At 42.7% G+C, this 72,089-nt stretch overlaps 1 protein-coding gene and 1 long non-coding RNA gene across 5 annotated transcripts; one reads left to right on the forward strand and one right to left on the reverse strand.

The window, feature by feature from the left end:
• Window positions 1–6,852: 6,852 nt before the first annotated feature.
• On the reverse strand, window positions 6,853–46,832 carry Lgi1 (leucine rich glioma inactivated 1). 4 transcript variants are annotated; one of them, XM_027407432.2, is made up of 8 exons: window positions 46,618–46,832; window positions 46,121–46,192; window positions 28,273–28,344; window positions 28,107–28,178; window positions 15,501–15,572; window positions 12,166–12,335; window positions 11,718–11,882; window positions 6,853–7,688 (listed from the first exon to the last, which is right to left on the reverse strand). In XM_027407432.2, exons 1-8 carry the CDS (start codon window positions 46,830–46,832, stop codon window positions 6,853–6,855), a joined length of 1,674 nt encoding a protein of 557 aa, XP_027263233.1. The 4 variants fall into 4 exon arrangements, with proteins under 4 accessions (XP_027263233.1, XP_035298973.1, XP_035298974.1 ...); XM_035443084.1 differs by having other exon boundaries at window positions 6,870–6,907; XM_035443082.1 differs by lacking the exon at window positions 46,121–46,192.
• A 17,446-nt stretch (window positions 46,833–64,278) lies between these two features.
• LOC118238638 lies at window positions 64,279–64,706 on the forward strand. The gene is made up of 2 exons (XR_004769454.1): window positions 64,279–64,325; window positions 64,543–64,706. It is a non-coding gene; the product is annotated as an uncharacterized LOC118238638 (long non-coding RNA).
• Window positions 64,707–72,089: the final 7,383 nt, after the last annotated feature.

Raw genomic sequence — 72,089 nt, forward strand, 5'->3', positions numbered from 1 at the left:
ACACACACACACACACACACACACACACATACACACACACACACACGATAAGTAAGCTGTGAAATTTTAAAATAAATAGATACATTTTCTAGTAGGACTATTCAGCAGCTGAGATTGAATCTTCCAACCTTCCCTATAATTAGCATTATTCATAATTTATAGAACATTAATTCACTTGTCTGTGATCATAAAACTATTAAAAAGCCACAGTGAGATACAAACCCAGGTTTTCCTAACTGTAAAACATGTGTCACCACTATACCTACTGACCCAGAAAGATGACTACTGGGGGTAGCCGCAGGATTGGCCTATAGACCAAAGAACCCTGGAGGACAAGGTTACTACTGCTGTCCAGCTCTTAAAGGCCTCATTTCTGCCATATTTGTCCATGATCTGCCTGTTGGCTTTATAAACAAGCTTCATAAATAAGGTTAGTAAACCCTTTAAGGATAGAGATAACTTCTGCTCAGATTGTTTTCTTTGTGCCACCTAACACAGTGTACTGCACATAGTAGGTGTTTAATAAACATCATCGATAAATTTGAACTTTCTGTATCCTTAAGTATGAAACTTATCAGTGTGCTACCAGGGACAGGTTCCTGAGTGTGTGCCTGTGTCTCTGGAGTTTACAGAGCCCCGAGTTTTTAATTCAAATTTTGTCTTTGGGCAGTTCCTGGAATGTTACCAATGATAGATACCAACCAAGTGAGTCTTTCTTTGTTTCTTAACCAGCAAAATGACCACGAGCAAGTTATCTAGCCTTTCTAGATGCTTTCCCATCTGTGGAACAATGCTATAATCTTAGAATTAGAGGAAGGAAAGATGATGCAGAAGAAGCACTTAGTATAGTAGCTGGCTCATAGTCAGTACCCAGTAAGCATCCCCTGTGATATTTTTGGGGTGTGGGGAGGTTTCGAGACAGGGTTTCTCTGTGGCTTTGGAGGCTGTCCTGGAACAAGCTCTTCTCGATCAGGCTGGTCTCGAACTCACAGAGATCCACCTGCTTCTGCCTCCCTAGTGCTGGGATTAAAGGTGTGCGCCACCACCACCTGGCGCCACCTGTGATATTTAAAATATTAAAGGATGCATTCAGTGCTACGGGCATTTTATTTGTAACTGTTAAGTATACACAGACATACAGGGCAAAAACATGAAGGATAAAGGGTCCCAGTGCCTGAGGCACAGTTTTTCTGAGTTTGGCATTTAGATCCTCAGCTTGGGAGGAAGCTCCCTGGCTACCCTCTGACTATCTGTTGTGGGTTTGCGTTTCTCTCTGGGGTAACCATGTCAAAGGATTGAGATGTTTAGAAAACACTGCTGCCAACTTTCCTGCCCCTTTGCTCTTGACTTGTGGGTAATCTGTGGGCAGGGGTCTCTGTGGGGCTGAGAACCAGCTGGAAAGTAGGAGGCTGCTCCTGAGACATTCAGACAGGAATGCCTAAGCAGCTGGACGTCAGCTTTTAGATTCCCACCCATTTTTATGGGCCCTCTACTAGGTAGCGCTGTTTTACAAGCTGAGGCTTCGGGTGGGATGAAATGGAAGAGTTCCAGGAGCCTAGGATGCAACCTTGGCCCTCGAGGATGTGAAGTCTGCTAGAAAAGATGGCTCTATCAACAACTAACCATATGCAAGGCAGACTGAATTACGACCCTTATTTGTGGTAAAAAGCAATGGGTTGGCAAAGCCAGAAGAGGGAGAAATCACATGTAATGGTTATGGGTTAGATACAGGCAGAGATTCTCAAATGTAGGAAAGATGGGGGAAGAGTGCTATAGGTGGCTAAATAGCCTGGGCATAGAATCATGTAGTGCTTTGGTGACCGGGTACTGGAGAACAGTTAAAGAAACTAGACGTGTATAAATCACAAAGAATGTTGGGGTAGGAGGATAAGCATCATTTTAGGACTGCATTTCTAAAAGGCCAAGTGCCGTAGGTACCAATCACATTCAAATGCCTTCACTGTACCCATTAGGACTGACATATTACGGTAATAGCTATGCTGAGTGAGTGGAACTGTAATTAGCTAGTGCTGTGTTCCTACAGATGAGTTCGTAGGACCCATGCCAGACAAGAAGGGTTTAGAATCAGAGTGAGCTGAGGTTAACAAAATCTGAGGCACTGTCACAGCAACTAAGCATATGGTCATTTCCCCAGAAATTCAAATTAATTTTAATTGCAAAAAGTATTGGTTTACAACATAAATTACAAATCAATGGGTCCAAAACACATCAGAAGTCTTTTAATTTTTGTGACGCAGAGCATTTTGATACATTGAGATTTTTGTTTAAAGGATGAAAAGTCCTGCTCTGGTTGAAATGATAGTTTTTAAATTAATTTCACAAGAGGACTCAGTGAACCCAAAGACAGAGTAATAGAAAGGACACAGTTTGAACCACAGTGAGAGATGGAACTTTCTAGGACTTTATTTTTTCAATCTAGTATCTCATCTCTATCACAGCAAGTTTCGCCTGCATGTTCTTAGTAGGTGATAACTGGTAACAATATTGACCCGAATAAAAAGTGTATATGTGCAAGCGCGCATGCTTGTGTTTGGGGGAACTGGATGATGACAGAAGTATCTCAGGTAATTGGGGAATTGGGGTCAGAAAGTATAACCAGATCTCTTGAGGTGTGGTGCAGGAAACAAACACGGACTAGCCGCTTTCCTTCTCCCTCTCTCCCCTCTGAGGCAGACATGTTGAGCTGCCAAGATGCGCATTCAGGAATATAGGACTTACTTGTCTAGCTTCAAGGAGTGCAGTGAGAAGATGAGCTCTGCTGGTTGGTGTCTTTGCAGGTGGCTTTGGCTAAGCAACAGCCTTCCCTGAGCCCATACTTCCTTCCAGGAATGGCTACCTTCATATCTGAGGAGATTATGCATCTTTAAAGTGAGTTCCCTTGCTCCGTGCCAGCTTGGCACCACTGAGAAGAGACATCTCCGTCCCAGAGTTCAAGACGGAGTCATCAGAGGCTTTTGGTGGCATCCTGCCCCTCTGCCTTCCATTCCCTCCTTCCCAGATGTTGACTTCATGAATTCACCCCCAACAAAATGCTCCCACAACAGTCTTACAGTTTGGTTGTCAGGGAGTCTACCAGGATACGTCACAACTCCTCATCTCTCTGTTGCCATCCTTCCCTGCCTGCCTCTCTTCCCTTTGTGATCTCTTCCTTCTGCCCTCCCTAACTCTCCCTTTTCTCACCCTTTCTTTTTCTCCTTCCCTCTTTCTCTGCTCTTTCCAACACACCTGCTTCTCTTTTTACTCTTCAGACCAGCACCATGGTGCATAGCCCACCACAACTGCTCAGAAATGATGGCTTCAGCACTGACATAGACTCCTGGTGCCCCACCCCAACTCACATCCCCAGTGCACGTACTCATTCCACAGATACTGGAGTCAATGATCAGTGGCAGCCCATGGGTACCATTCTCTAGTCGTCTATCCTTAATTGACCGAAACCTCTTCTAAAGTTGCCTAAGAAGTGATACCTTGCACCCTTATGCTAGTGGAACAGTTCATGTTCTTGAGTCCCCATGGGATGAGTCCCCATTGGGATAGGCTGATACCAGGCAACTATCTTTGCCCAATTTCCTCCCCTGTTCTATATATTGCTCCTCTCACCCCCCCCCCCTTGGCAAAGCACTTTGCTTCTAGAAACCCTGATTTAAAACTATCATCTTGAATATCTGGTGTCTGTGCTAAAAGTCCTAGCCTCTGTTGTCCTGGTTCCAAATGTCCAAGAGAGATAATTGACTGGGCCCCACACATGGACAGGGAGTGTACGCAGGTCCTGTCATCTGTGGCCAGAGGAGTTTAGGTATAGGTTGTATAGGATAGGTAGGTGAGGGGCATATAAAAGACTGGCCAATGTCGATGAAAGCAGGCCCTACCTCAGGGTCTTAAATTTATTTTCTCCATCTCCCCACTCTTTTCTTGCCCTGTCAACAGTCCCACATGCAAGTTGGAGAGTGAATTTTTGAAAGAACACCTTGGGACAGAAAGTAGATAGGCCTGGATGACAGTCTGAGTTCAACCAGCTCACACCCCAACTCCATGTTCAGGCTTGAAGGGGAATTACTAACACTGCACAGTCAGGAGACTGTGGATGCATAGTTTCTGCATCCTGGAACAGCGCTCAGAGCAAGGTAAGAGTACTGAAACGGTATTGATAAAAAGTGGCTATCCTTTAGAAGGTAGAGTGTGATCCAAAAGTGTAAATGTGCTGGGTGGGAGTGGAGCCAGACAGGTGACTACCATGTAGAGCGTCTTTACACAGGCCATTGTGCTCTGTTTTATGTACCTTCTCATGACTACAGTTGTACAACAAATGACCCCAAGCATATCCATTTCAAACAATCACTTTATTATGCTCATAGAGTCTGGGTCACGGATTTGGACAGGGATATTGTGGATAGCTTGCTGCTTTCTAATGGCTGCCCTTCTGCTGGGATGGTCTGATGTTCGGTAGTAACTTGACAGCAGGATCTGGAGTTGTAGGCTTCCAAGGACTGGTGGTTGATGATGGCTGTTGGCTGTGACACCAGCTGGGTCTGATGACCAAAGCACCAGGAGGTGATTGCTCCATGCAGTTTGGTTTTCAACACAGAACAATGGCCTCTGGTTAGTAAGACTTCTTATGCAGCTGTTCGGGGCTCTGCAGGCAAGTGTCCAATTAGCAAGGCAAGAAAGAGTTCATGGTGTTCATGACCTAGCAAGGAAGCCAAACTGTATCATTTTCACCATAGTCAATGAAATACAAGCAAGTCACCAACCATTCAGACAAAGGACAGTGAGTTAGATGCTACCTCTTAATGAATTTGGGGCAGGGTCTCACAGAGCATGGGGGGTGTGGGGTGTGGTAGGGGCTATATTTGGGAAATACCATCTGCTACTCATGTGTCTTCTCATTTAACTCTCCTCCTTAGAAGTAGGCATTATTGTCCATCTTTACAAATGAAGAAGTGGGCTCAGGTGGGTTAAATACCTTGCCTGTTGCAAAGCTTATGCATGGCAGACCTGGAGTTTTACCCAGACTGTCCAGAGCAGTCCTCCTCCAGCAACATATGATGCCGTTTATCAGAGCAGAGGAAAAGGTGTTCCAAGGCCAGTTCTCCTAGGTGCAGGATCAGGAGTAGTTAAGCTTTCTTCTCTCCTCTAACCCTGATGCCAGACCTAATATCTTTTCTGTACGGATAATAAAATCTGGTCCTTATGAACAACGATCCAGGGTGTCGCTTCTTTGAAGACTGCGTCCTTATTATGGGGACCCCTGACTCCTGAGTCTACCACACTTATACTGGGACTGGGGGACTGCTGTCTGCCCATCTCCTTCCTGTGGGGGAACATAAGCAAACTCAAAAGTCCTCCATAAAGGCAGCGCACACAACCAATTTGTGCCAGCCATGTCTTCTCCCACACAACCTCCTTTTGAAATTGTGTCTTCCCGGATGTCAAGCCAAGAGCATAGATTCCCCAAAGTGACACTTACTATTCCTATGGCACTCCAAATCTAGGCTGTTCAGATGGTTCTCCACACTCATTGCTTAATCTATAGATCTTTTTGTAATTTTAGCTCACTTCCATTCTTTTTCTAAGACTACAGAGAGCAAGCATCACACCCTACTCCTACGTTAGTTCCCCACAACCATACTGCATTCTCAACAAGAGCTCAGAAAGTATTAGGTGGGCCAGAGGGGCTGGTGGAGGGGATTGTAAGAGAAGAAGCCACATGTGTTTTCAAAAGCTCTTTTGTTTGGTGCCAGGGATTGAACCCAGGGCTTGACACATGCCACACAAGTATTTTTCTATGAAACTATATCCCCAGCCTTTGAAAACCATTTTTTGAGTGCCTACTATGTACATAACAGGCAGTGTGCAAGGTCCTAATGACTCAAGTGATCTGGAAGCAGGAATCTAGAAAATCAGACATGAGCCTTGTAGGCACTGTGTGGCAGGTCAGTTACAGCAAATCCAGTGTCTAGAAGCATAAGAGTTCTTCATCAGAGAGAGAGGCCTCCAGAGCCAGCATGTGGGAGGCAATTGCTGTACATAAAGTTACAATCTACCAGCTGTCAGGCGGCTCTAGAGTTAGATATTTAGCAAGTCCTGGATCAGGGGTTATTCAATTCTAAATCTTAAATTTCTTCTATAAAATGGCTGAGTGGTATTTTTAGCTGAGTCTATCCGATGAGACAGGATGGCCTTCCTCCTCATTATAGATTAGTCTTAACGTAATAGGTAAACTCTCTCCCTCTCATTTAAATGTGTTGCCCTTTTATCTCAAAGTGTCCCTAACAGTCACGACTCTGAGTGTTCAAAATCCACTAATAGAACCCAGATAAACATGTTTATAAATTATGGGAAATCATTTTTTAAAACTTTACTCAATAGTCATACCATAAATCCTTGATCCAAATATAATCCTATTATATAAAACTATTTCCTCAACATACAATCAACAAGAATCAAACAGCTCTTGTAAATAATTACCTTTGGGATATGAAAGAAAATGTAAACATTTTATTTGGCAGTTGTTTCTGAACACGTGAATAAATAAATGGAAAAGTACATATGAATATTTCTTTTTTGGAGTAACAGATACCATTAAATGCTTATGTACACGTCTTCACTGCAAAGAACAGTTATATAATGAAACTTTGTCTTATAAAAGGTAACTTCCCACACCACTGGATTGGACAGTTAAGGATGGTGATACTGGTAGTATTGGCTTCAACAGTCTCGATGTTGAAAGGCATTCATCTGCAAGTGTGATAAGAAGAGTCATCATGCATTGAGTTCATCCAGGTCACATACTGTAGAAAGTTTCCGATGGCAGCCATGGAATTTGGTGTCTCATGCGCTTAAGTCAACTATGACATGTTTGTAAATCTGTGTGTTCCCCTTAAAACTGGAAGCAAAAAGGAAATTGCGCTTATTAATGGACACATGTGTGAATGATCTGGGTGCTTGAACATTTAATTCCTGAAATTTCACAAATTTGGCTTTCTCTGCATCCCAGTTATACACTTGAGTGAAGGAGTAATCACTTCCGAGAATTGCATATTGGTAATTATTTATCTGAAGGGGCTGGAACACCATGGATCCCCGTGATGGCATCCTCTGAATGTCTTGGAAGGAGGAGCCACCCCACTTCATGACTTTGGAGTCACCAATGAATCTGGTCAAGCAAATGTACACATCACCTTTTACAGAGAAGTGTTTCACAGCATACACGTCCTCCATGTTGGGAATGTCAGTTTGGTTAGTGAACAGTTGTGTTGCTTTGCTCCACTGGTAAATCACAGGGCGCTGGGAACTACTGGACAGGATTAAGTGAGGTGTTCTGAGGGTCAGTGGTGTTCTGGCTATTTCTAGGTATTCCACATCAGTATCCCTGTACCAGGCGTGTAAGGATTGGTGGGAGTAGAATCCATTTCCATTCCACTTGTAAATGGTAGTAAACCCAGCTTTGGAACTGTCAGCAACCACAAAGTACCAGTTGTTTTCAATCTTGAATGTTTCGATGTCATTGGGTTTTCGGATTTTGAGAACTTCAATATCCTGGATTTTTATGAATTTGTTTGCAAAGCCATCTCGCTTATAGATATGAGAGCCACCAAACAGCTGGGCCACAATGACGTAGAGCTGAGTGTCAATGACGATCGGCTTGCACACCACAGTGGACGTGCCTGAGGAAAGACAAGGGAGTTATTAGCTGTCTGGCCATCCTCTTTGGAACATGAAAACACACAGGCTGGGGCTAGACAACTTCCACAGAAATTTTAGTCTGAAGGAGACACTCCCTTGGTCTATCAGGCAGGACCAATCCCCAAGGCCAAATGTCCTCAGGTTCTGAGCCTTTACCTTATGGGCCTTGTTATAAACAACGAATCTGCCATATCACCTCCAACCTGCTCTAGACCTTTAGGGCATAGAAATACAACCCAAGCTCATTCTTCTCATTCCTTGCATCAAGTATTGTTTTCCCCTGGCATACCTGATTTAATTTCCCTAATTGTAATTAAAATGACCATTTCTGAACATTTACTATATGCTTTGCCAAATCATTCAGATACTCCAACAACCTTGACATAAGTGTGATCTTCCCTTTTCTTATCTTTGTTTTTGTGTGTTTGTTCTTTTGCAACAGAGTTTTGCTATTTTGTGTCCAGGCTGGCCTCAAACTCAAACTCACATATCTCCTACTTCTGCCTCCCAAATGCTAAGACTAAAAGTGTACACCACCATGCTTGTTCATCTTTCTTTTTCTAGATGAGCAAACTCTTCTAGACTCAGAGGGGCTAAATTCTGATTCCAAAAGACAGAGCTGAGATTCAAACATGGATCTATCTGAGTCTTTGGGCTAAGTATTTATGTAGACAAGGTCTCACTATGTAGCCCTAGTTGGTCCGGAAGTATTTACTCCATAGAACAGGTTGAGGAACCCTTGTGAAAAGTCAAAGAGGAGCAGGTGGGCACTGCCGTGGCTTGACCCTCCTTAAAGTTCTTCATTGGAAACCTCAGATGAAAATAAAGGTCTGTCAGTGGCCTATGCTGGTGTCTGTTAAGCAACTTCTGTAAATACAGTCTTATGTCCTAGAAAGAGTTCAGACTCGGAGACCCAAACACCTACAGAGTAAATCTACCCCAGACTTTTCTAACTGTAGCTCTAGGGGATTGAGGGAAAGAGTCCCTCTAAAAATTGAGGCATGCACACTCGTGTGTGCGTGCGTGAGTGCATGTGCTGCCATCTTGCTTTTGGAAGTAGTGTCTCTCTCTGGGACCTGGAGTGCCCTAATTAAGATAAGTTGACTGGCCCATAGCCACAGGGATCCTTCTGTCTCTGCCTCCTCAATGCTGGGATTACTAGTGCATACCACCACGCCCAGGGGTTTTTTTGTTTTGTTTTGTTTTGTTGTTGTTTGTTGTTTGGTTGGTTTGGTTTGGTTTGGTTTAGTTTGTTTTTTTTATGGCTTCTGGTGATCAGGTTCAGTTTCTCATACTCACATAACAAACATACTACCAACTAAGCTATCACCTCTGCCCTTACTTGAAACTCCTTTCATAACTAAACTGATGGTGATAACTAAACCGATGGTGTAACCTACAGAGGATAACTTAACTTCTCAGAGATCAGTCTTCTCTTCTGCACAATAAGGTTTAGAGTGTGTTAGGGATGGCCATCAGAATTCATCTTAGGTGCCCATGCAGACTGACTGAGTGATTGTGACTGCTTGATGAGCTTGTGTTGAGAAGGATTCTGAGGCTACATATGTATTCTGCAAGAAATAACACCACAGGTAGGCCTTGATGTCTGTCCGTGATGAGAGACTAGCAATCATAATGATGTGTTATTTATGATCTGTATGACTTGAATGTGTGCAAATCTCCAAATCCATGTGGAAATGTAATCCCGGGTGCAACAGTCTGAAGAGCTGAGGCCTCTAGGAGGTGATTAAATCACAGCAATGGAGCCCTCATAAAAAGCCTTGAGTCATTTTAATGTTTTTGTCCTTCCTTTTGCTCTGTGCATCCATAGAAAAGGGACTGTCTTTTAAGTAGAAAGCAAGTTTTTACAAGACATTGAATCTGTTGAGCTTGCCAGCTCCCAAATCTGCAAGAAATACATTTCTGTTGTTTATAAATTACTCAGCCTAAGGAATTTCATTACAGTAGCAGAAACAAACTAAACTGTCACCTAAAACAAAACCATGAGCAAGTGATTCATTCCTTTCAAGTTCTAGTCTACAGTGTCATTCAGAGCAAGCCGAACACAGTGACTTGTGTATGCAATCCTAACACTTGGGCTGAGCAGGAGGATTGTTGGTTCAAAGCTAGCCTTGATGACACAGCAAGATCCTGAAACAAACAGTGGCTGGTGAAGTGTGCATTCATCAGAAGGCCTCAGGTTAGATAGCAAAGAGCTCAGCTGCTCCACATTGGAAAACCCAGGAAGAACGAGAATCACGACCTTTCTTGGAGAAAAGGGGGTTCTAGAAGGATATCAGTTTGAACAGATCATTTCACCTCAGTATCAAGCAAGGACTATTTAGACATTTGATGATGGATGGGCTTGATGGCCACTGGCAAAATTTAACTAATAATTATGACTCTTTGTACCTTGTCTAGTGGTACACCTTCTGCCCTGCTTTGCTGGAGATAGTGCCTCACTATATATCCCAAGCTAGCCTTAAATTCATAAACCCTTTGCTTCAGCCTCCTGAGTACCAGGATTACAATAGTCTGATATACCCTGTCTGGCTAATGATGGCAAGAGTGTACCATCCTGCCAGTTAATGGTCAAGATGTTAGAAAAGAACAGTTTTCAAAACTATTTTGATTGGTATCTTACAATTTTAAAAACTGTTGAAGTGGGAACAAAAGTTAAGAGAATCTCTCAAGCAACAGTTTTCATGGATAAAAATGGATTCTATAAACAAATTAAGAAACACATTGACAATAGGTTTCAACACTGCAGGATTTCTCATAATCTCTAATATATTTATTATGAACCTTCAAGAGACAGATATGGCTTATAGATTTATTGGACCACAAAACCCTTTTTGTTTCAAGGAATGCATTAACATTTTATTAAAAATGTGCAGCAGAGTTTGAGAGTTGATCTAAAATAGCTTTCTTATTTAATGCACTTACTTTGAATTCAAGCAGATTTAATTATGATAACCATGTTTTTGTGCCATGTATATTCATTCGTGTGTTTGTGCTGATAACAGTTTGGGCCATACAAACTTTTCTTAGAGCTAGAAACAGGAAACTTCTCATTTCCACTTTTTCTTTATAAGAAAAGGTTCTCCCCCTACCCAACCCTGTGTGTGTGTGTGTGTGTGTGTGTGTGTGGTGTTTGTGCATATATGTATTGGGAGTGCACTTACCCATGTGTGCATGTGTGGAGGTCAGAGGTCAATGTATGGTGTATTCCTCAATTGCTTCTCCACTGTTTTGAGACAGGGTCTCTTACTGAATCTGAAGCTCACTGATTTGGCCAGACTGCCTAGCTAGTGAGCCCTCAGCTCTCTAGCGCTGAAGTTATAGACAGATGCCTGCCACTATGTCAGGCTTTTTGCAAGTATGCTAGGGATCTGAACTCAGTTCTCCAGGCCTGTGCAGCCAGCACAGCACCCAGAGAGCCTTCTCCCCAGCCATGCACCCTTCTGTTTGTGGGGTTTTGTTTGTTTATGTGTTTTGGGACAAGGTTTTACTATGTAGCTGGGCTGAGTCTGATCCCCTTGCCTCAGCTTCCAAGTGCTGGGATCCCAGATGAGCACCACCAAGCCCAATTTATTTTACCCTCTATTTTCAAGTTAGGAACAATGAGATTACAGTGAAGGTGATAGACTTGTCCCGCTAAATAGTGTCAGAACCTAGGTTAGAGCTCATCATTGTGATTCATTGCTTTTACTCTGAAGAAAAAGAATCCCCTTTTAGAGTACATTTAGTATGCTCAGTACTGTGCTGAGTTTCTTAAATACATGATCACATTTCCTTACTAACTGCCCTGTGATTCAGATACTGTTCTTATTTAAGTAAAGGAATTAAGGATTAGCTACAATTTAGCAGGCAATCTCAAGTCACTTAGTAAAAAGTTGGGATTAATGCCACTAAGACCAGTCAAAGCATTTCTTATAAACTCTTCCATTTCTATTGCCCTTGTTCAAAGCAGCTTAATGTTCTACTCAATATAGTTAGGCTCTTCATACCTGTAATGTTGTCGTAATTCCGGAAGGTCTTCTCTACATGGTCCCATTCCAGGAAAATACATTTTCCAGTAAAAGGCTGAGCAATGACCACATATTCATCATTCATATAAGAAAAAGTATCTATGGACAGTGACTGGTAAGGTAGATCTTGGGATTTTGCGAATTCTGTAGAAATAGGAGAGGAAGATGGATAAATGTGAGCTAATACTAATGTCTAGCTCCTTGGCTAGCTCCCAAACACTCACAAGAAATATATTTATTTCAGAGAATTAGTCAAATGGCAGTTTTACTGTTTTTAAAGCATGTGAAGTTTTAAAGGTTCCTAATGCTTCACACATTATGTTTCTCAGATGGTTCTTCACATATTAAAAATCAATTTTTATACTTGCAAAAAACGTAGCCTTTTTAAAAATAATTTTCTGCTGTAAAATGGATTTCAATACATTACCTGTAATGATACAATCAAAATCCTTGGGGGAGAGGCTATTGATTTTGCGTTTCTTGTATTCCGGGGGGCCTTCACAGTAGATGTCTTCCACAGTTGCATTGGTGTGGCCCAGCCATTCCACCAGCCACTTCAGTTTACAGTCACAATTGAATGAGTTCCCTCTCAGATCCCTGAAACAGAAACCTCTGCTGCATTTGCAGTGCATGGGTTCTGTCATGACCCAAGCATGACTTTAACTTCAGCATTAACCTGTACATGCTCTGCCATCTATGTTGAACTTGACTGACAGTCCATTCAGTTTGGGTTCAGAGAGTGATCCCAGAGCACCCTTAAAGGCTACCCCAGAAACTCATAACCTGTTCTTGTTTGGATTCAATGGTGTCTTAGACTAGAAGAGTGGACTCAGTGGTAATAATATATGAGTCATATGTGTAAGCTGCATTTTTTTTCTATAAGGATCCTAAAGAAACCTAAAGAGAAATAATTTTTCATTTCCTCCGACACATTAAAATTTTCATCATCTGGGTGTGTAATCAATATAAACACTACAGACATAGCAAGTTTATTAATCAATACTCTATTTTCTCCTTTTTTGGTATTATCCTTGAAGACGTATATATAGTTTATCCTTATATCTCAGTTTGGATGCTAAGTTCTCATCAGAAATACATGATCTGTATTTAGAGTTCATAAAGTTTATACTTCAAAAATAGATTCACATATATATTGAAGGGACCAGCTTCCCTTTCGGCAGCCATAACAGCCGAACACATGCTTGCCATAACCTTGCCTTGGTCACTTAGAGGTCAGATGCCTGCCTTGTGACAAGGAACCAATCAGAAGTTAGTTAGTCACTAGAAAGTCAGATGCCTGCCTCGTGACAAGGAACCAATCAGAAGTTAGCTGGTGGCACTATGCTTTACGACCCTGGGTGTGCTTTACGGAAAGCGCACAGTAATGACTCACAAAGCATAGCAATCACCCTGGGAGGGCCTATGAGCCATAACAACCAGTTGGCCAATCAACACAGGGCAAGCCCTCCAAGCCTGGAGGCACACCAATAGTGAGCCTGTGCGTACCCCTAGACACTCCCCTTACGCTGCCCTATAAGATCTCTTGGGAGGCCCTAGGAGCTGTCTTTTTCGAGCCATCCGCCATGGCAGATGGATGAAAGACCCGAGCTAACATGGGGTTAGCTCGTTAAATTACAATAAAGCCTCATGCAGTTTGCAGCAAGCTCTCGAATCCGCCTGGTGATAGGGGTGACCGAAGTCATGGCCTGGGACCCCGGATACCTGAGTTTTCCGGGGGTCTAACAATATGTTGTTCCGAATGTGATTATTTTCTAATATACTAAAATGAGAAAAAATTCAATTTAAATCTTAAAAAAAAATTAATGGTCCTGAATGTATCTGCTCATGCTTAGCTTATTAAAAGGTCAGGCTCAATTGCTAGGACCAAAATAAATAAATAAACAAGTAAATGTAAAATTTAAAATTTGGTGCCTCATTTGTACTAGCAGCACACTCTAGGGTCCAGCAGCTACGTTATTGGGTCTAGAAGATAGTGTAGTGATTACTGTATAATATTTAATTAAATCCAGTGAGTCACTGGCTTTTCATCTTCATAGATATAGTTAACCTTGACCCAATTCTGTGGTCTACAAATTCCTCTTTAATAAGAAATGACTTTGCCATAGCAGAGTTAATGCAGACATAATACCTACAACAGCCCTTGCCTGTAATAAACTATATGGCAGAGTTGAAACGAGTTTAAATTTCCATACATGGCCCCGACTCACCAAGCTCTCTTTATTTACTCTGCAAAGGTCTTCCATTTCTTTTCTGATCACACAGAATTTATAAGATATGTGCTGCCCATTCTTCACACACAGCACATAAATAATTTTAAATACGTGAATATTTAAATATTTGGTAAAGTGTATGTTCATTAAAAAAAAAGCAATAACAAATCCACTAAAAGACAAGTTATCGTGAATCCTTGTATTTTCTAAAATAATCCTTGATTTGGGATAATCCTCATTCTGGGATTCCCTAGGAAAGTGAGCCAGATTTTAAGTGTTACACTGACACAGCATGAGATAGAGGCCCCAGGATGAAGTACACCCCAAGTGTAGTTCATCATTTAACTTTCAAAACATTCCTAGAAGTGACCTTATCCCAAGAGTGCCAGCCCTTCTGGGTTACTGTAAATCAGAGCAGATAAGAGATCTGTGAGGTTCTCATGGAAGGCTCTTGATTCAGACACTTGCTTGGAAATAAGTTTTCAGTAATTGGAAAAGTAGGCGTGATAGAAGAGTTGGGGACAACTGCAAAGAACAAAGAGGATTTTATTAGCTTCTTGATTTGAAGTTAAATTCTAGGCTTAGGAGGAAATTCTTTAACTCAGGTTTTTTTGTTGTTATTAGAGAAAGCTGTTTTGGAGCTATCAATATAAATATTCTCTCTGTGTTATTACATTTAGTTTCTCTATTTGTTCCATCAAAATCTGAGAAATTAATTTAAGTTTCATGATATATTTATATTTAATTTTCTTTCTATATATTCAATAGCAAAGTAAGTGATAGTAAAAAAAGTCCACATACATCTTTTCATTTGTTCCTTTATTCTACTTTATGACATTTAAATGCCCTGCTAATGTTCTGGAAGAGATTTAAGGAGACTAAATTGCTTTGGGGAGGTTTGAGCATATAGAAGTTGCTGTGCTTACCACAAAAATATACAAATTCCTTGCGAAGATCTTTCACTCCGAAGCTTAAAAGTCAAAGTTTGAAAGCTCTTTTGTTTGAAAAGGGGTCAAAAATAATTAAGTTCATTCCCTTCCTGGGGCTTAAGCCAAATTCCTGGGGATTAAGCCTAGAGTTGTTGTTCAGGCTAATGAGAGAAAAGGCAAACTCTCCTCCCTTCCCCCACTTCCTGCTCCGTTTCTGTTGCCTGACCAACCCATGGGTGTAACCTTTCATCTTATTTTGTCAGTTTCCCAGACTCCTTTATGTTTTTTCTTTGTAGCCCTACTTCCTGGACTTCATGAGAAAAAAAGAGATCTTGAAATTTTTGTGGAGCTCTCTCCTTTCCAGGTTGCCCCATTGACCCTTATGGACAGGCACACACTTTGTCAAAGTAATGCGGTACTGTGTATTCAGAATTTCCCATGCTAAATTATAAAAGAATCCAAACATTTAATCTATGTAGATTCAAGAGTGAAGTCAATCAAAACATTCCAATTTTAAAGCCAATTAAAAATACTAATTATCAATATCAGGTCTCACTAATCATTTCACATTAGTTATTCAGTGATCCCTTAGGTCCTCTTACACATTTGTTAAAGAATCCAGGCCTTTGAAAATATCTTTTGGGAGTGTCTGCAGATTGTTGTTTGCGAGACTCCTGGAAAGAAAAAAAAAAGTGATACAAGGATGTAGTGAAAAATTAAATAAACACTATTTATGATAAAGCTAATTTATAAGTTCTTATTAAAAATCATTTTCAGTCTATTAAATTATATGGAGTACTTTTGTTTTCCCAAGATACTACTCAAATTTCTGTTGTTGGATTTTCAATTTCTGACCTCTTTGTTTCAACATCCACTTAGCATTGAGATAACGCTTAGTAAGTCTTGATACTGACTTGAGGCAACAGCAATACTAAACCAACAGCAGAATGATGCTTGGGAATCCCTCTTTGAATTCATAACCCAAAGCTCATACTCTCACAGGTCCAGCCTAGAGGATGCTTCCCAAGTGATGGCCTATGGTGGAACCACCACACTAGTGGTAATTTTCACCCCCCCCCAAATGCCCTCCCGCTTTTGGCTGGGACTTTGACTTCCTCCCCTACCTCCCCTTACTTCAGAGAGCAGCTAAACTTGCAATGCTTTTGTCTTCTCGTCCTTTCTTCTTTCTGAAGGACATTCCCTTGTTTCTGGCCTTTGCTTTTTCAGTTCAATCTTTCCATCTTGTCAAAAAGCTTTCTCATTAATGTCCCTTCATCCATCCTCTTTAATTATTCCCATCTTCTGATTCTTACCCTGTTATCACAGAATTATTTTCTTTCTCTCCTAGTTTCTAGTTCACATAAATGAGTTTGATAATGGTTAACAAGCCGGAAATAGTTCTGATGCTAACAAGGTAAGAGAAATGTATACACATTACAGAAAAATGGACACGATACCAGGTACTGACACTTTTGGGTTTTCCCAGAACATTTTATATATTTTTCACAATAACATTTAAAACTAGAGCAGAAGAACTTCTTGTTGTTCTAAAAAGATCTTTGAAAATTCTCTCAGCATCCTTTTAAACATTCATCAGGGTCATCTCTGTCTTTTACCCCCTCCATCTAAACATGAGCTTCTCCACATTCAAGCATTCACGGGTTTTAGAGCTTAAAGTTAATTATGCTGTTTTGTTTGTTTTAGAAATTACTACTAGCTGTCAAAACTGCTTTCAATGAACCATGGAATGCAAGAATGGAAAAAGAGTCAGAAAGTTCAATACTCCTTGACAATGGGTTTGGTAATGAAGGGAGTGGTTTTGCAGTCAGTCTGAGCTGGGTAGAAACCATCCACCGTGTTGTGCAGCTGGATGACTTGGGTTCTGCATCTTTAGCAATCATGCTACACAGGTGCAGAACACCTGCTCCGGGCAGTGTTAGGGGTTTGGTCCCCAGCCTCTGTTCTGCTATTGGGAAATGGTAGACATTTAAAGAAGTGGGGTCCAGTTGGAGGCCACTTGGGATGTGTCCTTGAAAGGTGATTGTGACTCTGGTCCCTTCCAATGCTGGTTAGGCTTTGGCAACTTGATACAGAGTCATCAGAGAGGAGGGAACCTCACTGGGAAAATGCTTCTATCAGACTGGCCAGTAGGCAGGCCTGTGGGACATTTTCTTGATGGATGATTGCTTTGGAAGTGTCCAGCTCACTGTGACCAGTGCCATCCCTGAGCAGGTGGTCCTGGAGTATGTAAAAAAAGCAGGCTGAGAAAGCCATGGAAGAATAAGCTAATAAGCAGCTTCTCCTTTTTCAAGTTCCTGCCTCTGCTTCCTTCAGAGGACTGTGACTGGGATATGCAAGCCAAGTAAACCCTATCCTCCCCAAGTTCCTTTTGGTGGTGGTGTTTATCACAGAAATAGAAAAGTAACTAATATGCTTCTTTTTTCTCTCTGTTTTGTGGATATTATGACTTTAATTCCTCCATACAGTCCCACCATGATGTCCTACCATAGCCATAAACCAATCACAAACCTGAAATCTCTAAAAGTGGAAGCAATGTGGAAACCCCTAACACCTCTCCTCTTACAAGCTGATTATGACAGGTGCTTGTGACAGTAGCAAAACAAAACAAAACAAAACAAAGCAAAATACCAAAAAAACCAAAATACCCTGACTACTAAAATATAACTCAACTTTGTAATTTTCATTTTAAAATGAAAAATAACTATCTCATCTCAGAGATTGTTAGAAAAAGAAAGTGAAAATAAAGAAAGAAAATGAGATAGCCTAGGATAATATTTGCTATTGGGATTGCTCTAAAGAAAAAAAAAAAAACAGAGCTAGGCTGGAGAGGCAAAGGATAAATTCTCCGGTAGGCACATTGTCCAGGAAGCAATATTCAGAAAATGAACTACATGAAGTACATGAATGAACTGTCATGGCTGCCCACATATAGCAGGATAATGGATGATGTGAAGAGTTAGTCACAGAAGTGGAAGGCACCTCATGTCTGGGTTTGATGAATAGTAAGACTGAGAAAGCCGCCTGGCCTGAGAAACCGACCAAGAGGATATATCTTGTCTCTGTCTTATAAGACAGAGACAAGAAGAAGGCGTTCCTGAGCCCTCAACCCTGGCCTCGATTTCAGACAGCTTCTCTGGGTCCCTGGGAAGCTCTGGTGCCATTAGGTCACATTTAGATGAACAGAACACAGACAGAGAGGAGTGAGAGAGAGAGCAACAAGGAAGGAAAGCCGGTAGAGCCTGGGAATAACTACAGAAGTCTGAATGGGTCCTGAAAGAGCATGCTTCTAGTGCAGGCTGGGTGGCAGGTATAGAAAAATACACCACAGGCACAGGAGGGGACCGGCAAAACTGTAAACAAAGGTGAGGTGGGTTAGAACTAGGACCACGGGCCAGTTAAGGCGTTTTAACAATTCTTGAATGAGGAGAAGCTGGAAATGCTAGCATCCCCCCGTTGCATACACAAGGGAAGTTCTTTCATCTGCCATTGTCTGCAGCTGTGAAGAATTGGGATCAAGCAACATCTTTGTTAATAAGTGAATATGAAAATAAGCAATGTTCACAATTAACATGGCATAGTTCATAGATATACAAAAGGGGGGGCAGATTTCGATGCATTATAAAATGCCCAAGTGAAAACAAACAGAGAAGAGTACATAGAGTGTAGTGTCCAGGAAGAGAGAATATAGGTCTATAGGTGTACTAAGGTCTACGGGAATATATACACACTGTTGATGGATGCTTTCCCCTTGAGGCACTGCTGTGAGTCCTGTGTGTGTTAAAGCCAGCAGTGAAGAGGGCCTGGGGCCTCCAGAATCCATCGCAGGCACCCGAGGGCCACAAAGGAGAGATGCCGAGGGCACCGGGCTGGGGTTACCAAGGGGAAAAGGCTCTTTGCAGATTGCTCAACATTTGATTTTTACCAAAAGAGTAAAGAGAATGAGATCTGGGGCCTATTAGGCAGCTGGGACAGATGCAGAGCCTGAGAGAGCACTGTTTGCTTTACTTTAAGATTAGGGTTTGCCGGGCGTTGGTGGCGCACGCCTTTAATCCCAGCACTTGGCAGGCAGAGGCAGGTGGATCTCTGTGAGTTCGAGGCCAGCCTGGTCTACAGAGCAAGTGCCAGGATAGGCTCCAAAGCTACACAGAGAAACCCTGCCTCACCCCCCCAAAAAAAAGATTATTGGGATTACCACATGCTTTATCAGGTTCCACCTCAGCATCAAGTTCTCCAATTTGCATTACATTTTCTCAGCCCCTCCATCCCTGCCCGCAAGCTTCACAGGGAAACAGTTTCGTATCATTCTCTTCCTCAGTAGAAGCTCTTGTTGAAATGACTGATGTAGCTCGGCCCACCTGTGTCCCTTAGTTCAGGACCAGTCTGAGCCCCGTCAGGAACGTGCCCCTGCCAGCCTGGCCTCTCTAGGTGTCTGTTATCACAGCTTCGAGAAACTGACCAGAAAATGGGTTTCATTCACTGGGACAATTAACGAACACAGCTACTAATGGCTTTGTACCTATTCCTTTGCAATGGATTCTAGGCAAACTGTTGTGCCTGAGTGGGAAGTTTTAAGGCTTATGTGTGTCAAGATCCCAAAATGAATCTTTTATTGTCATGAAAACTAATGAGGCTTAATAGCTATAGACTTTAAAAGATGTGTTATTTATTTGTGTGTGTTCTTGTTTGCATGCATGCCTGTGTATGTATGTGTTTCTCCCTGTGTATATGCTTATGCATGTCTCTGTGTGTGTGCCTGTGTGTCTCTGAGTTTGTGTGTATGTATGTGTGTGTGTGCCTATTTGTGTCTCTGTATGTTTATATGTGTGTGTGTGTGTGTGTGTGTGTGCTTATGTCTATGTTTGTGTGTCTGTGTCTGTGTGTATGTCCTTTGAGGTCAGAAGAGTGTGTCAGATCCCCTTGGACCCGGAGTTATTGATGGTTGTAAGCTAGTTACCCAACATGAGTTCTGGGAACTGAATTCCAGTTCTCTGGAAGAGAAACAAATGTTCCTAACTGCTGAGCCATCTCAATTTAGGACAGTGAGACCATCTTCTCTTTCTTAGGAAGAAAACTCTATCGTTTACTAGTCCGAAGGATCTATCTTTTGCTTTTATTGACACACATGCTAATACATATGCTCATATACTAATTTCACCACACTAAGACAATTTTGAAAATACAAAAATTATTTTTAAGACAACGAAAGAGAACAATAATCACCATAGTCAAGCCTTCTTCCCATTGCCAACACAGCTACCTAAAACAAGTGATTTTGGTACCACATCCCTGGCCCTGTGCTCAAAGATCTCTCGTCTTTGCTGTCCTGTGGAGCAATGGCCTGCAAGAATGGAACTATGAACTGGGGTCTAGACCTCATTTCTCTTCAAAGGTCTCTTCATTGAGCTATTCTGAAAAGTGCAAGGGTTAAATCAGAGCCAAGTTAACCATGAGAACTTTTCCTAGGAATAAGAAGAAAACTAAGGACCATAAAAGAGAAAGTGTTCTGGGAACCAGGTGGCCTCCTGAAGTGTCAGGCTTTCAGCTAGGATGAGCTGAGGAAAAGAAGGGCCTTGCTTTGACCCAAGTCAGCCTCCGCCAGATTCACTATCAGGTTCTGCCAATCAGCTCCTGAGTGTGGTGGAAACTGGTGTGGGCTGGGAACGGGAGGCAGGCTTGAGTTCTGGCAGTTTTCTATGAAGCCAGTTCTCTTAGGTCAGAATGCTCTCCAAGTTCTAATCTTGCTCTTAAATCACATCTTCATACTTTTCCCTGCGAAATGCTTATGGCTTCATCTTTAATAATAATCAGATGATTCTGGAAGTGGTACTTTAAGCCACATGGTTAAGAGTCACTGCCTCTGACAAGGTTTTTTTTTTTTTTTTCCCTAGGAAGTAGAGAGAGTTGGACTATCAGGTGGGGCTAATAGAGGGGTGAAGAAGACCGGGGCAGCAAGAGACTGGAGAAAGTGTTTCCTCACCATTCACTACTCCAAGGATGGTTCTGCTTTGAGAGCTTGAAGAATGTGTTAGTGACCTCAGTATATATCTCCAAATGAATAAAGAATGTGGGACCTCAGGGAGGGAGGAAGGAAGGGAATCAGGGAGGGAGGGAGTAAATCATGGAGGGAGGGAGTGGGGCAGGGAGAGAGAGGAAGGGAGGCTGGGAGGAAAGGAAAGATACATGCCAAGGGAGGAAGAGAAGAAGGCAGAGAAGCAAAGAGGGAGGGAAGAAGGGAGAGAGGGAGGGAGGGAGAGAGGGAGGGGAGTCCAGAGTAGGTAGAGGAAGTTCTCTTAACTAGGCACAGAAAAAAAGCAGGTGATGCTTCTCTGGAATTCAGTCCAGTGGGCTTCAGCCTAAAGACATTATTTAAATCATTCCCAGAGACACCACACTGAACACCAAAACAGGTTTATTTTCCACCCTTTTAATTCCATTAGCATAGGACTTCGGGCACAAAACTCCTTCATGAGCTTGAAGGTATAAGCCATACTCAAGCTATAGTTGCATATTTAACTTTAAGGCCTGGATACTTGGTACCGATTTGAATTTTTCTAATGGCAAGCCTTCTTCTTGTAATTTGGAATAAAAGAATAGTTTATGGGCAATGACAATCAATTTGCTAAGCGTTCGTGTTGATTTCTGGTAATGTGCAGTGAGCCTTGCTCCCTTCTGTAGCACATTACCAGACAGTAGCTGTGGACCAGTGGACCCAGACTCTTTGCATAGATATGCCCAAGCATGAGCAGCCTATATGTTGTGAAATAGCTGCTGCTGGCTGCTGAGTATTGCCTGGGGATAAGAAGGATGTCTAAATAGCTACCAAGCAAGGTTACCCCTTGTGGTGGTTTAGAAGAAAATAGCCCCAAAAGGGAGTGACCCTATTAAGAGGTATGCCTTGTTGGGTTAAGTGTGGTCTTGGTGGAGGAAGTGTGTCACTGTGGAGGCAGGTTTTTGAGGTCTCGTATATGCTCAAGCCATGCCCAGTGACACAGACCACTTCCTGTTTCCTGCATGCCTGCCACCGTGTAACACCATGATAATAATGGACTAAACCTCTGAAAATGTGAGCCACTCCAATTGCGTGTTTTTCCTTTATAAGAGTTGCCGTGGTCATGGTGTCTCTTTCCAGCAATAGAAACCCTAATTAAGTCTCCCTGTGTTCCAAATTTACTTAGGAGGTCTTCATTTTACCTTTTATGTTGATGCACATGTGAGGATGTAGTATGATACGGTGAGTAAAGGGGAATTTCTGCCACCAGACTGCCTAAACTCAAGCCCCGGGGCAGGGCATTGGCTTTCCTGTTCCCAGACTGCTCATGTGTAAAATGCTGGCATTGCTAATTTGTAAACTGATGGTGAGGGTCAGGGGTGCAGCTCAGAAAGTAGAGTGCTTTCCTAGGATGTAGCTTGATTATTAGAATGCTTGGCTAGTGTGTGCGAAGTCCTGAGTTCAAGTCCCAACATTGCATTAACCAGGCATGGCAACATGACTGTAATCCCAGCACTTGGGAGATAGAAGAAGGAAGATCAGAAGTTCAAGATCATCCTTAGCTACATAGTGAATTTGAGCCCAGCTGGGGCACATATGCCCTTGTCTAGAAAAAAAAGAAAGAAAAATGGAAGAAGGAGGAGAGAAGAATCGGGAGGAGGAGGAGGAGGAGGAGGAGGAGGAGGAGGAGGAGGAGGAGGAGGAGGAGGAGAAGTACAAGAAGAACAAGAAGAAAGAATCGACTTGGAACCTGACTGATCACAGAGGACCAATGCTGATCTGGGCCAGAGCCACGCCAGTGGAAGGGACCGTGAGCGACACTGCAGTGGGTAGTAGTTGTCAATTAGCACTCTTTAGGTATGCCTAATTAAGAGGAAATGTGTCACCATTGTCCAGTGATGAGGGTTATTAAGTCCCAGTTAACTTAGCTCACAAAGAAGACCATAATTGCTAAAAACAAGTTTACCTTCACTGACAGTGAGGATAGCAAGGTACTTGGGAACATGCAGCTCTCAAGCTTGTCTGGAGATTAAATGAGTGGCTAGCTGCAAAGTGCTTAGCAGGGAGCCTGGAGATCGCCAGTGCACAGGGAGATGGTAACCTGCCAGTCCTGAGTAAGGACTGCAAATGCTGCGGTGTTCTCATGCTCTCTCTGCATTTCATAGCAAACTAGAAAGTCATCCTGTGAAGCTGCAGACTCCTAGAGCCACAAGCCCAAAGTGAGGATGGTTGCAATGGGGTGGGAGCACCCCAGATGGCTGTGGGTGTTGCTTTCTTAGCAGCACAGCCCCGTGGCACTGAAACAAATGTGCCGTCTGAGCCAGTCTAGTCTGCCATAGCGGCGATTTTCCAGTGGGTTCCATTGCCATAATCAAAGGTTTTCTCAGGCAAAACACTAGAACACCAAGGTCGATGCAATGATGGGAAGAATGGCTGTGCCTTCCAAAATGCCTGACCCTAACAACTAGCTTCGGAACTAGGTATTCAGTAGGGGATGAGTTCTAGGTAGACTCTGAATTGAAGCTACACTTTCAAGAGCCTCTGTTGGCTATGAAACTGTCACTATGGAGAAACTGGGGAGAGTGAGCACATGTGTGAGAGCAGGCCCGTAGGATGTGGTCCCAGCCATGAAAATTCACGGTGCTGTTTGCTTTTTCCCTACCCTGTGTCTTGGCAGGTAGAAACATACACTACAGGTCCCTTGCCACATGATGCCATATGCTACCTTAGAATTCTGACAATAAAAAGGCGATCATTAGAACTGAGCCAATCCCAGTGCCCTACCCTAGACTCTCCCAAAACTGTGAACTGAGTCTTCCAGTATTTAATTGGAGTTATAAAAGTAGGCCTGCATGATATTAGGGCACTCAGAATGAAGCATTTCAGAGAGGGTCTCTGTACTTAACAGCTTTTATAGGGACTGAATTACAAGAGGGCCACTATGCCTGACCTTTTTTTTTCTGTGCTTTCTGGTGCTTGAACTCAGGTTCTCAGGCATCCAAGGCAAGCATCTTACTGAACTGAGTTATCTGTTGTGACTTTCAAATTGTCTGTAAGTGCCCTTTAGGAAGTAAACCTAGCAAAACAAATATATTTTAAAAAGTGATAAAAATTCATTGTTTGTAAAAGAATGGACCGAGTTTTTGCAGCAGATCTAATATCAGGCCAGAATAAAAAGAGTTTGGTTTAAAAATGTGCATCCAACTCGAACTCTCTGCATTTGGAGAATGAGAGCAAAGGTGGCCTCTTCAGGATCTCTTTCATTCTTCTTTTGAAATACTTGTTACATTTATTTATTTGTGTGGATGCATACAGAAGCTTGTATATGAGCATGCACACAGCACAGTTAATGTGTGGAGGTTGGAGGATAATTTACAAAGCTTTAGTTCTCTCCTTCCACCACCATGTGGATCCTAGGATCCAACTCAGGTCATCAGACTTAGCAGCAAGTACCTTTACCCACTGAGGCATCTTGCTGGCTCCAGGATCTCTTTCTTGTCTGAAATCTACATCTCAAATCATGTACCAGGATCTGGTCAGCTTGATGAGAGCTCTCCGGTTCTGCTTTAACAGACACAGTGGAGCCTTCACTGGATGCCTGGCTGAAGACCTGGGCAACTTCTGGCTTTGTTATGATGAGAAGGGGAGTAGCGTCCACTGAGGACATAATTGACACTTTTGTTTTCATGCCCCTAGGAGGGCAATGTCACTGCCCACTCCTTCCGTAAGGCCAGCTGGAGACTACAGGGAGGTAAGAGTGTGAACCAACTTTATAAATTCCTCCTGTGGTGTACACAGGCCAAAGAGCTTGCTGACAATGTCTCGCTGCTAGAATGCTTGCCTTTCAATTGGAAAGAACTGGCCAAAGGTGGAGAAAGTGCTCTTTGAAGCCTTAAACCTTAAAAAAAGAGAGAAATGAATGGTGCAAAAAAATTGCCAGGCATCTGCATAAGCAGTAAATAGTGGGAAGTGAACTAGATGTACTGAGCAGGCAGAGACATTGGGTTTCAAAGGCTGCCTGCTCCATCCTTAAAGGAAAGAGAGAGAAGCAGGAAGTATACCTTTGAGAAGAGCATGATCAGAAAGGAAGGCAAAACCTGAACACAATGACAAGGAGTGAGAAAATATTTTTTTATCCAACTCCTCTTCCTGTTCCAGAAGGGGCTTCTTCAAGATGGCATGGATCTCACTCATCGTCATGGATCTTAACTCCTTGTAAAGTTAGCAACGACCTTAGCAATGACTTCGCATGGCCCATACGGTGTTGCCGCTTATGTAGATCAAAACAATAGCAGTATCATGGATTAGGTACAGATGCAAAAGATGAAGGATCCTGTTTGCTTGATCAGCTGTAATCCATTCTTTCATCACTCCTGCTTCCTGTCTTCAGCACCAGCCATGCGTTCATTGCTCATCTGTGTAACCCTTAAGATGCATGCCTTTCACTTGGAGGATTTTCTTTGGTTTTCCATTTACCTTGAAAGGTTCTAGGTACTGAAAGGTTCTGTCATCACACATTGTACCAGTCCCCTATCCTGATACCACTAAAGCAGACCTTTGTTTTCATATAAACTTAAATTCCCACTTTATCTGATGGGCAAAATGGCTTTCAGTCAAGGAAAATGTGTTCTTCGCATGGTGCTATGCAGAATTTTTCTTTCCCCATTCTTGGCTTGTACTTCTCCCCTCCTTTCCCCCTTCTCCCTTCTTTTCTCCTTTCCTTGGCTCCTCCCCTTCCTCCATCCTCTTCTTGTGAGATAGGGAGAATGTTTTCCCTTATCCTGTGCTAAAGACGCGGAGGAAAGCTCCAGGCACTTAGATTGGAGCAGATACACCCTACCAAACTGGGCACAACACACTTGTATTGCAGGTTCCTAGGGAGGATCTTACAGCCTCTGAGTGGCATGCTGATGCTGGGTGTTAGACAGGGACCCTGTTGGACGGTACATATGTGCATCAAGGAGCTCTCAGGCCAATGTGTCTTAGTTATTTTCCTATTGCTGTAATGAGATACCATGACCAAGGCAACTTATAGAAGAAAGAGTTTATTGGGGGCTTACAGTTACAGAGGGTTAGAATTCATGGCCATTGTGGTAGGGAGCATGGCAGCTGGCAGGCAAGCATGGCTTTGGAGCAATAGCTGAGAACTTGTATCTTGGCCCACAGGCATGAGGAAGAAAGAGCTAACAGGGAATAATGTATACTTTTTGAAACTTCAAAACTTAACCCCTCTAAATGACATGCCTTCTCTAACAAAGCCACACCTCCTAAACCTTTCCAAACAGTTCCACCAACTAAGCCTATAGCCGCTACTCTCATTCAAACCATAACAAACCATTCAAACCATTCAAACAAAACATAGTGAAAATCCGTTTCACCTTTTGTGTGTTTATTTTATTTTATTTTGTCTGGAAAACGTCCTGAAGAACTAGACTCTCTGATAAAAAAAATTACATAATATTAATTCTGTTCCACAGCTATCTTCATATCATATTATACCACTTATAGGAAGGGCATTGCAAGTGGTGTTTATATTGCAATGACCATAGACAAGCCTTGAAAGAACAAAATTGGAGTTTATAAAACAAATTTGGTTTTCAGCTCTTCCTCTTGTTCGCAATCCAAACAGCAAGGGACACTGGGGCCTGGGAGGTATAGCAGAATGCCTACATTGACATACTAGAAAGTAGGTTCAGAGGGAAGTGTCCTTCTGCTTCATCAGGGCTTAGAACAGAGCTGGCTGAAGAACTGTTAGATTAGCTCAAGATAGAATGAAGATGACACATAGATCTCCTACATCACCAGCACAGATGAGGCTAATTTTAGGTATTTAAGAAATCACCACTGAATGATTGAATGGCCGGTCCAATTGAGTGACTGAGTTGCTATTTATAATCATGTTTCCTGCAGAAGATTCTGTTTCTGATCTTGGCCTGGTGCTGCAGGTTTGTAATCCCAGCTACTCAAGTATTCGAGGCAAGATCATAAATTCAAGGCATGTCTAGACTACAGAACAAGTTCAAGGCCAACCTAGGCACCTTAGTAAGATGCTGTCTCAAATAATAAAGCCGGACAGTGGTGATGCACGCCTTTGATTCCAGCACTCAGGAGACAGAGACACGTGGATCTCTGTGAGTTCAAGGCCAGCCTGGTCTACAGAACAAGTTCTAGGACAGCCAAGGCTACACAAAGAAACCCTGTCTCAAAAACAAAAAAAAAAAAAACCAAAAAATAAAAAAATGAGGATTCAGGGATGCAACTCAGTAGTAGGACCCTTGTTTCAAATGTATGATGCCCCAGGTTCAATTTCTAGTATCGATGTTTCTTTATCTCTAACATGGGTAGATGTTACATCTCTAATGTATATTTTCCTTAAAAATAACTCCATGTCCTTTATATTAAAGAGGTGGAATAAGCCAGAAGAAAAAATTTACATGGTTCATGTGGTTAAAGGTTCCCCTTTCCCCACTATGACATTCCAAGCTTGGTCATCCCTGGCTGAAGAGCTTGCCTTTTACATTACAGATAAGTAAGTAACAGCCCTTCCCTCTACCCGCTAGTTAGATTCCCATGTTGTGACAAATAAGCATAGCTCTTATTTCTTCTCGTTTCCTGGGAGACAAAATTGTCCCTTGTTAAGAATGACTGCTGTATCTTTAATCATCCATGGAATAATTACTTTTTCAGTTGTCAAATAGACTGTTCAGGCACTATATAGACACTGCTGATGGCTACATCAGGTTTAAATACAGATAAAATCAGGACTTATACAGTGAGAAAAGCGCCGCCAATACCAAATTAAAGGATATAGTTAACTGATAATTCTCCAATGATGTAGATAATAAAAGTAATTTCCCTACATTAGATTGCTTTTCTAATTATGCTCCATCTGTGCTAAAAATAGCAACCATAATCAATTTCCTGAGAACATGCTGACACATGACTGAGAGGATAGCATGGAGAGAAAGAATCTGAGTTCTTAAATTTTCATGGGCACTCATAAAATGGTGCCTTAAGCTGAGGTACCAAACTGAATTCATGAGCTCAAAAATGAAGGCTACAGCTATGGCTCAGTGGTAGAGAGCTCATCTAGCATGTACAAGGCCTCAGGTTTGATCCCAGCACTGCAGAAACACCAACAAACCCAAATCAGCCACACAAACAAAGCTTGAAAAATAATAGCAACATCCATACTTACAGGTGAATTAAGGACTTGAGTCCCCGGAAAGTATGTCTTGAAATGGACTTGATATTGTTGTTTTCTATGAATCTGCAAGAGGTGACAACATTTTTGGTCAGGCAGCCATAGGAACTGAGGAGTACCTGTCCTCAATCAGCTTGGGGGGAAAGGTTGTCTTACTTACAAATATTCTAGGTGTGGAAGACCAATAAAAGCATCATCACTGATCACATCAAAGGAGTTGGATGTGAACAACCTGCCCAGAGAAAGTACACAGTGAGAACAGTGAAACTGTCGGCCTGTTGATCTTCACTGCTTTCATCTCTCAGAGAGACAGGTGGAGCATGACATGGATAAATGGCGGTTTTCTGTAGTATTTTTATAGAAAACCTTGGCAGCTTGTCTGGCTCCTTGTCTGAAATGCTCAGTGAAGGGGTGCTTGAAGCTCCTCCCTGCAAGTCATGGGGGTCACACACCCTGGGAAGCGTTTTGAGACACAAGCAGAGCAAGCAGGCAGCAGACAGAGCCAAGTCTTCATTTTCTGTGGCACTACAACAGAGGCACTAGTGATCATTTTCATGTGAAAAACATGCTCTGGAAACTTCTGGAATATTCTGACAGGCCAAAATAATGGGGTGTTGGGAGTTTATACTGGGGATTGTAGGGAATAAAATGTAGCCCCATTGTGCTGTGATAACTCATGGCAGATATAGTGAGTGGTCATGAACAGCAAAGAGCAATGAACCTTCTTTGAAAACAGGACAGGCTGAAAATAGGAAATGATGACACTTTGAAGGCAATTGAGGCCATTTTATTACTAAATAGTTAAAAGAAACACTTTGACTTGGACAAATTTATTGGCATTTTCAAAATCCACAAGGATCTGGCTTCATAATCACTGAGGAAAAAGGGCGTCAACACATCTGTCACCACACCCTGCTGAACTCTTTGCAGAGAAGTTGCCAGTTTTCTAACTGAAAACCTAAAAACAGGTATTTTTAGGCTAAATGATTGGATTGTGTGCCAGACAATTTAATGACAATGTAATAATCCTGTTAGTAAATCTTGTGATATTTTTACTCTGAGAGTGTAGGTTCAATGTAATTGCCAGTAATTTGTCAAGTGACTTCCCTCTGAGTCCATTAACTAAGGAAATTAAATAAGGATTTTTTTTTACTTCCTGAAGTATTTTTAAATGAGTAATTTATTTGATAGAATAATCAGGGGAGGGTTAGACATGAACTGGGTAGGAACTGATAAGTTTTGAAGCTGAAGGATGGGAACATAGGTGTGAATTTTACGGTCAACTCTATTTTTAGAGACGAGATTTTTCCATAAAAAGATGGAGGTGGAGAACAAACCAGCCAAATGAAATGAAATGACCTCTTCTGTTTCTTCCCAAACTATCAATCCTTGAACCGTGTTGAGTTCCCTGCTAATCCCTCTTCCCTCTAGCGTCATGGCTTTTTACTCAAGTAATTCACTAGACTCTGAAAAGCCAAGAGCAACTAATCAGACACATATTACAGCCTGTACTTATTAAAACAAAGTACAAGGTTCATGACTTCCATCACGACTCTGGTAATTGTCTCCTCTCATTTTATGGTTTTGGAAAGCAACTCAATGCTCAGCTTTACTCCTAGGTAATCTGACACCCAGAGGCTTGAGCAGGCTCTAGGGTTTTGTTTCTGTCCTTAAGGGCAGCCACGGGATGAAGAAAGAGAAATGCAGCCACAACAGATACAGATAGGTGCCTCTCGGGCTCAAAAGTTTACAAACTGCCCTGTGTTTCACCAAGGACTTCATCATCTCATACTTGAAGTTTCCAGAAGAAATAGCTTTCATCAGTACCACCCCTGATGTTAAATCAGAAGCAAGATAGACTGGAAAATGGATACCAGTGTGCATCCCTTGTCTATTTTTTGTCACAGAGATGAAAGATGGGATTTCTTCTAGAATTTCTGTTTGCCGGCTCAGTACTTATCCTTAGTACTTGTGATAGCAAACGTTTCATTGTGAAGACTGAACAAATATTTGTTGAACCTCCCAGAGCATTGCTAGACTACAATATGGGATGTAATCTTAGAGCAAGGACTTGCCTTTATTTGTTTTTGTGCCCCCAACTCTATCCCACTTCCTGGTTTCAGAAAAAAAAATGTTTGCTGAACTAAATTCCAAAGATTAAAACCTCTGGCTAAAACTATAACTACAAGCAAAGTATCCTAAGGAAAGTGGTTAGAACATGATAAAGCTCGTGCTACATGGTTAACATAGAAAGAACAAAACCAGCTGAACAAATCTATGCCAGGTAGACATCAACACAGTGGTTGTTCTTGGAGGGACATTGTAACTGAAAGCAAGCACAAAGGCTGTCTCTAGGGGGAAGAAACACTTGGTTTCTTAACCCAGGTGTTGCACACAGGGGTGCTTATTTGTAAACAAACAAACAGGAAGTCATTGAGAAGTATACTTTCGATGGTGTTCTTTTCTTTATGTATAATTATACTTCAATTTAAATTTTTCTTATAAAAGCTAAAAAAAAAATCCTCTAGCTGAGATAATAATGAATATCAGAGGTTTTTCATTCTAAACTCAATAGACGTTTCTATGAATGTGGGATTGTAAAATTATACATATATTCTAAATATACTTGGGTGGCTTATTCATTTTATTATTTAATATAAACTTGAAAGACTCATGAACAGACACATTCTATGAGGAAAACAAAACTCAGATCCTTAATTTTCATAGAGTCTTACAAATACATTTTATTTTGCCAGGAGGTGGTTGAGCACGCCTTTGATCCTAGCACTCAGGAGGCAGAGGCAGGTGGATCTCTATGAATTTGAGGCCTGCCTGGTCTGCAGAGCTATTTCCAGGACATCCATAACTGTTACACAGAGAAACCCTGTCTTGAAAAAATTAAAAAAAAAACATTTTATTTCAATATTATGATTTGTGATTAAATCAGATAAATCAAGTATACTACAGTCTCTATTAAGGGAACTAGTACCCTCCCTAGCCCATGTTCATACACAACAGTTCTGGGGCAAAGCAGAATGAATGTGTTTTATTTTACATAACCTCTGGCCCTTTCCATGGATTATTAGGGCAAGAAAGATGTAGTTTTTCCCTCAGAGTAGCCAATTCCTAGATTGGGTAGCTAGCATTCCACAATCCAAATGGCCTGGCTCGAAAAGGTATTGGCTAAGATAATAATACTCTTCTTCAGTTTGTGGAATTGACGGCTGAAAGACAAAGTCAGCCTACAGAGGAGCTAAAGGGAGCTCTTGGGTCAACGATAGTTAAGAAGCCTGTGCAAGGACCACATATGAATTGAAGGCATGTGGAGCCCTCACAGAGGGGAAGGCTGCGTGGGGAGATGCCTTGATCTGTGTGGGATGCAAACAAGGCTTTGCAATCTTGGATGCACTTGGAATCACCCAAGGAACCTAAAAATACTGACAACTCATTCCCACTCTCAAGGATTCTGGTTAAATTCTACACTTGGAGGGTGGCCCAAGCTATTTTAAAGCTGCCTGAGCGGTGTGTGCTGCCAGGGTGCATAGAGAGAAGCTTCTGGGTCATGTGATACCCCGAGTACTTGTGGTGACCAAGAGTCCTTGTAGCAGTTGCTGTGGGGCATGGACAGGCTATGGGTTTCCATGTCCCCAAAATACACATAATGAGAGTCTGCAATAATATGAATCAGATATGGGACAGGCGTCATCACACGAGCCATGTCCTGGAGGTGTTTGTGGGGACCAATGTACAGTCTGAATGCCTTGTTACTCTAAGCGGGCATCAGAGGTCTGGGCCAACAGAGTTGCCAGGAGATATCCCAGCTTGTAGAGATGACGAATGGTTTGCCTCTGTTACAGTCCCATAAGACCGCTGAAGTCTCTGCCACTTCCTCTGTTTCTGGGGAAGGAAGAAACCAGGCATTTTCCCACTAGCCTTGGTGGGGATAGGTCAGGGGTGTGCCTTGACCCTTCTAATTCCCCTCAAGGGATAAGCATTTTTTAATGTCATGAAACAGGCTGTGGGAGGAGTGGGGAAGATTTTTTTTTAAAGCCAAGGGAGTGTGTTTCCTTACCAGGAGGAAGACCTAGAAAGACTGCATAGGTCAACTATCAATTCCAGGCAGGCACTGTCCTATTTTAAAATGGTAGTTACTGCTTTCATAACACTGCACACTTCTCAGCCTCCTGCCTGGAGCATCTCATGAGGGCTTCAGAACAAACAACGATGTGAAAGTGGCAGATCCCATATTGCTATCTGTTTGACAGAAGCAAAGGGAGGTCCAGAGAGCTACTAGAGGCTTTGCTAAAAATCTTGAGGCCCAAGACTCCTCAGTCTAACACCTTTTCCTGATACAGAGTGGCTTTTCAATATGGGGTCTAGATGACATAATAAATAACAAAATACCAGTATTCTGGTGAATAGCTGTCACACAGCTCAACTCACATAGACTTACAAGATATAATTAAATGATAATTCCTTTTTTTGAAAAGAATTAAATGATCAATATGAGTAATCTCAAAATCATGTCAAGACATTATCACATCAACCTATGTTTTTTTTTAAAAAGTAGAACATTTAGGAATTTGAATGCAATTTGCACATGATATACATGTCTCATAGAAGTTCAGGAAAATAGAGAAAAACTTAAATAGTGGGGAGCACTGCTACACTTCCCAGGTACTGATATGTATACACATGACACATATCACATATGTGATATCTGCATGTGTGTGTTTATCAAGTTGATAAACACTATGTATTGCTCTGTGTTTTTCTTTTCTGTTTTGGAATTTGGAGGTGGGTTGGGGGGGTCTCACCTTGAGGTCAACACTGGCCTAGAATTTACTTTGTAGTCCAAACTGACTTTGAACTTGTGATCCTTGTATCCTAGCCTCCCAAGTGCACCGCACCCCAACTTGATTATATTATTTTTTGATCATGAACATTTTTTTCAGGACAATGTTTTAATAATATAGTTCAATAGATGACTGACTTTCATATCGTGGCATGCTATAATGTATCATCTAAAGAGAATTCCAGTTTTTAAGTATCTGCCACAATCCCCTTACATGTCTGTATTTCCCTGGGACGGACTTCGAGTCGATTCCTGTTGGATTAAGGATGTTTTTAAGTCCCTAGCTTCTATGCAAGCTCTGCAAATCATATGTCTGACTCTGGAGTACTAAAAAGGCCCATTTCATCATCTTTTCACTAACATTTAATTTATCACTTTTTTCATATGAAATTATGAGATCTTAATTCACTTGGGACTGAGTTCTGTGTATATTGTAAAGTAGGTCACTTCCTTGGTTCTTCCCTAAACATTATACTGTCTTTCGTTAACAATTAAAGGACCTCTAACACGTGAGTGGTGTTCTTTCCAAATGGCTACCATTTTACTAGGTTTTTTTCTTCCAATAGAGAATTTTGGACTTATTCATTATACCCCCTGCTTCTTAGTATAAAAATTGTTTTATTTTCTAATCATCACTTATTTTTTTCTAATTTCCTTCTGATATTTATTAAATTTAACACTCAATCATATTTTTATTCTTTCTGTATAAACATGAAAATATATAGAAGTATGGCTTCATCACTGTGTAAAATACCAAGCAAATTTTGATTCGTAATAAGCTTTATATTGCATATTTCATTTAGCCATTATTTAGAACAATATTTTCCCCTTATTTTTCTTTCTTTTCTTCTTCCTTTCTTTTAAGACAAGGTCTCACTGTATAACCCTGGCTGGCCTGGAACTCACAAAGATCTACCTGCCCCTGTATCTGGAATATTGTGATTAAAGGTGTGTATCACTATGCACATTTTAGAATAATATTTTTGAAACTGTCTTATTTTAAAAACAAGCTTTCATAAATTTATTGACAATGCACACTGTAGACAGAGGATATGACTTGATGTATTAAATAAGACCCCGAACACAGTCTTTTCTTCCATTTGCCTGTGAATGGCTGTCTACAGGGGTAAGGCACAGCTCTTGGCCACAGCCATGGCCATAGGCTGTTGGGGGCAGGAGTCCAGGTTGGATGGAAAGCTGAGATCAGCTTTCCAAAGGAAAAGAGTAGGCAGCATGGTTACCAGGGAACTTAGGTTACAACAGAACCTGGGGTCAGCAGCAGAGGAGTGAGTAGGGTGTCTGAAGGTCTAAGAAGAAAGGTCTGGCTCTAGGCATTCAAGACTAAGGCTGCCCTAGGTACAGCTGACAAGCCAGTGACAAAGGTCCATTCAGAGAAAGGGCAAGGCAGGCACAAGGAATCCAGAAGTGGTGTTTTTTGCCCTGGTTTCTTCTTCCAAAGGCCAAGAAAGAAACACTTCAGAAGAACCAGAAAGTCTACGCCTTGATTCCCATTTGGCCATAAACTCTCTGGGTGGCCTAATGCATGCTAATTCTCTCTGTCTTATTAAAGAAGGGGGCTGGATGAGATAGTTTCAGAGGCCACTTTTAATTCTAAAGCTATCTGAGTCTAGGTTTGTGGCACTGTGGGTGTATAAGCTGGGACAGAGGTCTGTCTGCCGATGGCAAAATATGAGGGGGTGTCATGCCTGCTGAGAAAAACTTATTGCCCCAAGCCAGGCTGCTCACTTGGCCCTGTCCCAGGACCCCTGACCCTAATGATATTCACTCAGACCCTCTTACCACCTGAACATCTTGAATCCCACCAGAATTGTCACTGGCCCCTGAAAGGCCCGCCCCCATTCTTTCACCTAGAGCAGGTTCTCCTAGCATCAGAGGAAGGATGGTTGAGGAAATTCTTTCTTCCTCACAATCCCTCTCCTGTAAAGGATGAAGAAGAGAAGGGCCAGCAGTGGCCTCTGGTTGTCACCTGGAGACTGTGTCAATGGGGTATGGAATACGGAATCAGGTTTCAAAGCGTGTATCTGCCACTTATTATGGTATGTTAGCACATTAAGTACTTGAATATGCTCACTCTCTGTTAAAATGGGAATTATAATAACAAAAGGACTCCCTGGATGAGCCTACAGAATCCTGTGAGAGAATGCAGATAAGCATGTCTCTTGTGCCTCTGCCAGGGAGTATCTACACAAAGAAAACAGCAGAGATGGGATGAACCCAGTCTCAAGGAAGTTATCCCTGCCAGATACGACTGATGGGAATGGTCCAGGCTATTTGGCACCCCTGGGCAGTGTTTGAAAACACGCAGTACATATGCAGGTTCCTATGGGCATATGTATACTATATATACATTAAGAAGAACAAACTGCACACGTTACAGCTATAGGGGGATGTGGCAGCATGGCTGGGGGGACTTGACAAAGTGTTTAGAGTCTTGCTTAACCAATTCAGACTCTCTGGTTGTTGGTAATGTTCATTATCCAAAAGAACAGGGCTGACTGAAGAATAATTAACAATAGGCTGGTGATTCACATCAGCTAAGCACCCATGTTCTGAGTGCATGTGCCATGTGAATAATTTACATCTGAATATTTAAAAATATGCTCTTAAGGCAGAGAAGCCCTAAAGTGGGAAGCGTTGCTGAAGAGCACATTATTTGACAGTTATTTCTGACTCTCATCCTTGAAAAATATTTTCAATGTAATTCAGCTGATCTGCCACCTTTCCAGTAAGAATTGGTTGCAAAGAACATTAATTTGGCTCCACATAACCAAGGGTGTGTGTGTGTGTATGTCTGTGTGTGTGTGTGTGTGTGTGTGTGTGTATGTCTCTGTGTGTGTGTGTGTATGTGTGTGTATGTCTGTGTGTTTGTGTGTGTGTGTATGTCTGTGTGTGTGGGTGTGTGTGTGCATGTGTGTGTGTTTGTGTGTGTGTGTATGTCTGTGTGTGTGGGTGTGTGTAGGTGCGCACGCACACTCACGCGCATGCTTGCGCACTTGCACTCTGGATACATGAAATCCAATTCCACTTTAGACAGGCAAGGAAACTGAGGCTGGCAGAGGTTAAGCAATGTGACAAAGGTTTTTTTGTTTGTTTGTTTGGTTTTTTTTGTTTTGTTTTGTTTTGTTTTGTAACTGGTGGACCAGGGTTAGAATATAGATCTCAAATCTGTAGGAGTTCCCTGGGCATGGGCCCACCCCTTTGTTATATAGTTCATTAACTCTCATCTCAGGATAATCAAAATGCTTTCTTTCTAGAAACGGACACAGCTAGCCAACAGCTTCCTCTGTGTTTGTATGACGTCATCATCTGTCTCCCAGGAACACCAAGGAGTGATTTAAATTTTATCTGAAGCCGGATCTGTGCCAGGCCTCCTCTTCAGCAGCCTGACATCTCTTTTATCCCCCAGTGCAGGCTGCAATGTGGATTTTATAGTCCCCACTTAAAACAGAAAGAAAACTGAGGGGAGAGGAGGCAAAACAATTTAAACCTTGCAAGTGGTATAGGTGCCATTCTCGGCTCCTGCATGATTGTCCCACTGGGACTGGTTAATGTCCATGAGCACAGCTAGCTTCCTCACCTTAGTCCCAACAGCTCTGCCCAGTAGCCACAAACCAGAACAATTGACTAATATTTCCCGGTTTCACTCTCTTGTGTTCTGACCCAAGACCTTCCAGGTACTGAGGGGATCACATGTAGAAGAAATGGCAGCTAAGTTTAGAAGAGTGGGTTGAAGAGATTAATCAGGGTTTTTAGCTTTGCAAGTCCTTTCTTCCCTTTCTTCAAGGGGAATTAAACATGCAGGTTCCCAATCTCATTGGCAGCAGGACCTGTCGATCACAGAAATCTACACAATCTGAGTATCTCATGGAATGTGTCTGGGGTGGTGCTGATTCAGCCACCAAGAAAACAATAATGAGAAAACTCACTTCAGTAAAAAACAGTGAGAGTACATCCAAGCTGTGCAGCCCTTAACCCGATGACTGCGCTGCAAGTCATTATCTACTTCCTGGGAGAGGACCATCTACTTGGAGGTCCCTAAGGAAAAGACTGACATACGCCAAGCTGCTTCATCAGCTGGGTAGCCTGGTGGTAGAGGCACAACTCTAACAAAACCATTTTGAGTCATCCCTTTATGGAGCAGATGGCTTTGTTTCCCCTTTAGAATGGTAGACGTGACCTGTCCATGCTTTGCCACCATGTCTCTTTAGAACAACGTGAGGTATAAATTAGTAAGCTAATAACTTAGTTTTGTGTGTGGACAGTTCCAAAAGATGTCCCGTAGAACCCGTGTTCTAGGGGAGATTGAGAAGAACAGAACAACTTTAGTTATAGTCTTTCCCATGCCGAGGCGCACTGTGAGCAAACAGTCAGGGACGGAGCTTACAGTTGTCCTCATTGGAGCACCCAACTCTATTCTCGCAGAGTAACTGTTCCCCAGGACACAGGTTTAGAGAACACTGCTCTCTGATGTAACTCTGAAGGAAAGAAGAAGCCTTTTCTTTTACTATTTTATTTCTTTTTCTGTCAACTTGCCTGTCTCTCTTTTCAAGCAGGGAGACCAGCGCTTACACATACAAATGAGGGCTGAAACCTAGGGAAACTAGGAAGTCCTTGCCAGCGATGTCGCTGCTCTTTCAGAGAGCGTTTGGAACTCCATTTCAGTCATTGTCCCCAGAAATCGGGGCACATTTGCCCTGAATAACCTTGTTAATGGCAAAGGGTGACCCTTTGACAGGGGTATTTGATTTGGGGAACAAAACTATGCAAAGTCAAACCTGTCCAAGATTATTCATGGCAGAAGGAAGTAAACAGAAGTGGTCAGCAGTAAGGGCGAAGGTTTCAACTCCACATCTATTACCTTCTATTACAGTATCTATTACAGGTACTGGGGGCCACCTGGACTTAGACTTCCTCTGTACCTAGCACTGCCTCTGGACTTAGACTTCCTCTGTACCTAGCACTTCCTCTGGAGAGAATTCTATGCATTTCGGAAGGTCATGATGATGAGATAAAAATTGAAATATAGGAGCTGGAGAGATGGCTCAGGGGTTAAGAACACTGCCCGTTCTTCCAGAGGTTCTGAGTTCAATTCCCAGCAACCATATGGTGGCTCACAACCATCTGTAATGTAATTTGGTGCCCTCTTCTGGCTTACAGGGATATATGCATACATAATAAATAAACAAATCTAAAAACAAAACAAAATTGAAATATAGAGTGAGCATCACCAGGCAATGGAAAGTAACCAATGCCTCTAGCAAAAACTTGACTGGTTTAATTGATGGCTTGTAGACCTTGAGTGAGACTTCTTAAAGAAGAGTAGAGATACTTAGCTGTGGAGGCATGGAATAAATCCCCCTCTTCATGGGGGGGTTCTCTGACTTATTTGTACTTACACATTTTAGCTTCTATGCTTTAGAGATTCCTTTCATTTTTTTCAAAAAGTATGTGTTTGTATGTGCATGAATGTGTGTATGTGTTTGTATGCATGCGTATGTGTGCATGCATCTATGTGTGCGTATGAGTGTGCAGGCCTCAGTGTGTGTGTGTGTGTGTGCATGAGTGTGTATGTGTACATGTACATGTAGGGTTCAGAAGTTGATATTGGGCATCTTTCTCTATTGCTTTCCTCCTTTGCTTTTTGAGACAGGATCTCACACTGAATCTGTTGCTCACTAATTCAAGAAAATTGGCTAACCAGCAAATTCCAAGGATTCCTCCCGCCAAGTCCTTTCCAACACAGGTATGAGTCCTGGTGTCTGGAACTTTTACCAGGTGCTGGGCTTGAACTCAGGGCCTCATGCTTGAGTGTCAAGCAGTTTACAGAGTGAGGCATCTCCACAGCGCCAGTTCATTGCCATTTATTGCACTTTACACAGGCAGACAGCCACCATCTTGCTGTGTAAGCAGGTCCAACAATTCCTTTTTAATCTTAGACCTAGGAGAGCGATACTAAAATACTGTTTCTTTTCAGCCACCACACAGAGAGCCCAGTTAGGCCCATTTCACTATTTAGAGGATTAGGAATTATATTATTCAGTTTTTTTCTGTTTGTTTGTTTTTGGTAGAGATATTAGGGACTGAACCCAGGGTGTCATGAAATCAATACATTAGTATTTTTAACAATAACTATAAAGCCAATGCTATATCATGGGTTCTTTTAATTACCAATCTAATTTGCTGGTTTGTGAGAATTGCTATAATAATTTTTATGTTTCTTTAACAAAGTGATTTCTATGTTATTGTAAAGTGTTCATAGATTAGAATATAATAAATTTTTAAATGTATTTTTGAATTTTTATTTTCATTAGATGTATTTATTTTTTGTGTATGAGTATGTAGGTCCACCATGTGTGTACATTGTCCACAGAGGTCAGAAGATAGTGTTGGATACCCTGGAACTGGAGTTATGGGTGGTTGTGAACAACCATATGGGTGCTGAGAACTGAACCTGGGTCCTGTGCAAGAGCAAGTCCCCTTAACCACGGAGCCATCTCTCCAGCTCCACAGGATAGAAATTTAAAATTGGATGAAGCCTAAGTCTTAGTGTAAAAGTCCCCAAATGCCAGCTCGTGCTTTGTTTTGTCTTTAGCCTATTTAAAATCTGCTTCCAGATTTCTGCTTTCCCCAAAGGGTTAGGGGGTGGTGACGAGCACGTGCTCATGTACTAATTCCCATTAGCAATAATCAGGGGGAGACAAGGGTGTCACTTTTGGGTAAGTTGTGTCTTCTCCAGGTTGCCTGTCACTACTGCTTCCGATTGTCTCATACCAACTGCTTTCTTCACGTATCTCACCACCCCAACTAGCATGTGAGTTTGAAGCCATAACTTACTCTTCCTTTGGTGTTTTATGCTTATAAAAGCTGAAGCCCAGTAATGTTTTATGTCCTACCCAATGTTACACAGTCCATTTATAGCCAAACTGGATTTTAGACTCCTAAGTCCTAAATCCTAGTTTAGACCTTTTTGCATCCTACCATAGGGCCACTCATCTGAAGACAGGCTCAGGTTCATTATTTTAAGCAAACTCAGACCTTTTTTACAACCTGCAGTTCTGCTTATTTATTCATGAGGTGAATAATGTACATTTCCTATGGGGGGAAAAAGAACTGAAGGCAAGATTTCTCAGTAGGTTCTGAGAGAGACCTGTGCACAGAACCATAGAACCTTAGAGCTGGGTTTGTAGATAAGCATGGATGATAAAAGATAGCAGTGTGGTGCTGCAATGACAGGGTTCAAAAAGAGGAAAGAAAAGAAACCGACCGCTGTCATAAAGCCAGTTTTCACTGATTTAAAGGAACAGCGTCATTCATACATTTTAATCCTTATTGCTATCCAGCGCGATGGGTTCTATTGCACATACCCATTCCATACCCATAGATGTCAAAGCTTGGCTCAGTTTACCCCAAGTCACACAACTAGCAAGCATCGGAGAGGAGACTGCTACTCAAGAGTGTCTGAGCACAAAGCTATCAATGCTTGCCACATTGCCAGCCCACCGGTGAAGCAGAGGTGACTCCACAGCTCCTATAGAAAAGCCCCTGCGGTAATTCCCCTGCCCGTGCTAACATCACCACCAGCTGGCGTCACCATTACCGCCAGTGCTACACATGGTTCTGCACAGATTACTAGGGTGACCTTGCATGCCAATCACCTTTGTGTCCCTCACAAGGTCCAACAGTGTACCTGCTACACGGGTCCCCAAACTCATTTACTCCAGTGAAAATCTCTTGCTCTCGTTTTGTTATTGCTTTCAACTACACCATAAACACTTGTGTTTTATCCCCCACTCCCTTGGTCCTCGACAAACACTGATTTTTAACTAGGCAGGTACAAAGAAGCAGGGGAAATATGTGTTCATGGTCTTCTCATCTTAGCAACGCTTCTCTGCTGCTTCTGTTTAGGTGTCCCTCTGGACAGGGTACATGGGCTATTTGCCCTTCACAGATGAGAGACCTATGGGCACCCGCAGGCAAACTAAGAACCCAGGAGGCTAAATGTGAAGCAAAGTGAGAAAAGGGAGGTTGAAGATAAAGTGGGTCTCAGATGCTTTGCCTCTGAAGTGCTGGCAGTCTCGTTAGAAGAACTTTGAATCTCTCTTTGCATTTGTAGTGTATGTGTGAGTGTGTGGTGGTGGCGGTGGCAGGCGGGGTGTGTGTGTGTGTGTGTGTGCTGAAAACATGGCCAAGGTACGAAAACAAAATGCTTTACTAGAAGTCTGTGGCTATGGGGATTGGCATCCACAAATAGACAGGAAGCAAAGTTTGGCCTTTTACAGTCCCAAGGCTTTTTCCTAAGCCTGGCTTACTGCTGACCCTGCATGTTAGTCAGTCATGGACCAGATGTAAGCACAAATGAGTAACCAACTTCAGTCAGTACTAGAGGCATCCAGAACATGAGAAACCAGATTAAAACCAAGAGGATTCATTCCCATTTGGTTGTCCCTGGTGTATATGGGTAGGGAGAGGTTAGGGTCAGTGTTGTGATTGACAGTCCAGGACAACAGGAAAGAGCCAAGTGCTATTAACACCAGCTCTGGCACTCTGACTTTCTCCCTTCCTAGGAACCATTAAAAGCTTCCAAGCACTTGGGTGGCACAATGAGAGCTATTGTTTCAAAGAAGGTAACACTAATGGAGAGGGCTCTAACCGAAGGCTGGGGGGTGGGGAGAAGCCTGCAAGTCCCTCAGGGCAGAAAAAGGTCTAGGAGAAGAGGAAGAGGCAGGTTCTCAGGTTGTTCTGAAGGGGACTTCCCAGGTGAAAGTGGGCATCAAGGGAGGAAGAGCAGGTCACCATCAGGCTTCTGGCTTGAATAACTGAAAGAATTAAATGGACTTTCAACAACAGCACCCCCCTACAGAAGTAGTTTGCACACTTAGGAAATCAGCTATTTGGGTTGGAGGTATAGTTTAGTTGGTAGAATGCTTTCAAAGCATGCATGAAGCCCTAGGTTTGATCTCCAGAACCACATGGTAACAGAGTGTGGTGGCCGGGTGTGGTGGCAGACCCTTTAGTCCCAGCACTTGGGAAGTGAAGGCAAGAGGATTAGAAGTTCAAAATCATCCTTGCTAGATCAAAGAGCCTGTCTCAAAAAAAAATTTGTTAAAAAGCTAAGGATATCATACCTTACATACCTATAGATTCTAGGGGAAAAGGGAAATTTGGGGGTGTGGGGAGCTTCGTATACAGAGCTGCCTTTATGGCATCTGTGGAACACATACCATGACATATTCATGTATGTATAACAAGCTAGGAAAGTGTCCTTACACTCTTGAAGCTGACTGGTCTAGCTGGAGTGTATTCATTGAGCACTGCCACATAGAGAACCCAGGGGTGTTAAAGGGTAAGAACATCCATGGACATCAGCTCTAACAAATTAAACAGTGAAGTTCTGAATGAATTACTTTGGAAAGAACAAACATTTCTTGTTCATGCTTTTTGCTTTCCTATTTGTTTTGCGTTTTTTTATTTCTCACAGACTATCTATGTGTCAATTGTGTATTAGTTTTATTAAATACTATTTTCTCCACATCAAGGTAAACTATGCATCTCACCCAAGACTAAATCTCATTGTGGAAAAAAAATTGGATATTTTTTCCAGCCTTTTTGAATCTGTACAATTTTTGTTCTGTGTTTGAGTGTGATACTAAAATTACTTCTAGAATTCATTGCCAGAAAAACAGGAGTGTCTTAGGAGTTGAAGGGCCTTAATTCATTAACATGTCATAAACAAATTGCAACATGGCCACATTTTATTCTCTTAAATCTGAGACTCCCGTCATGAGCCTGCATCACTGGGGATTTCAGTCTGGAGCTGGGAAGGAGCAGGGTTGTAATGTGTGAAAACACATTTCTCCAAATTGCACTCACTAAAAGTACCACTCCAGCACTGAGAGCAACCAGGAATGCATAACCATGCCCATTGGTTGTGTTTCAAAATTGGCCCTGTGAAAAACATGAAGGAAATGACATTTGCTTGGGAACTTTTTTTCCCCAGAAAGGATATTTTAAAAGAATGTTTTGTACAACTGATCCGATAAAATTTTTATTGGATCATTTTAATTTTTCTCTCCTCTCTAGCAGAGTGTGGGTTTTATTTTTCTTGTTCTCCAACACAGCCTACCACACAGCCAGCCACAGCTTACCAGTATATTTCCCCAAATACTGCATGTAATTTAGTGTACCCCGTTTGTTTCTCTCAACACCTGAGGCTGTCATTTCAAAAAGAACTTCTCATCATTTCTCTTATATAAGGTATGAAGAAGCATATGGGACCATGACACAATATCAGGTTGTTGTGGTGGATGCTAGGAGTGGAACACCCATCACAGACCCCTTCCTTTTTTTTATGGGATCTCATGGTGTATCCAGGCTGGCCTCAAAATCTAATCCCTCCTGTCTCAGCCCTAGTACTGCTGGGACTCAGGGGTGCAGCACCACATCCAGGATTGCAGGGGTGCATCACCACATCCAGGATTGCAGGGGTGCATCACCACTTCCAGGATTGCAGGGGTGCATCACCACATCTAGCTGAAACTAGACGTTTCTTGTTCTATTCAAACAACAAAGAAACCAACTTCCTTCAATAAAGACCAAGCAGAATTGATTCTAAAATTTTTCTTCACAGACATATAATGGATCTACAGGATTCCTTGCCAACCCTACATGATGCTGGTGGCCCTTTGGTCTTCCTGCTCCAATGGCAGGTTGGTAGCAGGTAGGGTTCTCAGGGCACAGGGCAGCAAGCACTGTCCACAGGCATGCTAGAGCCATTGAGTTCCTAACTCAGTGAAAATTATTCATCTGGCCTTTTCTTGAGAAGCAGAAGAAGCAGAGACAATGAGCAGGTTGCATGGGAAACAGTCCTTAGAAACAGGGTCCTGGAGCCTATGGACAAACTTTGACCTTTGATGGTTTTGCATAAGGTCAGTGTGGCCAAATCTACCTCGTTGAGGTCAGCTAAAATGAGGTAACTGCGGACACACAGGACAGAACTGCCAGTGCCTTTGTTGTTTCTGAAACCTGAACTGCTTTTAGAAATAAAGGCTGGAATGTTCCATAGGAACTCAGACATGGGACAGAGGGGCATGGCACACACTAAGTGTGGGCTATTTAAAACCAGTCCCTTGGCTCCCCTCTGTGATCCTAAATAGGTGAAATCACATTACCCGCAGCAGCCGGGAACTATTTCCATGACACTGCCCAGCATCTGTGCTTACTGTGGCTGGGTCCACCCAATGAAAACAAAGTAGAGCGCAGTCCAGGCTCTCAGTGTCCAGCTAATGTCCACCTAGTGTCAGACTGAATGAGAATGCTTGAAATTCAAGGACTGATCTATTGGACTATCCCAGGAAGAGGCAGGTGCCTTACCCCCCCGCCCCCCGAAAAGGCATTTTAAGCAAGTCATTTATTTACATGACCAATAATCAGCATAAGCAGAATTGATCACAAAGACACAGACATTGTCTTATTCTGTATTAAAAAAAAAAAAACTGTCTTAAAATCCTTTTCTTTGACATGTTAACACTTCCTTTAATCAAACAGATAACCCCTTGGGAATTCTTCACTTAATTGGCAATCCCTGGCAAAGGAGTTAGCCAGGGAAAGGACATTAACGGACCTTGTTATATAATGTCAAAACACCCGACCAAGTTTATAAATGTAATGAAACAGTTGAACCAGTTTGGGGATTTCCTGTAGACCACACAATATATTAAGTAACTTTCATCATCTTATCTGGATGTAAAAATTTAAAGCTGTAGCACTTACAAAACATGTGGGACTTTTCCATATCTAATAAGTCACATCCTGAGCTTGATTTAAAGCTGCATGAGGTGGTTCACACCTTTGATCCCAGCAGTGGGGAGGTGAGGGAAGGAAGACCAGAAGCTGAAGGCCAGCCAGACTATACGGTAAGGTCAAAGTCAGCATGAATTATGTGAGACCCTTCCTTTTAAAAAAAGTTTTATGCACTTGAATTTCTATATGATTACGGCACTTCAAAATATGTCGTATAACTTCCATTTTGTAGCTGAGGAAGCTGAGGGGAGGGGACATTCAGTCTGCCCAAGACTACGGGACAAAGTTCCAATGAGTAGTGGGGCAAGATTAGTGTCGTGAGATTTGAACACAGGATTCTCCAGTTTCAAATTCCCACTGTTTGCTTGTGTATGAATAACCTCATGAAATGGCTAAGCAAGGAAACAAATATAAATCTAGAAAGCAAATAAATTAAAAGCTTGGATCTTAATTACATAGTTAAGATACCTCAGATTCAGTATATTGACAGCAGACTGTGTCTGCTTTGGAAGTATCTATCTGCCAACCCAAGATTGAGTCTGCAGCATTGAAGAACCCTTGACCCCATGTGTTACCCCATTAAGAACTAGACTCCAACTGTCAAACATTACACATCAGAACAAATTACACATATTTCATTACGCCTGTGAAGAGATCTGATTTCCTAGCCCAATGCTATTTTTGAATATTTTCAGGCATGGGCTGAATATGTGGTTCCCTTGTGGCCAACTCAAAACACAGAGCATGGAGTATTTGCTGTATTAATATCATCTTTCCCTCACTGTGAGGGGACTAGTTATAAATTAGATGAGATTAGAAAGCAGTCTCTGGAGAATTGGTATTTTAAGGAATTACCTAGAAAGAACCAAGGGTTTTTTTTTTTTTTTTCTCCTTCTTTCTCCCCACATGGTAAATCATACAGAGGAGCAGCCTGCCCCAGATCCCTGAGAAACAACATCTTGAGCGCATATGTTATGCTGGGCTCTGCATTGACAAATCCAAGAACTCCAGTGCAAAATAACCGAAGTTCCCAAGTTAAAAATGAAAGTAAGATCATCAAAATTGCTATTCTTGTTGCAACATCCCAACAACTTCATAAACAGCTATTAAAGTAGACAGCATTACAGGTTATCGAATTTAGCCATGTAAGAATCAACCTGCATTGCGAGTGTGAAGTTACAAACCATCCCATCTACCTCCCACTTTACTGATACCCTCACCCTTTTCAGAAACATCATCACATTCAACAGAAATAATATTAAGCTTATTTTATGAGAAGGCTTATCCAAATATATGCCATATTAAAAATAGTCATGATATAAATATTTCTCACAAGAGCTGCAGCGATGGTGTGAATAAAAAACTCCCTTCTGAGATTTCAGTAAAACCAGATCTCACAAAGGATCTGAAAGAAAACAAAACACACACACAAAAACAGACACACACACAAAGAGACACACACAGAGAACAGACCTTATGTTAATCCGATTTACCATAACAGTTGCTATTTCCACACTATTTTATAAAGTAATATTCTGTTCCTTCCCAGATGAAGCAAGAGAGAGAGGAGCTGCTCTAGGTACCTCAGAATAATGTCCAGGGTGGGGGCTAGCTAAGCATGGTCAGGAGCAGCTTATTGAAATCACAAATTTTAAATACAGCAAAATATTAGTGCTGTCAAATGGCCAAGCATGCAAGAGGAATCCCTCTCTCTCTCTCTCTCTCCCTCGCTCACTCCATGCCCCTCTCAGAATACATACAAACCCCCAAACCCACCAGCTGGAATTTTTTAAATTGTAAATTAGATATTAAAATGCTTACGGGCCTTACAGTGAGATAACGTCAGGAGGAACGGTGCGTGGAATGGATCTTGCATTCTCACAGAGAGCGTTATCTTTGGTACAAGTACACACGGCAGGGCATTTTGGCTTCGCTGGTTTCTTCCCCTCAGTCAGCAAAACCACAGAAAAGAGGCATAGGAAATAGGCAATTCTTTTCAGGGGGATGCAGGCATTTCCCATCCTTCTGCTTCTTTCTGATTCCATGCAGTCGAGAAAATATCCCCACACATGAACAGGGCTTCTGGAATTCAGCTGCTGATTATCTTGCTCTAGGAACAGGTCACATAGGAGTCCACCCTTCTCTGCCTCTGTATCTGCCTTTTCAAAACAGGGACCTCCAGCTGATTCGTGAGCTGTTCCTCGCTCAGGCAGTGCACTGCTCGGGGGAAGAGACCTGTGAGGTGCTGTGAGATGGGAGCCAGCCAACTGCTGGAGGAAGAGAGCCGACTCGCATCACAGAAAACAGTGAGCACAGAGCAGTCTTCGAAGGCAAGTGAAGTGATGTAACAGAAAATAAACAGCTTTCTGCGTTCACCGGGAGGCCCTTTAATTGTTACCAAAAATAGGACGGCATTCTGTCTTATTAGTGGGTGGGTGGGCGGGCGGGCGGTGAAGCAGTCATCTCGGCATAGGATGCGGGCAATCTTGGGAACCTCTGGGAATTTGCTTTTCATGTAGCAAACAACCTAGTAAGAAACACTAGCTTGGGGGGCAGTCTTGGCTGGGAAAACGAAGTTAAATGAAACTCTGTCTGCAGCTAAAACCATGCTGTTCCTTGCAGAGTCCACCTGGGTGATGCCACTGTTGAAAGATAAACCCGAACGCGTGGAGACTGTCACTTCCAGAGGAATGCATGTGAATACTTTTCTGGCACTTATCAGCTATTATGAATGATTGTTTTTTCAAAATCTTCTACCACCATGCACAGCCCACTTCTACCACGGTGAGGGAGGTGACAGAATTGTAAACCATCTCTGTATACAATCTACTCTCTTCTTGCTCTCTCCCTTAGGCAGAGTTATCCAAAAGGCTGGAGCGAACTCCCTGCCAGCAGGAGGCAGCCAACTCTGGCTTCCTGAGGCTTTGAAAAAAAAAACCAGTCTGGCTCACCGAGCAGGCTGTGATAAATGGGGTGGGGAGGGGGGTGGGAAGGATGCTGGGGTAAGCAGGAAACCAGGCTTTGAGATCTCAGGTCATTTGTAACCAGCTGATTTTATAGACAGAGGGGCTATCATGCCTGTAGATTGGGGACGATAGGGTAGATGGTCTTGTCATGGCTTTGAGAATCAAATAAAAGCTGCAGGCTCTTATATTGCCATATATGATAGGAAAGAGGAAAAGGAAATTTGTTTAAATCAATATGACCTGGCCTTGATGTGGGGTTGTCCAGTCCAACAGGGTGACGATACCCTTAGGAGGGTAGAAGAGAAGGTCTTTACCTCAAGGTGGCACAGTCACTCTAGTATGTCAGGCATGGCCCTTGCTCTTCTTGCTTCTTAAATTGAAAATATGAAAAGGATTGTGTATGTGTCTGTACCATTATGAAACAAACCCACCCTTCCCAAAGGTCCGTGCATCGCCATTCTCTTCCGTCTTGTAGCTGACCTTAGGCTAACTCCAATTACCCATTTTCTTTGTAGCCTGTGCTGGTCTTTCATTCTGTCCCCAAAGATGTGGGCTTGCAGGTAGGTGCCACCACCCCGAGCTCAATTGCTCCTTTAACTCTACCGTCTTTGAGAGAAGAAGATGGTAACAGTCCTGGTCACTCCCTTATTGGATTGCTTGGATGATGGTGATGATGATGATGGTGATGGTGATGATTCCAGAGGACTGAAAGCTCTATGGAAGTAGAAACTTTGCTTCAAAACCAGGGCCTGCAGTCACCGTGCACATGGTGAACATCCAGCGTGCCTGTAGGCACAAGACCAGAATGCATTGTGTAGTCACAGTAACCATATATTCACCTTCAAATATAACACTCCAGACAGTGTTACAATAAAGGGGATTGCATTGGTCAAAGAAGTCAGGGCATGGGTCCCTGAAGAAACAATGAATCAGGTGAGTCCCAAAGACAGGAGGGAGGAGGGAGCAGCCTGTGCAAAGCCTGGAGTGCTCGAACAGCGGGGGATGCTTATACAGTTTTAAGCAGTAATTTTTCTCTGGTGCATGTTTCAAAAAGACCATCTCAGAGAAGTCCTGACTTTAAAATGGACTGCATTATTGATTTACTGTAGGCTATATGGAGGAGAATGCAAGAGACTGTTCTTAGAAGCCCAGACCTGTGGGCAAGTCTCAATTAAACATTGCTGTGTCACTTAAAAGTTGGCTGCAAGTTGAATTTTTTTAATTGAATTCTTCTGCAAGTGCATGATGGGATCTCTCTCTATAATGTGATTACACTGTGAAAATTTTATGCAGACTCATTTTATTCAAACAGCTGCTCTCCTAATTCCCTAATTTCTAATAAATTTTTTAACTACAAAACAATGACCTCAAAAATTTTTAGGGACCTTGGATCTTGGATCCAATTCCTTGCATATTGATGGGGACACTGAGGTACGGAGGCACCATATAGATGCCTATTGACAGAGCCACTACCCTGCATGGGGCAAAACAAATGGCAAATACTTGGTTCAAACAATCAATGTAATCAAACAGGGTATTTGCTCCTTAGGATTCGCTCTCAAATAAAACCAGTTATCAAGACTGATAAGCCCTTGGCTTGGGGCTTCTGGATGCCACGCAGTCTTTCTGTTATGGTGTGGTGAAGGCAGGAAGAGGATGAAGGAGTGCGAGAAACTGTATCCCTGCCATTCCCTTGTAGCTGCTCAGCTCACTCAGTTTGTCAGTTCAAGCAGAAAAAGGACCACGGGTGGTGGTGGGGGGGGGCGCACTAAGGACAATTTACAATGGGCATTTTGAAAAGACAGTAACTTTTTCTTTTTGTATGGCATTTAAAGCTCAGACTTGAATTCCTTATTCAATTAAAACGCCCACCAAGATCAGGCACAGTTTAAACCATGCCACAAAGGGTGCTGACAGTCTTTCTGGAATAAGCTCCAGAAATGAATCTGAGGAAGGGCTTAGGAAATCTTGTGAGACTTGGGGTTAGATTAGAGACTATCTTGCTGGTGATGCCTCTCCTCCTACTCTCCCGAGAAGCCCCCAGAGAGAGCAAAGAGGTTGGATGTACAAGCAGAAACTCAGTGCTAGGTAAGACTGGCAACCTACCTGTGGACTGTGGTGGCCTTTGGGAGAGGGGCCCAGGAAAGATGAAAACAGAGCTGGCAGGAGGCCCGGGGCACCGGAAGGCCCAGCTCAGAACTGCAGGCTCAGAGCCCAGTCAGAACTGCAGAGGAGCAACGGAGAAGAATCTAAGACTGTCCCTGCAATTTGACAGAGGTGTGACCATGAACATACTTAACTTCTTAAATCACAGTTTTCTCCTTGTTGATGGGGACAATCATAGCACACGGCACATAGAGTTTCTGAGAGAACTGAAGAAGATCACATGTCTAAAAGTTTGGTGCTGCTCTGATATATAAGAAAGATTCATCATCATCATCATAGAAGCAAAATGTTAGCTTCTGATCACGTGACTCCCGGCACTTGAGAAGCAAAGTTTTCACATAAATATGAGGTCAGTTGATGTGTATAGACACCCTAGGAAGCTGACACTTTTCTTAGATGGCAGGTTCTGGTGGTTTTAAGAGTCTAACCATATGAAGGATCAAAAAGAGACCCACCAGTCTGGTGAGAGCAACCACACCTAGAGCTGACCTAGACATGGCCCAGAGCTTGAGAAAGAGGAGGCTACAAAGAGAGGGTGAGGATTCTTCTTAACCCATGCTCTTGAACGTGTGTGAGCTGAAGAGGACGAGAGGACCCTGTTCTGAGATCCCTGTACCAAGGGGTCTCCTCTAGTTAGAGACACCGCAGTGATACGTGTGAGTGCTCAAAACAATTGCACTGAGCAGAGGTGCCAGGCTTCTGTAGAGACGCGAGGCAAACAGCATCCTCATCCCGGCCAAGGCTAAGGTGCCTCCAGTCACTGGATTCTTTCCTCCAGGAGCAGCTAGGTCAGCCTTGGTGGTCCAAGCCCCGCAGCCATTGGAGGAACTGGCAAATCACCCCAGCTGAGAGCCAGAGTCAAAGAGGACACCACAAAAGGTTTGGGAGCACAAGTGTAGCGTTCCCGGGTCATCCTCGGAATGACTGAAGTGGGTCCCAGGAGTGTGCTGGCGATCTAGAAGAGCTGAAGAAAGCAGAGCAGTGAGGAACAGCCTGTGCTGTGGGTATGAGCCCAATTTTCCCCTCAGGCTGGCGTGGCCTAGGAAACCCCACATTAACTGTGGTAAACAAATCATTAGGAACCTTAAAGAATCAGGCCTGGCCCCACCTCCTTCTGCAAACACCGGGACAAGCAAAGCAGTGCCATTTTGAGCCGTTTTCTTAGTAGATCTGGGGTGGGGGGGGTGGGGCGGGTTTGAAGCCGAGAGTCAGTCAAATGCAGTAGTTAGCTGGGAAATCAACCTGGTGGGTACAAGCAGATTTTGAAAGTCCACGATTCTGAATACAAACTACAGCCGCCTTTGACTCCACTCAATATGCATATGTGTGTGAGCCCGTCCTGCTGAGATGAATTTTGTTTCTTATAAGTGATTTACAACTGGAGAAAAGAAAGAATGGGGTGCGATGGGAAAGGGGAAGAAAGAGGAAAGGAGATGAACCCTCAAACACTGTATCAGAATATGCTAAGGATCTTTGACCACTCCAGGAGTCTGGGAAGCAGCAGGGGGATGATCCAATAAGCTTCACTGGCTGATAGAAGGCAGGAATTAGACCTGATAAAATATTGTTTATAATATTTACTAGCTCTGTGACCTTGAACATATTGCTTAGCTTCTCTGTGCCTCACTTTCCATATCGATAAGGTCAAAATAATGCCTTATTAACATTAAGATCAATTAATGTTAATTGATTGCATGGAACCTGGTTGTGATAAAGGCATGGTTCTTTGAGGATTACATAGAAAGCAGGTGTGGTAAGGCTGGCCAGTGAAGGGCCAGATCTTTATGGGGATTTAGGAGTAGTACCATTTAGGACTCTTTGGCAGCAAGTGACAGACTCAGTTGTCAGCTCTGCCAACCTAAGCATTACAGGAACCTGTTTCCATGGTGATAGAGAGCCTCTAGAATCCAAGAAAGGGTTGGCCAAGCAGGCTTTGAGCTAGAGAAACTTGTGAGAGCTTAGGGACCTTGGTGGCATTCTTGGATGAGTCCTTATTGTCATGTATCCCCTCAAAGGAGTGAGTCTGAAGGCTGAGTTAGTGTCAGGTGCCCGTCATCCATTGCCATGAAAAAGCAAGGATCTTGACTGGCATTCCCACGGAGGTGTGTGATGGGATAGGGTTGGTTTCTGAAGGGAAGCTTGGTGACCTAGGAATGGACACTGGGTAGACAAAACCACGGGGCGTGTATCATGGTACCGAGATATGCTAGCTAATATTTGCCTTTTCTCTGGATTCTCACACCACACCCAACTCCACTGTTTAACAGAAAAATGATCAGGAGACAGTTTGGACAAACGGCTATGGATCATTTCTCAAGGAGAGCTAAACTTCGGTCTTCTAATGATAGAATCAGTGGAGTTTTACTTCTTCTGATCCAAGAGACGAAAGCTTTGGCTCAGAGGGAAGTTGAGAATCTATAAAAATGAAATCAGATGCTTATATAATGCCATTACACGACAGCTGACATTCTAATACACATTCCATGTACTAACTCACAGCAATTCCATGTGCTGGGCATCATTATTATTCCCATCCCCATTGTTTCCAGACAGGACTATAATTATTTACGCTATAGTCACAGAAAAGGAAATACAAGAGGGAAAGGGAAGAAGCTTGGCCAGGGCCCTGCAGCTAGTGGCATTGGTGCTGGGATCTAACCTGGGACTTCTAACTCTGACATCCACAGTACTAGCTAGCTGCCTCTCTGATGAGCCATGGGGAATGGGATATACTGTCTGTTGCTTCAGAGGACAACAGCACCAGCACCTTAAGACATTGCTATGGAACTACAATTCCCAGCATGCAGCTGAACCAGCTATCATCTTAACTCCTTCTTTACCAAAGTTCCTCATTGTCTTGTGTAATATCATTTTTTTTTCAATGACTAAATCCAACCTCTCTTTAGGATGACTGTGCAATTACATGAATGTAGACTAAGAGGCAGTAGATAGTGGAATGGGTGAGCTTCTAGGTTAAAATAGCTTCTGTATTTCTAGCGTCTAAAAGAGGAGGTTGGAGATTTAGCACAATGAAGATTTATAAACTTAGAAAATGTGCACTGTGAAAACTCAACCTGTGTCTCAAACTCGGCTGATCTTTGGAATTACACGAGGAATTTTTAAAGCTTATGATGCATATGCCACATACAGGTTATAATTTAGTTGTCATTATTGTTTTGAGACAAGGTTTCTCTGTGTAGCCTTAGCTGTCCTGGAACTCACTATGTAGAGCAGGCTGGCCTTGAACTCTTAGAGATCTACTTGCTTCTGCCTCCCGAGTTCTGGGATGATAGGTATGTGCCACCATGCTCAGTTATAATTTAGCTGTTTCTTTCTTTCTTTCTTTCTTTCTTTTTTTCTTTCTTTCTTTCTTAAGTTCCCCTATGGAAATCTAAGGGATTGTGCACGAGGCACAGAATGATACTTGGGGAGGTGGGGGGGTTGATCAAGGGGCAGACAGAGCAAGGAGAAGGAGCCTCTTCTGAAGAAACAGATGAGGCAGAATAAGGCTGTTCCTGGATGTCTGGTTCTTGGCTGAAGTGGTCAGCAGATGGTACCTGGAGTGTGAGAGCTTGATAGAACAGTGCTTGGTAGGGGATGGAGTCTGGACTGATTGGTTGGTGTGTGAATGACACACCCACCCTGGTAAGTCAACAGCTATCTCTGGGGATTGGCTAGAGAAAGGCAGTTGCTCCAAGTCAGCCTGGTCCCAGATGCCAAAACATCAGAGTCCAGGAAAGAGTACAAATTTCTACCTACTCTTCAATATGAGGCTGATCAGGTCACATAAAACTAGAGGCAAGATGGGGACTTGAAGGTCACCCCAGCAGGAATGATAGTCTCCAAGAAAAGGACAAGAAGACGGTAAAGTGAGGACTTTGTCCAGGCTGAGATAGCCAATATTCCTCATCTCAGTCCAGGGAGAAGAAAGGCACCAAACTTGACTGCTTAAAAATTCTTCTTTGGAGGCCGCACATACAACTTACTTCTCTGTCCCTTTAAGGGAATGGCCAGTAGCCAGGAAAAGTAGGCAAAATAGTTTTGTAGAAAAGAGAAGTTGGCTTAGAAGTGTGAACTTGAACTTTCGTTTACTCTAAAAACATTAAGTCACATTTTGCTTCATTTTATCACTGATCTTTATTTTTGACTTTCTACATTTTCACGTTCCTCTTGAAGGTTGAGCAGAAAGTGAATGGTGGCTCTTGCTTAGGTCTTCAAGAGAAGAAGCTACTCCTAGATCATGCTAGCAGCAGAAATTGAGCCAATTTCAATTCCTTCCCAGAGAAGGAAAAACAGTTGTTGATTCGTCATGGTGATGACAAACAGTATGATGATGATGATGATGATGATGATGATGATGATGATGATAACATATCATTGACTTATATTGTTCCAAATTGTTTTTAGCTTTAGACTCATATCCCACTTAGCCATTGTAACACAATTTGGTTATTGTCCTCCAGCTTCTAACTCAGGAAATAGGTTTCTCAAGATGTCTAGCTGGCTTTAGATTCAGGGCTTAATAATCTCTCCATCTGCACAGAACCACCTCAGTGCATCACAGTGGTTTCCTGGAATAAAGGTGATCTAGCCTCATTCACATAGGAGCAAGAAATAGCTGTGTGAGTGTAGAACCTCCCCATGAGATGGTGAGTGATGGCCACCTGTACACTAGTCTACTTGCATGGCCAAGTTTGGGTCTTGGAAATACTGACATATGGAAAGATTGTCTCTGAGAGACAGAAGAAAGGCAATGGACCAAGGTATGACTGTGCCATGTGTGAGCTGTGTGATTTGGGTACCACTCTTAGCACTATGCTCTGGTTTTCCAAGGAAATTGTTGGGCTGAGTAATCTCTAACAGTGTTCTTCTCCATATAAATTGCCTCTTCCAGTAACCAAAGCAAGGACAGCACTGAACAGAGAGTTGCTTGAGTGTTCTAGAGCTATGAAAATATTAGGGCTATTTTTTTTTTTTTTGCTATGAACCTGAATATTTGAACATTATTTGTGGCTATTCCTGGGTGCTCGGGGAACTTTCAAGACAAACTGAATGATTATTTAGCAAGGAGAATGTTATAGAAGGCAATGGGAGCAGAGGATAGGGAGGCATGTGGGGACTTGTTTGTTTAGGTCTAGAATTTCCATTTTGTATTTGGATATCAATTCAGAGCACTACTGCCTTTCTAAGAAGTCTTTGGAAACTTTGATGGCAGTTTTGCCATCAACCTAGCTAGAAAATTCCATTTGCATGTGTTGGATGAAGAATGCTGAGACTAAAATTTGGGTCCTTCATACACAATGAAGAATTATCTTGTCCCAAATGTACTTACATCTCTGGTCTATAAGGACCAAAAGGTTGAACATATAGCAAAAACTTTTGTTATATTTTTCTGAACATTGATCAATAAATTATCCATTAACTTGGGGAACCTGAATACTGCTCATATAGAATCAAAAGCAAATAGACAGTTCTGGTAAGAACTGTGGAGTGACTGTGTGTCATTAGCCAAGACTTGTCCTTTCCTTGGGCCTCACTGACCCCATCTTTACAGTGTTAATATCTTTGACTTCCTAAGTTCTCTCTCCAGAAAAAAAAATACTGTGTTAAAAAAAAAAAAACAGTCTAGAAGAAATGCTTTCACTTTGTGTGTGTGTACTGCCTTTAACCAAAATGCATAAGTTCAAAACAAAAAACAAACAGAACAGGCCATATGGAAATGCCACAGTGAAACACTTAACATACACAAGTTGTATGCTGTAATAATTATGATAACCCATACAAGTGATCCATGCCTGTAATCTAACCTGTGGGAGGCAAAGGCAGGAGGAGCATAAGCTTGAGGCCAACTGAGCTATGTAGCAATTTCTAATAGTTCAACTTAGGCTATATGAAAAGACTATCTAGAAAACAACAACAGCAACAGGTAAACAAAAAGAAGTAAACAGGACTGAGTGATCTCAGGTAATAAATTATGATCTTAACTTTTAGCATTTTCTCAGAAATATGTATGAATATTTGAATTTTATCAGATCTGAGTACTCTGCCCATGAGCTACCCTGTCACAGAAGGTTGTTTGGGGATAAATAAGGAAAATTCCAAACCATGGGCAGAGTCAAAATATCTTAGCTAAAATATATTTGGGGGTGGTGCAATGGAAGAGCCATGGCCCTCAGAAGTGCTGCCCCAGAGAGAGGCCGGGTCACTGAAATATAAAACAGAACACATGAAGGCTCTCCATCCTTCTGCCTGATGCCCGCCAGAGTCACTCTGAAGACAGTGTTAGCTCTCCTTTGAATTTTCCTGTTTTAAAAAATTTCATGTTTGCTCTGGCTTAAGATTGTAAAATTAAGTGGAAAATCATACAACTAGACTGTGAAAACTTCAGAGGCTTGGACTGTGTGTCGTTGGCTTTTAGGCTTTTGTCTTTTGTCTTATCCTTTGGAAGGCTTCTGTTTCATTTTGTTTTGCTTTATACTCTCATTCTGGAAGAACTAAGTATGTTCTATTGCTGCTGTGACTTGCGGCCTCTATTTTACCCCTTAGTTTCAGTAGGAATGGTGACGCAAGAAGCAAAGAATTTGACCCCAGAAAATAGCAAAGGCATGAGAGAACTGGCTATGACCATAGGATTAATGCCCTGTGAGCCCAGGGCAAGGGTGAATTTTAATAGTTTCTGGGCTGTGCTTTAGCTGGGCCTCACATGTGGCAGTGCCCCACTGCTCTGAGTAGTGGAGGCAGGAAAATGAAGAAAGCCAGACCTCAGGGCATGCCACAAGCCTAGTGCTTCCCATGTGCTGTCTGGATTGCTATTTCACCTGCCTTGCACCAAGGCACTTATGTCGTCATTGTGCAGACCAGGAGCCAGATCCTGGCAACTGCAGTGATAGGCACAAGAACAATATATATTCTATTCTGACTTCAGTCAGGTTCCAAACGGTTCTTTGTGTAATTCCTAATTCATGGGGGTCTATGAAATCTTAGACAGTTCTTATCTGTGTGAGCCCCACCTGGTTCTACAGGCTTTCAGGAGACACCTACTGGCTCTCAAGACTCTGGGAACACATGAGGGATGTATCTAGTGTGAGGGTTATGAGTTGGGCCTTGACTTTTCCATTTAACCATTGGGCATCTAGTCAAGTATTTTTGTTTGTTTGGTTGGTTGGTGGGTTTGCTTCGGTTTTGGTTTTTTATTTTTTCAAGACAGTAGATTTGTAGACCAGGTTGGCCTCTAACTTACAGAGATCTACCTACCTCTGCCTCCCAAGTGCTGGGATTAAAGGTGTGCACTACCTCCACTGGCCTCTGGTAAGCTTTTATGTGTTCGGATCCTCAGTCTCCTCACTGATGGCATGAATATACTATGTGCTTTCCAAGGACTGTTGTGACACAGAAATGATAGACACATGACAGTGCTCTGCTTATGGTGAGTTGTGATTATTCTAACCGGCCTCCTGTTAGCCCATGTCTCCTCACCTAATATAAGTCTCCTCCTGAAGCTGTCACAGGACCATGGAAGGAGAAGGTTAGAGAAAAAAACAGGTCTTGGAGCAGAACAGATCTGAAACTCTGTGATCTAGATCAACTCCCTTATTGCTTCTCAGCATTTTTGCTAAGATCAAGCAAAGATATTAGTACCCACTGAGCCTCCTGCCTGAGTTCCAGAGACTCTCCTTGCAGTGTAGAGTAAACCTCAGAGCCATGAAGAGGCATAGCTCAGGCCTCTTTTCTGGAACTGAGTCAGGTATAAGAAGGGTTATCTTAATGAAAGAGCCAGAACTTTAAGGACGCGTTAATATCAACAGGAAAATAGGTCTTTTCGTTACTCTTCTAGATTAGTATTAGTGACAGCAGAGGATTTGGTTTATACGCTGCCTGAGATTTGCTGGCTGTAGTTATACTGCTTAGATTATATCTACACAACACTGAATCTGCTTAATATTTTTTTACTATGAACAAATTTTATTCCTCAGTCACTTCTTTCAACAAATGTATGTCCTCCATGTGAAACACAGTGTGTCACTAGGCATTCTGAAATAAAGAGACCTACAGAGTTCCCGCTTTCAAACTCCACATGGTCCTGATGTAATTAAGCAATTAAGCAAGAAGACACAAAGTATAAGGAAGGGTCAGACCATCAAGGGGGCAGCAACTGCCCCACAGAATCCTGACTAACTTGGGAATGTTTACACCAAACTAAGTCTCTGTGACTGTCTTAGTCTGTCCACGGGGTTCTATCAGGAGCCGTGACTTTCCTGTGCCCATTAGCTGTAGGCATCTGTCAGCTGATGTGGCAGTGGACAGGTCCCTTCTTAGACATTTTGCACCAGAGAGAGCAGGAACAATCTTCCCTGCTTCACCTTCCAGTCCTCACAAAGATGATGTGAAGGGTTCAAGACACTGGAGAACAAGGGGAAGAATGACAAATAAAGAAAAAAGTACAAGAAAAAGGTGCCTTTCTCATTGTGTCTTCCATTGAGCATTGCACTGAGAATCTCAGAAAGAACTACATTTCATCATTCATTTCTCACAAGAGCTCGATGGGGTCTGTATATAGGATGTGCCCATCTTCACAGAAAGGAAGAAAGTGGACTCAATCATTTATAAGCCTGGCAATGGCAGAAATAAGACCTGAACCCAAGGATATATAATTGGTCATTCCTTTTCTCTTAAAACAACATATTTATTTGTATGTGCATATGTGTGTAGTTGGATATTTATCTCTGTCCCTCTGGTCTCTCCGGAGCAGTTTCTCTCTGGCCCACCAGGTCCCCTCAGTCTCTTATGAAGTAATCACCCAGAAGCTAATATATTAAATATAATTGTTTGGCCAATCTTCTGATGGCTAGCTCTACCTATAAATTAACTCATTTCTAGTATTCTATATTTTACCAGGAGGCTTGTGACTTGTTACCTCACATCTTGCTTCCCCAGCAGCTACATGGCATCTCCTGACTCTATCTTCTTTCTCTCTGTAACTCTGCTTGAATTTCCTGCCTAGCTGTATTCTGCCTGGCCATTGATCAAAACAGCTTTATTCATCAACCAATAAAAGCAACACATATTCACAGCATCCAGAAAGACGTCCCGTATCATATCATATCATGTCATATCATATCATATCATATCATATCATATCATATGTGCACATGTGTCAGGGTGTGTGGGAGGAGTCAGTTCTTTCTTTCTATCTTCTGGGTCCTAGGGATTGATCTAAGGTCACCCACCAGGCTTGGTGGCAAACAATGTTACCAGCTGAACCATCTTTCCAGTCACAGTAATTTCTCATTAAGGCTATTTTTCCTTCCCTTTGTTTCTACTTTCTTTTTCAATTCCCCCAAAGACAAGAGTGAGAGACACTATTCCTAGAAAGGGCCTTCGGGTGGGATGAAGACAGAGATCCTTGGTAGGAGTTATCGTGGCAAGAGGAACATGAGGAAATAAGTGCCATGTCCCAGTCTCTCTCACCTTGTCAGTCCCTGTCCTGGCTTTTGTTCAGTCACAGGCCAGTGCCCACACCCTTGTGTCTTCCATGCTGCAGCTCCAGGACTTTGGGTCAGCCTGCTCAGTGCCTCATCTCTAACCCCTGTCTGTTTCTAGCAATCAGAATTCTTAGTACTCCTGCTGTGCCCGGGACTCAGTGTTGGTGATGTTGCCTGGGAAAACAATTCTCCCAGACCCTCTCATTGTAAAGAGTGCAATGAAGAGCAAATAGAAGGAACCACAGAGGTGGCAGAGCCAGTCAGGACCTCCACAAGATGGTCAGAGTCTTGTTACTTGGCTACCCCTGGGCATTTATCAATCCTCCTTGATCACATCTGTGAAATGCATCTCAGTGGGGGTGAGCATTCAAGATAGTTATATGCTTGGAAACCATTCACCAAAGGAAGTGTTCTGTCCCTTTAAATCCACTCACTGAAGACCTCTGTGTCACTTTATTTGAAAACAGCAGTTTCAAAAAGGTAATTAAGTTGAAATGAGGTCACAAGGGTAGGGCGTCTTTGGGGAAGCAGTGGCTGGGGCTGTGTCCTTGAAAGATAAGCCTTCATTGACTGGTGAGATGGCTTAGTGATTAAGAGCACCTAAGCTCTTGCAGAGGACCTGGGTTGAGTTCCCAGCATCAAACAGGGCAGTTTGCAACTACTTGTAACTGAAGCTCTAGAGGATCTGACGCCCTCTTGCCGCCAGAATGGACAAAAGCATGCATGTGCTCACACATAAAATAAGAACTTTTTATTTTTTTTGGTTTTTCAAGACAGGGTTTCTCTGTGTAGCATTGGAGGCTGTCCTGGAACTCACTTTGTAGACCAGGTTGGCCTCAAACTCACAGAGGTCCACTGGTCTCTGCCTCCTGAATGTTGGGATTAAATGCATGTTCTACCAAGGCGCGGCCAATTTTTTTTGGGGGGGGAGGGGGAAGAAAAAAAAAAAGGATGGGAGGGAGGGAGAGAAGGAGGAAGGAAGACTTTTTTTCTTGCCTTTCTGGTTGCTCTTTCTTCTTCCTCAGAAGCTGTGACTCAGCTAGATGGTCCTGCTCTACCATGCCATTCTGGCCCTATGAACAGTTCCTTCCCACAGGCACAGAAACAACACAACCAGCCACCATGGACTTGTTGCAGGTTACCCTGCTCGGACACCCCTTGGGGGAGGGGGGAAAAGATGCAGCACTAACAACTCAGGCACTGGGAGTCAGTGAGTAGCAGAGCTGCAGACTCGTTTATTAAGGAAGTTAGGCCTGCCTTTATACCCCCTCCCAAGGTCCTATTGACTCAGGTGCTGACTCTGCTTCGTTGTCCTTTCCTCATCGGTGTCTCTGGGTCAGGTGTCCCTCTGTCAGTGTCTCTGGGTGTTGAGGTAGGCTTGGCGGCTTGGCTTAGGGAGGAAGTGCCTGGCTGGCCTGGACACCGGAGGCAGGGCGATCGTGGCATGGGTAGACTAGCCGAAGTTTCTCCTACATGGACTGAAAACTCTGACACCAGGAACCAAAGTAAATCTCTCTGCCTTTTGGTTATTTAGATCAAACTCTCCAAGGTTCAGGACATACCTTAGCTTGCTGACCAGAGTTCAGGGCAGATGAAGTGAATTTGAAAGGCTAAGGTGGCCTAAGGCTTTGGTTCTGTTGCCCACATATGTATTAACTAGTCTTAGAGAGCTGTTGTGATTTTGTCTCTCCAGTTCCTGCATGATGCAGCTGCCTTTAACTCTCCTCTGAACCACCTTTACTGTCTTGCACTAACAAACCAAATAAACCTCAAACTCGCTCTCATTTGCATAAGGGTCGGATCTTTGACTTTTTAAAAAGCATACAAGGAACACTGATATTTCAAGAGTATAAACACCTTTAAAGGGAAGATAAGGTATCTTGGGTTGGGATTTACTTTTCTTATGAATTCTAGACACCCCCCCCCCACATTCCTACATTAACAGTTTAACAAAAACCGTGAACCCTGGATCCTTTCACAAGCAGACCAAGCCTGAAGCAAACATGGAGTTGTGTGTTATTCTTCCTTCCCATTTTATTGTATTCAGAGATGCTTAACCTGGGCCTGTTATTTAATCCCTTCCTCTCACAAGGTGGGGGTCCCATAGGACACTGTAGTGGCTCATCCTAGGCCATTTGCGTTTAAGCAGGAGACTGAAGTTTTAACCTCAATTGATTTCTTGGACTTGCCTCTAAACTCCTAAATTACTAATCCCAGAAAATTTCCAGTTGTATATTAAGATTTGGGAAGATTTTTGTTTGAATGGTCAATTACTTAGCGAACATTTAATCCCAAGGAATGAAACCTTAACTGTGGCAGACTCTAGTACAGTAGAAAGACCATGAAGCCTGGCTATGTGGGCAAGTTCTTGCTTTGCCTTTTACTAGCTATAAAATCTTGTACAGATCATTTGATTTTATGGAGTCTCCTTGTCTGTGACTGTATCTATGCCTTGCAGGAAAATTGTGAGGCTTAAGAAACATCACATATGTAATTTTAGCATTCTGGAGAGTGGGAGCATGGAGGATAGTGAGTTTGAGGCCAGCCTTGACTACATAGCAAAACAGTATCTCAAAAACAAAAATATAAAGTGGTATATGTTGTTGTGAAAAGCTTCAGGCATTGCCAATTTGCAGTGAAGGAGATGCCTGAGGTCCTCCAGAAAGCAACCCCAGAAACTACTCTAATTGTATTGATTAAGTGCCTCCATCGATCACAGTTATTGATTTTTAACCTTAGTCCATGGACACTTGTTCTCTAGTTACCTTAAATTCCTCTTGCCACCCATCTGCTCCTCCTGTTTCTAATTAAAAATTTGAAGTTGCACGAAAATTCGACAGGAACGGTTTCTATGCAATGTTTTCCCCAAGAGGAGCAGATTGCACTGTTCATGGAGTCAGCTCCCAAACTAATTTAACTCTCAGCCCTAGCCTTCATACAGAGATGTGGAAAGCAGAAATGGAGCTGTGCTGAGCCGTGCCAGTTGGACCGCCTGGTGCTTCTGACTCACTTCAAAACGATTATCGTGTCAATAGAAACATCCCCTCTGCACCCTTCCCAGATTTCTGCAAGGAGATGCCATTAGAAATTCAAGGTGTGGAGGGAAGCTGTACACTAAAATTGTGATCGGGCTAAAAGACAAGGTAACACTACACATTGTGTGTGGGGGGGGGCATGGTCACGTGATCAAGGGGAAGCAAAAACAGTGGGGAAAATCCATCTGCCTCAAGTGAGGTAGAGTCATACTAAAACACAGCCCTTGCTAATCAAGCATTTACTATGTATATTATTATTTAATATTTGTGGTATTAATCAAGGTAGGTTAATTGCTGTAAGAAACAAAAATCCAAAATTTCAGTGACTATTATAGTAATTGATTGTTTGATTTTTGATATAGGTTTTCTCTGTGCACCTTTGGAGCCTGTCCTGGAACTTACTTTGTAGACCAGACTAGCCTCAAACTCACACAAATATGCCTGCCTCTGTCTCCTGAGTGCTGGGATAAAAGGTGTGTACCACCACTGCCCGGCTATGGATGGCTTCTTATACCATAGTATGACCAAAAGGAAGGAGAGAAACTTGGGCTGCTTTTTGAGAAACTTCAGCCTCTCTAGGACCCTGGAATCATTCTCTGGATCATTTGCAAATTGTTGGACAAACTTGCAAAGAAAGGAGTTCAGATGACAAGAACCCACAGAAGGTTTCTTAAGGTACAAGCCTGAATGTAGCATGTATTTCCACCCACATTCTAAGGGCTAGAACTTAGTCATATGCTTGAGTTAGCTGCAAGAGAAGCTGGGAACGTCCACTGGAAATGAGTAGGAAGAAAAAGAAACAGAGTTTGGATAACACATCATTTCTGCCATAACTACTCACTCTGGCCCCCATACTGAAGATGAAACTGCACTTCAGGCAGGTAAAGTAACTTGCCCAATAGTACCTGGCAAACAGGTGGCTGAAGCAGGACACGTTCTTGGTATCCTGAGTTCTTGGAGGGGGATGACCCAAGAACCTGACTACAGTTTATGGTATCTTGGAGCTAAAGAAGAAACTGTCATGCCTCCTGAGCACTCTCCAAACATGGGCATTGTCTGACATTTGCAAGCCAACTTGTGACTGTTATAGTCTTCAAGACCACAATGGAAAGACAAAAGTGACAATAGTGTGAGGACAGGTGATCCAGGAGTGTGCATCTCTAGGGATCTCATGCTCCCCACAGACATCATCCTGGCCTCCTAGCTTGTTCCCTTTGTGATAGAAAATAGGCTGAGCTCATCATGCACCATGGCTATACATGTAATTGTTGCACCCTTCTTCCAGGACATCTTGGAGTCTACCATTTAATGCCATCTACTGCCATATAATTCTGAGGATTCCTGCCACATTCTAGACTTAGAGACACCTTCCTTGCTATATGAATGTCCCCCAGAGGAGCAGTGGCCCCCATGGGTCATCTAAGACATATAGTGAACACTATTTCCTAATTCTGCATTCCAGCTATGTAGAACTGTGAATAGCCTCCTAAACATAGCCTGCCCTCTTACCCCAGGCTTTGATACTCCTTGTCCCCTCTACATGGCTCTAGAATCACTGGTGTGGATCTGACCATTGGGAACTTATTTTTAGTCTGCCAGGTAGTTCTATTTTAGGGACACGTTGAAGATCAGGGGAAGGATCAGCTTAAGTCGATCAGCCACTCACATTCTCCTTGTCAGATGGGCAAATGAAGAGATTTGTTACTAACCAAGGCAGATGGGACTTTAAGAGGGTCCGTTCCTCTGATCTGTCTGTCTATCTTCTGGATCGTCCTGGACCCACTCCAGTATGTTTTCCAAGGCTCCTAAAACATCTTTAGCTGGTTCCCATCATAGAATCAGTGTAGGAAGCCGGTTCCTGCATTATAATGCTGCCTGAAGACACCAAGGTGTGAATTACTTCACAGGCGCTGGGTAATCTCCATTCCTTTGATCTCTGCCTATCCCGTGGCTCATTCTTGCCTGAGGAGCTAAAGCCATTCATAGGGTAATACGTCCCAGGCGGCTGGTCAGCCTTTTATATAGGGATGGTTTTCTTAGTTCAATGTCTCTGCTTAGTCTCTGCTCAGTCTCTGTTCAGTCTAATGCATTAAAGCTTGTCTACAGAAGGATCCGAGTGTCCTGCGTGTATTTCTTGCTGGCGAGGAATACAGAGAGCGCGCGGGACATATGGTGCTGAAACCCGGGAAGCTTAACATCTCCAACACCTCAGAGACCCCTCTAACGAGGCGGATTCAGAACTGCAGGGTGGTAAATTCGGAGAGGTATGATTTTTCTGGACTTTGGCTTGGGAATGTTGCTATTTTGGGAGGTTAATCTATTTTGACTTTTCTCACTGTTGTAACAATCTTAAAGAAGTCCAAAATTACATATCAGAAACCGAATGTAATGAGAGAAATTCGGAGAGGTATGATTTTTCTGGACTTTGGCTTGGGAATGTTACTATTGTGGGAGGTTAATATAGAGGCTTCTATGCTTTTACTAGGAGCTATTTTGACTTTTCTCACTGTTATAGCAATCTTAAAGAAGTCCAGAATTACATATCAGAAACCAAATGTAGTGAGAGATGGGGCGCGCCTAACAATAAAATATAAGAAAAAAGGACCTCCCGGGATGTCTAGTGACATGGGAGTGTATATAAGAAAAAAAACTACAACAAATAAAAAAAAAAGACCTCCTGGAATGTCTACTGACAAGGGAGTGTATAAAGCTTTAAATCTTAATAGCTCTAATAACTCTAAAAGCTCAAGAGATAAAGTTTTAAAAGAAACAGCTCAACTAGATAAGGGAGAGACAGAGAAGGAGGGAGAAAGAATGGGGAGCCTCTGCCCTACAACGAAACTGGAAGCCTTGGAGCTGAGCAGCTCAGACTCTGAGATTTTAGACTCTAACAAGGAAACAAAGCTAGAGAAAGAAACAGCACGGCCAAAAATGCCAGCGGGTGTGCTTCCATCAGCACCCCCACTATTTGGAACCGACTCCTTCTTACCATCAGAGGAACAAAGAAAATTACAGATGGCTTTCCCAGTCTTTGATAGGGGAAAAAGCCATGCCTACTATTCAACACTTCTTAAAGGCCTGGAATGCCTGGGGCTTTAAAGCCTCATTTACATTAACGCTGGGGGCCATACCGAGGCCAAGCGTCTCACCTCAAAAACTAAAAGGCCAAAAGAAAATGATAAAATAGAAAGATATCTTAACTGATTTTTGGAAAGGCCCGGATCCTATTCTCATAAGATCCAGGGGAGCGATATTATGTTTTCTCACAGGATAAAGAAAATCCTCTGTGGATCCCAGAAAGACTCACCCAAAGAGCCTCTACAGACCTTCAAAAGTCGAAACTCCACCCTCTACCCCCGGGAGTTGAGAGCCGCTATTGTTATCCAGATTAACTCCTGCCCTTGGCGGAGCGATTGTCTCTACTTAAGGGGTGGGGGTAATTGTTCGATACAGCCGTTTACAGATTACTGTTATTTTTGGCTGGCCTGTGAGAAAAGGGGTGGGTGTAATTGTTCGATACAGCCGCTTATGGATTACTATTACTTTTGACTGGCATGTAAGCTCCAGGGCTCAAACCAAGAGATCATCCAAGCGCTTATATTTTTGGCTACTAAGCGATAGGCCGCCGGCCAGACAGCTCTTGCACACCCGGAGCCTAGGCTCACTGCACAGGGTAGAGTGTCTGGTTTGTGCAGCCCCTAAGAGGGATGCTGAGCATAGGCATCGCACAGAGTTGCCTATTATACAGGCTTCTCTGGGAGGTACGTTGACCTGCATAAGGGTTACCTGCCTTGAGAATCCCCTTTCCCAGAAAAACGGCAGAGGACAGGTCGGGAGTACTTCGGGTCAAACTGACAGCCTGATGGTGACTCTCGTACACAGTCTTAATGTTTGATTTTGGGAAGGTCAACCCCTGCCTCTATCCCTCAACATATGGGTGACCTATTTGCTTGTAATAATATAAAGCCTTTTCATTAATTAATAAAAAAAGGGTGATATGTAGGAAGCCGGTTCCTGCATTATAATGCTGCCTGAAGACACCAAGGTGTGAATTACTTCACAGGCGCTGGGTAATCTCCATTCCTTTGATCTCTGCCTATCCCGTGGCTCATTCTTGCCTGAGGAGCTAAAGCCATTCATAGGGTAATACGTCCCAGGCGGCTGGTCAGCCTTTTATATAGGGATGGTTTTCTTAGTTCAATGTCTCTGCTTAGTCTCTGCTCAGTCTCTGTTCAGTCTAATGCATTAAAGCTTGTCTACAGAAGGATCCGAGTGTCCTGCGTGTATTTCTTGCTGGCGAGGAATACAGAGAGCGCGCGGGACAAATCAGTCCATGTTATACAGATTTGCCTTGGAGGTTCCCCTTTATGGATTTCAAAGGCTGTCTATTCCATGCGCCATTATAAGTCATTAAGGCCACTCTGAGGCCATCGCTGATTTGCTGGACATTGGAACCATGACGGTGGCTCTATCTTTCTTCCTGAGTTTAAAACTGATGTAAATAGTAGCACTCTAGGGCTTTTTGGTCATATCCTGAGGCTGTGGAGACTGCTTAATTTTGATTTCTCTTTTCTCTATTCAGTCCATGATGCTGTTAGATAGAATCTTCAGTGGCCCTGCCTTCCCGTACCTCCTGTCTGTCCACCACTACCTGAGTTATGTGTCCAGACAAATGAAGGTTCCTTAAGGTCTGGGTCTCCTGTTACTCTGTCTTAGTTCAGTTTACCTTTTCTACAAGCTCACCCTCTCCCTTTGGATTTCCCAGGATCCTCTTATATGTTATCCCCTTGAACTTGTACACAGGAGCCCCAGGTTTTATAGGAGAGAGAAGATTAAACAAAGGATTCTGAGCATAGGGTGGTGTGGTAATTTGAATATAATGGGCCCCCACAATCTCACAAGGAGTGGCACTATTAGGAGGCATGGCTTTATTGGAGTGGGTATGGCCTTGTAGCAAGTGTGAGACTGTGCGGGAGGGCTTTGTGGTTTCCTATGCTCAGTGTCTCAGTTGACTTCCTGTTGCCTGTAAGAAGTAGGAATTTCAGCACTGTGTCTGCCTGCCTGCCACCATGCTCCCTGCCATGATGATAATGGACTGAAACTGTAAGCAAGTCATCAAAATCAAATGTTTTTTTCTTAAAAGAGTTGCTGTGTTGGGCTGGAGAGATGGCTCAGAGGTTAAGAGCACCAGCTGTTCTTCCAGAGGTCCTAAGTTCAATTCCCAGCAACTACATGGTGGCTCACAACCATCCATTTTGATATCTGGTACCCTTTTCTGGTGTGCAGATACACATGGAAGCAGAATGTTGTATACATAATAAATAAATAAAATCTTTAAAAAAAAGTTAAGAGTTGCTGTGTTGTGTTGTCTCTTTACAGCAAGAGAAACTCTAAGACAGGTAGGCTAGATGCTGCATCTGCTAATCTAGCTGCCTGGGCACCTTTAAGCATGCCCAGATGTGCTTTGAGGTCTCTGTGTGTGTGTGTGTGTGTGTGTGTGTGTGTGTGTGTGTTCAAAGTTCCATATTCCATGGATGATACAACCAGAAGCTCACAACTAATTGGCCCAGGCTTTCCAAGGGTAGCCAAAGGAGGGGAAAGGAGGAGGAAAAAGAGGAGGAGGAGGAGAGAGAGAGAGAGAGAGAGAGAGAGAGAGCACATTTAAGCCCTTAAACCTTTAGACTCTAGGACTCTTTGGGGACTGACCAGTCTTTCTGTTTTCTTTTGTGTAATGTTAACTAATTAATAATTAGAAAATTCACCATCCTAGACTCTGCTTCTAGAACTCTGGGTCTTGTTCACAAGACAAGTACCTATTAAGAACAAGATAAAGTGTCCCCATCAACAAAACAAAACTTGATAGTCATAATTTAAACAATAAGAAAAATGTGGCCAGGTTTCCCTCTAAAGGAGTGTGAAGCAGGAAGTGCCAATGAAGTTCACAAAATAAAACAACCTTAATTCCCTTTCTTAGCTCCTTTCTCCTAGTGAGGATGCACTGAAGTCATGCAGTAATTGTACATTGAGTGCTACTGTGTGGGGAACATTCTGGAAGATGCTAGGAGATGGGGGGTGGGCAGGTCAGGCAGAGTGTTTCCTGTCCTCAGGGAGCTGTGAGGCTGTAGCCAGGAGCTCTGGTTGTGTTCTCAGAAGTTCTCCTGGCTGTGTTAGGAGTAATGAAAAAGCATTAAAATACTTTCTGCCCTCCCCAGTAGGAATTTGACTGGAGAGAGAATTATTAATTTGACATTTAAGATTGAAGGACAAGTGTGTATTTATCTCACTCCCCCGGGTTTGTTTTCTCCACCCGAGGAGCAGCCAGCATCACTGATTGTCAACTGTTGATGGCAACCTTTCCATTTTTCTCTATTGAAAACGTGTAATTTAATGTGAAGTATCTATTAGTGGACTATGAGCAGGAAGAATTCTGAGGATAATGAGCTTGATTTTCCATTTGAAAAGCAATTCACATTCACGGAGCATCTTTTATAAAGGAAACACGGAGCAAAGTGGCTCATATATACTGGCTGCCTCAATTGACTTCACGCACACCTTCTAAGTGAGCATCATTAGCTAGCTTTTATAGACAGCAAGAGGCAATGGCAGCTCAGGGCCCTGGATGGTGTTAGTTCACTTCTGCTGGATGAATAACTTATCTTATTCCCTTTGGTTGAATTTTTGTAAACATGTTAATATTAACACCTGCATTCCATTTGCACAATTCAACTCTTCAAAGCCTGAGTCATCTGTCTCTTTTTGGCTAACATGCTCACCATGTGCTGATAACAGCCTCATGTGTAATCATTTGTAAGCCCAAATCTCTGCAGCCCAACTTGCTTTTGTTCTAGACTGGATCAATAGCGCATCCAGCCTCCAGAAGTCTAATCTGTTTTTTTCATTTAAAGGGTCTCTCTGGGGTGATGCCGGTTGGTCAGAGCAGGGGACACCAACACTCTCACATCAGAGGGGTTACTTACTGTCCTTACAGAGGCCTCTCGCTTCTCTGAAGGCTCAAGAGTTTAGGATGTAGGTGTCTTTATCACCTACCTTGCCTGGAGCTTCCTGCTATTCTATCTTTGGAGTCAACGATAGGCAGTGGGGGGGGGGCACAGAAGGAACATACAGAGAAGGGAAAATTCAGATCTGTATGTTGTTTGCACAGTGAGTTACAGATACTTTCCAAATCCTCAGGAAGCAGCCCAAATGAACCAGGGAGGTGGGGGCAGCAGACGAAGCTGGAAGCAGGTGCTTACTTAATTGCTCCAGCTGCTGCCAAGTGTCTGGCACAATTTCCCCCTCTTTGTTTTTCAGTTATTGGCACGAGCACTTGTTTCATTTTTCAGCTGAAGTGTCTAGGAACCCTCCCCTCTCTTCCTCTCAGTTTTACCGGAAAGCAAGCAGGCAGTTTTTCTTTCAAAAATTGCAAATAAACCCAGTTCCTTAGACGTGTTATTATTATTTGCCTCCAAACAACACATTGAGTATAGAAAAGGAAATTAGCTTCAATGTAATTGGATGTTTGATTTGATTTCACCAATGTTGCTATGGGTGGAAATTTTAATTTGCCTCAGAAGGTTTGATCCAATGCTTCCGACCCGGCTTGCGATTTTGATTTCTGAATGGCGTATCTGAGCCTGTCGCCTCCTCAGCTGTTATCTCTTTAAGAGGCAGTTATTCCCCACTGATGTGGCACATTGGTTTTGCTCTCTGGCTTCCCTTTAGAGCTGGAAGGCAAACGTTGCAAAAATATCGACTTCGGGTTCTTTTCCGTCTTAACATTCTGAAAATATTTATGAAAAGTAATAGCCGTGTTGAAACCTTAGTGGGAACAATGTGCCAAGCCAGGCCAATCAACCAGGAGGAATGCAGAAGAATGGAAGATGTGGTCTTTCCTCTTCAGCAGGTTTGGTCCCTAAAGGGATGTAAACTGAGAATGAGGGACACATGACACGGTTGAGAAAGAAGAACCATTGTGGTATGCTAGAGAAAGGCCCACGCATCTAAATTACTGCTGGCGGCAGATAAAGAATATGGAAATTCTTCATTTTCTCCCTTCTCTAAAAGAACTATGCTTGGAGAATGCTATTCAATTATCATTATCAGTATTATTATTATTATTATTATTATTATTATTATTACTATTATTACTATCCAATTATTGAATTGATGAAGATGTTTGAATTGCAATGCATCTTAGGTACTTTTAATCTGACCAGGGTGGAGGGGTGGTTTTGAGTTAAAAATATTTTAGTTTTGGACTTTTGTTTGATTCTATTCAAGAAGAGGGGAGGAGGAACTGGTGTCGTGAGGGCATTTGAAGAAAGAATATTCGGGCTTCTGAGTTCTCAGCTTTAAATCCCAAACCCTTTGTAAGAAGCCTGGAGGTCAGCGCCACTCACTTTTCTATGCCTTCTAATTCCTAGTGTGTGGTGCTATTTTGTTTATGATCTAACAAATAAAGCTTGTCTGGAGATCAGAGTGCGAAGCTATCTAGCCACACTGAGTTAGCCATAGAAGCCAGGCAGTGGTGGTACACACCTTTAATCTCAACATTCAGGAGACAGAGGCAGCTGGATCTCCATTAGTTAGTTCAAGGCCACACTGAGCTACACAAAATCGATCCAGTCTAAAAGAGAAACAGAGCTCACACAAAGGTGATCCCAGCACTTGGGGACCCATGCCTTTAATCCCAGCACTAGAGGGAAATATAAGGGAGCAGAAGACAGGAGCACAGTGCAGTCAGAGGTTTGGTGAGAGCAGTGCACTCTGCAGTCCTATGAGGAAAGGTTCTCCCCTTTTGGTCTGAGCCTTAGTAGAGGTAAGAACTCTCTAGTAGTTGGCTGTTTTGCTCTTCTGATCTTTAGCTTGATCTGTCTCTGGGGTTTTTATTATTCATGCTACACCAGTGGACATTGCATTGGCTTTTAAGAATATTAGTGAATGACCTGGGCAAAATATACATAGATGTTGAAAAGATCAATAAGCTGGTTCAAGTTTGTGCTCAACTGTGTCCACACATAAGCCTTGAAGGTGAAGGCAAGAGAAGTGGGTTCAAGGGAGCTGCCTATACTGGCCCATAGGTTGTAACTGGTCCCCCAGCAGTGCCCTTCCTTCTGAATCTTTCTGTCCAGGTGATTATATATATGTATTTATACATACATAAATAAATAATTACAAAGTTAAGAAAATTTACACATTCACACCTGCAATTATATTTTTATGTGTGTGTGAGTCCACATGTATATGCAAGTAGAAAGTACCTAAAATCTGCACTCTTACCCAATTTTCAGTATATAAAACAATATTAAAGCCAGGTGTTAGTGGCACATGCCTTTAATCCCAGCACTTGGGAGGCAGAGGCAGGTGGATCTCGAGACCAGCCTGGTCTACAAGAGCTAGTTCCAGGACAGCCTCCAAAGCCACAGAGAAACCCTGTCTTGAAAAAAAAACCACAATATTAATAGTCATGACACTATTAGATCTTGAGACTTAGAAGTCTCAAGTCAAAGATTTCTGCCTTTACAGTTATTCCCTAGCCCAGCAGTTCTCAGACTTAAGGTGTACAGGGATCTCCTGGAGGGCTTGTCTAAACACAAACTGGGGGTTGGGGTGACAACTCCCTAGATAAAGTGCATATCTGTAACCCTAAGGCT

The sequence above is a fragment of the Cricetulus griseus genome, chromosome 3, assembly GCF_003668045.3.
Source record: "Cricetulus griseus strain 17A/GY chromosome 3, alternate assembly CriGri-PICRH-1.0, whole genome shotgun sequence".
Taxonomy (NCBI): Eukaryota; Metazoa; Chordata; class Mammalia; order Rodentia; family Cricetidae; genus Cricetulus; species Cricetulus griseus.

What these genes read in the sequence shown, in the direction of transcription:
- Lgi1 (XM_027407432.2), bottom strand. Translation starts at nt 46,832, where the DNA reads ATGGAATCAGAAAGAAGCAGAAGGATGGGAAATGCCTGCATCCCCCTG. An exon ending in CTGGATTCTTTAACAAATGT is followed by an intron (nt 12,336 to 15,500) that starts GTAAGAGGACCT and finishes TTTCTGTTTCAG; the next exon opens with GGATCTGAGAGGGAACTCAT. An exon ending in TTTTGATTGTATCATTACAG is followed by an intron (nt 11,883 to 12,165) that starts GTAATGTATTGA and finishes CTATTTCTACAG; the next exon opens with AATTCGCAAAATCCCAAGAT.